Genomic DNA, 54,708 nt, shown 5'->3' with positions numbered 1-54,708 from the left:
ACCACAATTTAAAAATTCTGTTATCTACTTCTCCTCACCACTCTTCATTCAAGAGCAACATTCTGTTAATACTTTGAGGTATGGGAGCAGCAGAGGAATACAGAGGAAAAAAAATAAATAAAAACATCAGGGGAATGGGTGGGGGGATTGAAGAGAGAAATAAATTGGATGATTTGGATCAGCACCTGACCAGGAATGCAAAGGGGGCAGCAGTTGATTATTAACAGGAAGACTACTGTTCACTACCCCCAACACAAACCTGGTAGAAGTTTACTGGATGAAAAGGGTGGAGAGGCAAGGGTCTGTATCATATTTTTCCATTTTCAGAATCCTGCTCTGGTTGCAGGTTTGTGCCAGGAGTGAAGGCTGCTTGGGAGGGGCAGCTGGAGGAGGGAGGTGGAGCTGAGTGACTCATAAGATGAGTCACAGATCCAGTTATAAGCACAGAAAGAGGCCAAGGTCCTTCCCACCCCTACTCCTCCTTGCCGGTTTCCACTGCATTTTCCTACTGTCCCTTACCCGAGTGGCCAAAAAAGGGAGGTGGCACAGAGAACGTCTACATGGGGACATCATAATAAATATTTTGTTAATCAACTTAAGTATAGGGGGCAAAACACACTGTGATTTGCAGACTAAGTATCTGCAAAGAGACAAAGTGCCCGTATGACTCACTGAATCTGCAATTGAAGGGCCTGGGGGGAAAGAAGGAAATTAGAAAAATCTGGGGTACAGGTGGTCACAGGCAGGGAAGGGGCTTTTAATTCTGGTTTCTCACCAGTGGTTGTGAGGGACACAAGAATCCAGAGGGGTCTGAGTAACTCAGGGATAATCATCTCTGAAATGCTCCTTTATTGAGGGGGAAAAAAAGTGACTGGAACTTTGGACATGTGACTAAAAGGAATCAGAATGGCAAAAGCTAGGTTCTCAGAAGTCAACTCCAATTTCTTCCGGCTCCAAAATATACAATATGCAGCCACTGCTTATTTTTGTGCGTTGGTCTGTGGACTTCAGTTTTGCTTTGAGAAGATGAGAGCCTATAGGAGGGAAGAAAAACTTCCAAGTCCCTGCACAGTGCTGAGTTTAACACCATCCCCTACTCCTTGAAGAACTGAATCTTAAAGTAATAATTGTCTATTTTGTTGATAAAAACCAGTATCAGGAAAACTTGTAACTCTCAATAAAACCAGTATAAATTAAGGGAGGGATCTGGAGGTCTACCCTGTAGCATATCTGTTCCACTGTGTACAGGACAGAAAATGTAGGGTAGAGGGGACAGCACTGCCTTAACTCAAAAAGAGAAAAATAAGAAACCTAAAAATCTCCCCTCTCCATTAAAAAATTCAGTAGGTACCCCAGGTGCCCTGGATTAAAGGAACTAAGTACACTTAAATTTAAGCCTGAGAGATGATGTCATACTTCATCTAGGGACAAGGTCTACCTTCCCCTCACATACAAGGAACTTTTGCTCATTTTGAGTGTACCCCATGTAACTCCTCCCTCCCTTCTCAATAGAGATTGCATGGGCTTGCCTATCCCAGTCCTTCCTCTTTCCTACAACCTGTCAGTCTTCATTTCCCATGCATTATTCCTAACTCCCAACCCACCCCACCCTTCTCCCCCAAAATAAAGCAAAACAAACTTCACTATCCCCCATAAAAAATATCCAATGTCTTAGTAACCCTAATCCTTAGAATGAAGAGGGTTTTCAATGTCTTTAATAAATAGTACCTTCGCAATCTAAAAAAAAAAAAAATTAATATAATAAAAGTCTTACATAAGGCCTAAAGCCTTATTTTACCATAATTACTTCCTTCCCCTTCCCCCCAGATTTCCATCTTTCTTTTTTCTATTTGAAAAGATGGCAAAAAGAACTGAGATTGACTTATTTATAAATAAAAACAAACATGATACAAAGTTTCTGATTTTGCTCATTTGTCCTCAGTTTTTAAAAACAAAAGTATTAACTAAAATCTAATAACAGATCAAATCCAAACACAGCAGTCCAGTGCAGGATCAACTTCCCTGGTTTTATTCTCTGGGAAAACCCTGACTTCTATTGGTCCAGGCCAACATCCTATGATATGGAGGCCTAAGGGAGTGCAAGGGAAGCCCAGTAAATTAATGGTATGAGTTTAAGCCACTAAGTGTCTTGTACATAGGAAGTATGGATGGAGGCTCACACAGTGGAGGTTTCACCCGTGTTGTTCAACCCCAGAAATGGACCAGACTAGGGTGAGGTGAACAAGGCACTCGCTCTGGGCACAAAATGGAAAGGGTGATTAAAAACCCAGATAAATACTATTTTGATGAAATTTTTAAAAATCAAAATTGTTTAAAAAAGACTCATGATGAACAACATATCAAACATTTAACTAAAGACACGATCCATCCTTATACTTGATTAATCCAACCTCACTTCCCTCACCCACCAATGGTCCTTGGTCAGATCCTGTCTTCAAGATTTTGATTTTTGTTCAACATGGATTTTTGGCATTCATTTTTTTAAAAAATACTGAACTTTTAAATTATTTGATTACTGAGAACTCCTTTAAATTGTATACCTGAGGGGAGTGCACATCTCATACTAACTTCTAGCCATGCCCAGAAATATACATATCTCTTCTTTGAAATCTCATTGCTTCCTTAAAACCAATCTACTGTCAAATAAATAGCCACAATTAATGATTAAATCAACAGACTAGTCAATTTGGAAAATAAGCAACTTTCACATTTGTTGAGGAGAAAGGAACCTTTCTAAACTGGGCAGTTCTAAGGAGGAGCGAGTCTTGGCTGGCTTTGCTACTGAGGGAGGGGAAATGGCATGAAAACTTTCCTGACTGGGCAGAAGGAACATATGCAAATCAGAGACCCCTCAACACACACACACTCCTAACTTGTGTGCCTTGGATCAAATGTGAGGATTACATTCCACTAGATACTGATGAATACACACCTCAACAAAGAAATCCAAGCACAGAAAAATAGCCCCAATTAAAACTCTGGACACTTAAGTACACTTATTCCCCTTCTCCATATACACCAAGGAGTGTATACAATTGCATAGTTGATTTTTCCCCCAGAAAAAAATATAAAGAACCTGGAAAACTGGCCCAGGATAGGTCTTCTGGCTTAAAGCTCTTAGAAATGGTTCTGGTCAGATCATAAGCTGCCCAGACTTGTGCTTTGTGCAAAATGCAAAGGAACTCCCCCAAGTGTGTCTGCATCCCGACTCCCACCCCCTGGATAATAGGGTTGGGTCAGGGAAAGGGGGATATCCAAAGACAGATCAGCTCATTGGGAGTTATCTGTGATCTGTGGTTATAGTTCACTAAAATATATTTCTCTAACTACCTTTTTATAAATTGCCCTAACCCCCGCCCCATGTTTCAACTTCAGTCCTAATATCAAAAATATCTCTTCTTACAAATTTTTTTTTAAAATTATTTTAATAAACTAACCACAGATTAAGGTCAGCTATGGCTTAACAAAAGAAGCCGGGATGTTAAGTTCATTCTCCAAAAGTAGAGAGGAAGGAGAAAGAATCACTTAAATAGGAAAAAAATAATAATTTTTAAAGTGTTTTGTTTGTTGGGGTCTTTGTTTCTCTTCTTTTAAAAAAAATTAGTCAATAAAATAAGTTGCTTTCTACAGAAAAACAGCAGCAGATGATGTTAGTGCTCTATGTAGGTTTTTGGTTTTGTTTGAAACAGTCTGGTCAAATGTCTGTCCTTACCCTACCCCTCCCAAGATGAGCTCAAACCTTGTAATGGTTATTGCTAAGTAGTTAAATCACTCTGCACCCATTCACCTGGAGAAAATTCAACACACATAGCTGCTCTTCTCACCACTTTCTTTTCCAGAGGGATTTTTTTTTTAAAATAAGTCTATTTAAAAAAAATCACAACCATCTTAACTTAGCTGAGCTCAGCCGCAAAAAGGATGAGGAAAAGATAGGAGGCAATCGGCAATCTCCTTTCAAACTAGAACAGATGACAGATGACTATTTAGAAGGAAATAAAACTTAAGAGGAAAAAGAATCCCCTTTTAAATTCCTCCCCTTCCCCATCTCCATAAACTGGAATTTAAACTACCCTCCCCAACAAGCATTCAAGAGCCCACATTACTGTCTTGTCTTTCCAGAGCCTTCAGGAGGAAGAATTTATCCAACTCTAATTACTACCTTATTCAAATCCATAGTAAATTTTGTCCAATATCTGTTTTCCTCCACACTCCCAACTCTACCACCATGTGCTTTATTCCAACCTAAAAGAACTTTGGTCTGTTTTTTTTTTTTTTTTTTTTTTAATTGAGAACCTCCTTTACCTATTCCTTCCCCAGACATCTGTCCACCTCCCACCCACACACACCAAACCCTCCCCTACTACTTTCCATTAGATCCTGGGATGGGACTCAAAGGGTTTTGAGACAGAATTATAATTCCCACCCCTTTGTACCTCCTCAGTCCCATCATGTCAAGCTCTACAAAGGAATAGTACAGCCTTTGAGGCACCGTCCAGCCCTGACCTGATCTTGCCAATCTGGCAGCAGTCAAGCGCACACACTTTAAAGTTTCCAGCCAGGCTCCCATAAACATTTCTGCATTTGCCCCATCAACCTGGGGGCTGGGTCTTGATGAGCCAGTGTGTTGCGCTTAACTTTCTTCGTTCAGCCCCCTTGCCTTCATAGGTTCCCTCTATTCAGTCAGAACCTGTGCACCAGCAGCTCCCCACCTGGCTCACGTTCCCGCCTCCTCAGTTCTTCCCTATAACAGCAAGAGCAGAAGTTGTTTGTCTCAGGGTGTCCATAAAAGCTGCAGTTCGGTTGTTTGCATTTGGTCTGGGTTGGGGGAAGCCCCCGGGGACCTCCAGCCCATCCATCTGGCTCAGGGGGTTCTCTGTAGCCGTTGCTATAGGAATCAGCCACGCGAAAGTGGGGTGGTAACAATGCACCCCTGTGAACTCCATCCTTGGAGTGACTGCCTGACTCCAGAGAAGGGATGCTGTCCTGGTGGGGGTAGGGTCGCCCAGGAGGGCACTGTCTGGGGAAAGTCGCATATGGTGGCAGGCCCCCCCCACAAGGACCCCCTGCCAACTGTCTTCGGGGTTCCTGGCAGTGAACTCCACCCCCAGAAGGCCGAGGGATAGTAAAGCCCCCAGGATAGCCAGTAGAGTATGCCATTGCCTTGGACTCTGCTCGGGGAACAGTCAGCTGTTCCTCCCCGCCATCTGGCTCTGGCTTTTTGGCTGGAGGAGGCCCACTCCCTACCCCTCCATTCATGATCTTCCTTTCTGCCTCCTTCTGCTTCTGCTCTGCCAGGAATCTCTCCTCAGCATCAGAAAGGTAGCGCTGGATCATCTCCTCCTGATATTGGTGACGGTGACCCATCTTCAGGGTTCCAACAAAAATAAATTTCCCCTCCCCTTGCATGGCAATCCTCATAATGCTCAGGCTTTGCATCACCTCCTGGCTATACTTGCTCCCTCCATTACCAACAGACTCAGATGTGGGCTTCTCAGATATAGGCCCATCCCCCACTACCTCCTCTTTGACACCCTTCCAGCTCTTCAGTGAGTTTTTCTTCTTCTTCTCCAGTGTCTCAGTGCCACTGCTTACCCCTGACACCGTTCCCACCCCTCCAGGCTTAGAGCCCTTGCTGTGCATCAGGCCTCCCATGTTCTTCTTGAGCTTGCTGCCCAAGGTTTTGCCAAAGCTGCCCAGTTTGTTAGCCACAGAATCTGCTCTTTTCTTGTCCTTCTCCCGATCTCGCTTGGACTTCTCCTTCCGCCGGCTGCCTTCATTGCTGGTAGAACTACTGCCAACTGATTCCTTGTCTGATTCCCCAGATTCAGGAGTGGATCGGGGCTCATCTCCAGCTGAGGCTGTGGGGGACTCAGGTTGGGCCAGAGGAGCCTAGAAGAGACAAAAACAGCGTTGATGATTATCCCATTGGTGTGGGCTGGGGGAAGCACCCAGGGACCTTGGGCCTACCCATCAGCTCTCAGGGATCCCTGTTACAGGAATTAGCCACATGGGAAAGGGTGGTAAATGTCCTGTGAACTCCATCCTTAGATTGCCTAGCTCCAGAGGATGACAGTTGTTATGATGGAGAAAGGGTCACCCAGATTCAGAAACTGTCCTCCTCTCATCCAGTCAGCTCTCTCATGGGCTAAGGAAAGATGTATGTAATATCCAATTTTTATCTCACCCACTGCCATCTGACTCCTTTCTATACTAGATACGAAAACGAAGCATTACTGCTCACCATGTATTGTATGGTAAGCAAACATGCAACCACACAATACTCAGCTTCTGGGTATGGAGGGAGAATATTTCAGATATCAGAATATCTTTTATTATAAACATCTCTACATCAAGTTCTGTTCAAAATTTATCTCAAGAAATTCTTCGCTAATCACAACCAACAAAGTCCAACAATCTTGTATCCCCCACCTTTTAAACTTTAGCACTCTGGAGTTCATCAATTTGCCCTTGCTCCTGCTGTTCTAGCTTAGAACCCATGGAACCAAGAACTCTTTAAGAAATTCTGTCTTCTCCTGGTGCCTAAAACAGGTTCTATCTACCTAATGATCAGGACAAAGTAATGACAACCTCAAGTTCACCAAGAAGTCCAGAAAATGTTTTTGGACTTGTTGTTTTGATATACTAAAGATTGAACCCAGGGCCTTGAACATGCTAGGCAAGTGGCTCTACAACTGAGCTACACCTCCAGTCCCTAGAAACTGTTTCTTAAAGATTGCATTTTAATATATAAAAGCAGAGCCTGATTGGAGAAATATGGTCCACAGAGGAAACTAACAGGTAGCAAGGCAGGAAAAGTATTGTTGGGAAATTATCTGACATCTCTTCCAGTTACTCCTAACCTTGATGCATAAGCTACCACTCAGAACAGATTCAGAAGGTAAGCACTACCAGATCTCCTTTTTCTGCCTGTCACTGAAAGTGAGGGCAAATGAGGAGGGTGGGAGAAGCTTTCACCTGTGTATCAGAGGACAGTGGGATCCACTTCACATTCATGTAACTATGCAGCAGATGCAGTTTAACCTCTAGGGACAGAATTACACTGTGAAAAGGAGAAAAAAAAGAATTAAAAACTTAATGTGATCTAGTAAAGGAAAGGGGTATGATATAGTTGGAAAAAAGGTGGATGGAAGGGGGACTACACATGGCTTAGGACTTAGGAGTTGGGTTTGAATTAAAGCTCCACCAATTACTGAGTTTTTGACCTTGAACAAGTCACTTCAACCTCCCTGAAACTCAGCTTGAGTTAATGGGTATCAATAATAATATCTATCCTGTGGCATTGTGAAGGTTAAAATGTGCCCTTTCTAAAATACTAAACAGTATTTTAATAGGAAATACTAAACAGTAGCTATTATTACTAGTGTTGTAAATACTACTTAGGAGATTTTGATAATTAGGTGAGGACTTATTTTTAAAAAGTCATAAATGCTGGACTTTAAAATCAAACTCCTTCAGCCAGTTCCCAAAGTTTCAGAGGCCCAAAGTAGGAAGCACCAGGTAAAAGATAAGGGAAGAACTTTTACATTCATATGCTTTGGGAGGTAGAAGGAAGTTAAACAGGCTACAGAGGGTGAGAGGGAATATATTTTTCTTGCTGTCTAAACTGCAGAAAGACAAAAACCCAGAGCAAACTATTTTGGTCAGTTATTTGAAATTCTTCTCACTTGAGCTAAGATAAAGTGTGATTTGATTTTCTGACCACTGTTTGGGGATTCTGGGATGTATGTGTGTGGGAATACTCTCCCTGCTATTAAGAAAATAATGGCAGAGACCCCAGGATTCCCATCTTTCACAGGAAGACAGAGCACCTGAAAGATGCAGAAATTCTGGTGCCTAACCCATCTTCCCTCTCTCCATCTTCCCAAAGAAATTGGCATAAAGATGTGACTGTTTCACTTCTAAGTTAAGAAAAAGTCCCCAGGACATGGCCCCTGCATGTGGAAGAGAGACCAGCTACAAAATAGGATGGAAAGGCTAGGCCTGCCTCACCTGGCCAATCGGACATTGTCATTGTCATCTTTGCCCCACTCCCAGCCCTTTCCTGGGTCCACAGCAAAGTGCAAGGGCAGCAGCTTATGCTCTGAATCTGTAAGTGGGATCACAGCTGGGAAGGAAAAAAGATGCTGTCAAGGAGTCTCCTTGAGGAGAGAGGAAGGCAAATGAACACAAACTGACTTCACTAAAATCATACACAAGTCTCTAGTTATAGTCACTTCTCAATTCTTACATGTGAATGACCCCAGACATTTAAAATAAATAGGCTAGTTTTCCCCTACCACCCAACATTCGATTAAGATCACTAATCTCCATGACTCCCCACCAATCAGTCAACTAACTCTTATGATATTCTTGCAAGTTTTGTGTATTCAAAGAATTCAAAGTCATTAAGATAAAGACAAATGCAGCAAAACATCACTTAGAAGGTTCTATGACGTTAATACATAAGCCCTTTACTCCAGAACAGGGAATACAGGCTGTTTTCCCCCCAAATCTTTTGTAATTTTAATTTGAATATTCTGGTGTCTGTGTAACTAAGGAAAAGAGTATTGACATGCATTGTGTGGGCTTGCATATCCCTTAATTCTTTTCTCCTACATTAGCTCTCATTTCCACTTTTTAAAAAATTATTTATTTTCCACTTTTCCAAGTGAAAATAATGCAGACCAAAGGACACTAGAGACATAGACATGCATTTAGCACCTTGTTCCTTGGCATTCTCCTTCTGTTCCATGGACACAAGTGCAGAAAAGTGGGCCTGATCATAGGCAAGCACCAGAGGGGATCGGTGACACTGGCTGGCTGGGACCTCCAAGGGCAGATAGATTCCCCCAAAGGGAATAGGGGCAAATGCTGCAGGAAACCATGAAGAGTATTACTAAGGCTATGTTCTTGCCTAGTGGAAAATCCCTTCACCCCACTCTGCCAACTGAGTCCCCACTTTCATTCCAACTTGTTTAATAATTCTTTCCAAAGAAGTCGTGTCATCAACCCCAACTTTACTCTGAATCTCTTTAAAATTTTGTATTTTTCTAATATATACCTTTTCTCCATCTTCTTCCTCCTCCTCATCCTCATCCTCATCCTCCTCCTCCTCCTTTTTTTTTTTTTTTTTAGAACCAGAGATTGAACACATAGGTGCTTAACCACTGAGTCACATCCCTAGCCCTTTTATTTTTTTATTTGAGTCAGAGTCTTGCTAAGTTGCTGAGGCTGGCTTTGAACTTGTGATACTCCTTCCTCAACCTCCCAAGCCACTGGGATTATAGGTGTGCACCACCACCTGGCTTATATATCCACTTTTTTGTCCTCTTCTCAGTGGGGATCCTCAGGATGGAGTGAGAACTGACTGAACTCACCTTCTCCTCCGGAGTCCCTCAGCATGGTGTCTGCCACGACAACTATGGGCCTCCTAAGCACATGAGCAAGGACAAAGACATGGAACTCTTCTAAGCTCTCATATACAGGCTCCTCTGAACTTTCCACCCTATTGGAGAAGAGAATAGGTGGAAGGGACACAGTGAAAGGGAGGAAAAAAAAAAAAAAAAAAATGAAAGGAGCCCTGAAGACCACCAATTCTGAAGAGAAGGAAAAGAATATCCTTTTCTAGTTTTCCAATCTTAAGGCTACCACTGATATAGCTGATTATTATATTAGCTGTTTCTACTTCCATTCACAAATAGGAAAATCTAAGAAGATTTGAAGGTTCTGTGCTTAAAGTGGCATCTGGAAGCTAGAGGTAATCCCTATCTCTTAATATTCATCTTGCTCAACAAGCTCCCTCATTTCTCTTATCCAGTAGCACAGTACACAACAGCATAGCCTCATCCTGCTTACCTTGCCCACCACAACCATTCACACATTGTGCTAATCATGTCTTACAAAAGAAAACTCCAAAATTCCTCTTTTCAGGTTCCCTTAAAGAATAGCCTCACCATCTACTCAGGAGCTTAATCAGAAATATGTGAAATATTTACCATTTTTTATCTCAGCTTCAATTCAATTAATCACCTAGTTTGATCAAGTTCATCTCCTATGTGTCTCTTGTACCTGTCTCCTCTGACCTACCTTTAATCTATCACCCACATACCCATAGTCCTCTTGCCTGGATTATTACTACAACTACCTTTAGTCTCACTCTCCTTCCACCTAATCATCTACTTGGGTATCGGTGTGTTCAAATACAGAGAATATACATGCTGTTACAAATGTGCCCTTGCCATGGCTCCTTTCTTTCCTGCTATCAACCTCTCTAGACAATAGGAATGCCATAAAGATTATTTCCTCCTCCCTACTTAGCCATACTTACCCACCACCATTGGCTCCATTGGTACCTAGATGCATTCGGGGTTCACTCGAGGCAAGTTTGATCAGTTCATTCCATTCCTTCTGCCATTCATCCTCTGTATATACCAGCCCTGACTATGAAAGACAAGCAGGGGAGGCCAAGAAATTAGAAGCAAGATTCTAAGAGGCAGTATCCATTTCAACTAATTCACTGTTACCTTACTCTATTCTCTTAGTACTTGATTTACAGTTGTACTACAAAATCAAATTTCTTCCCTTTCAAAGTCAAAATCCATAAAAGATTATCTTTTATCTATTATCTTTCTCACATCTTAAAAATCTTCTATTCTTTTCTGACCCATTGCAATCTGGTTTCTCTTTCTGTTCTTCGTCCTACTCTCCTAATCCCCCACATACCACTTTACCTAACATACCCACCTACCAGTAGAGGATAAGTTCTTCAAATTGCCAAATTCAGTGGACTCTTAAAATCCCATCATGACTCTCAAATCCCTATTTCTAAGCCCAGACTTCTTCTTAATTTCTATTGTCCACATATCCAGCTACCAATTGAATACTTCTACCTGCCCAGGGCTACCTCAAATTCTATAAATAACAACTCCTGTCTCTGCTCACACTTATTCTTCTTTCTATATTCTTACTTAGTGAACAGTATCAATTATCATCCCAATACCCAAACTAGAAACCACAGAATTATCTAAGATTCCTCTTCTTCCTTTAGCAACCTCATATCTGGATCCCTTCAGTCAACAATTACTGAGCACCCCTAACTGGTCTGTTACCTCCAGTCATGTAGTCTTCTGATCAACTTTCTACAATGCTACTGGAAAACTTTTTCAAAAGTTAAAATCTGATGATGTTGTGCCCCGATGAGAATTTTTTTAGTAATCATCATTGCCTGACAGACATAGTTCAAACTCCTTCCCACTGCACACAACACCCACCTCCCAACCCCTACCCACTTATCTAGTTTAATATCTCCCTGAATTAATAGTAGTACCTGAAGTACACCATGTTGTTTTATACCTCTTAGTTGTTCCTTCTGCCTGGAGTAGCTCACTCATCTATCTGGTAATTTCTCAAATTTCAGGACAAAACTCAAGTACCTCTCCTCTGTAAAGTTCTTCCTAAATCTCCCTAGTAGATTAAACACTCTTTTTTTGTGCCTTTCCTCCCCAGGTGCTATACAGACTTCTATTACAGAAGTTATACTGTTTCATTTTGTTGTAATTATGTATTTGAAAGTCCCATTTCCTACTACTGCTCTTAAAAGTCAGGATCATGTTTTATGCAATGTGTCCAGTGCCTAATTTGTGATCAGTAATTAGTAAATACATGCTTAAGTAAAATTATAATTTTTATTAAAGAAGAGTGTGTCGTGGTATAATTTAAAAATAGCATATTGGCTTTAGCATGTATATGATTTGAGAAACAAATTTACTTTTTAAATTTTATTTGGCTTACATCTGTATAAAATGAATTTACACTGCTTAATCAAACACCAACAATAGAAGGGTCACACTAGAAAGATGAAGAATTAAAGAGCTATTGTTAGCATGTCTTACTTTAATAATAAAAAAGACAAAGCTATGTTCAATTTGTAAAATGCTATCACAAACTTCATTCCAATTAAAGATAAAAAGAACAATGCACAAATTATATGTGGAGGATTCTAGTCACTCTGATGTACATATGTCCAGCAGGATCTGATTCCCTCTTACCTATTTCTGATTCTTATTTTTAATACACATAACCACTAGGTGGCATACACTTCTAACCTTATCATTTAAGAAAATATTAGGCTTTACCATCAATTTCAACAAAAAAACAAGATCTGAAAAATCAAAACTAAGTTTGGTGTTTGGTAAAAGCTAAAAGCTAAAAGAATTTTCTCAATCCCTCACCATCCTCTTCCCATTCCCATGGCCATGGCCAAGGTGGAATACAATGCCACACAATTAGGCCACATTTCTAGTATGGAACTTGCATTGTGCTCAGCAAAATAAGTAAAATGATTGCTCCCTCATTAGCTACTATGCATGTTTTTCTGCTGGAGGGAAAGGAGGTTAACTTAGGATAGAACTCAGGTACTTCTGGGTCTCCTGTCTAAATACCAGTGTAATCTAATGCTATCTTAAAAATAATAACCATAAGAGATTTAATAGTTGGAATTGGGCACACCTATTTTGACTGTTTCCATCATTTCCTCTTCATAATTGATATGCTCTTGTTTGTCCTCTTCTTGTCCCTAGAGCAGTCAAATCTAAGGTTCAGGTATTATATAAATGCAATGTTGAAACAAAGCCAACTACTGATTTGCTAGGCTGACTCTAGCTCAGACCAAGGGCCAAGCCTAAGTTTTGTGGTAATAACGAATGTCACCTATATTGGCTTGTCCCTGTGGATTTATTTCTGATATTTACTGGCTGATTAAAGACAGGGATTCTAATCTTAATATCATCCTAATGTTAACAACTGGATTCTTAGTTTTTTTGTTTGTTTTGGGGGTTTTGTTTTGTTTTTTAGTGGTGCTAGGGATTATAGGGCCTTGTGCATGCTAGACAAGCACTCTTCCAACTGAGTTATATCCCTAGCTCTCTGGATATAGTTTTTGAGAGAAAAAAAAAAACAAAAACGTACATTTTTACATATTTTAAATCTTCAGGACATAAAATTCTTTCTTTTTCTTTGTACAGGGATTGAACCCAGGGGTGCTTAACCACTGAGCCATCCTGGCTCATTTTTTATATTTTATTTAGAGGCAAGGCCTCTATAAATTGCTGAGACTGGCTGTGAACTTGCAATTCTCCTGCCTCAGCTTCCTGAGCCACTGGGATTACAGGTGTGCTCGAATAGGACATAAAATTCTAAACAACTAAAATAAACTCTTAGTTCTATATCACTACCAGTTATAATAGAACAGTCAAAGAAGACTGTTTCAAAAAGAAAGAAAACAGATGGAAGGAAAGGGAAAGTTTCTGAAGAGATATTCTCAATGCCAGAAACACCCAAAAAATGGCAAAAGACCCCCAGATACACATGAAGAGCAGGGGATATAAACATAAAACATAGAACCAGGAGAAAAGGGAATAGGGAGGTCTATTATTTTATGTAAATCATAATATTATTATTAAAGAGAAGGGATCAGTCAACCTTTTCTCTAAAGAGCCAGATAATAAATATTTTAGGCTCTGCTATTCTGCTATTGGAAGAGGAAAGCAATTACCTTAGTAAACATACATGTAATAGATAGGGCTGTTTTAGTTTGCCCAACCTCTATTATGAGGATGGAAGGTGCAGATAATCTATTGCTACTTTTTTTTCAATTTTTAATCCATCCAAAACTGAGTGTATGAAAAACAAATGTTATATACATCCCAAAACGTAAGCACTTACATTTCTATAAGAATTGAGAACACAAGTCCCTAAAAATTAATCCAGTCTTCTGATAAGCCAAAAACCAAAATACAAAAATCCTATAGAATTTTCATATCTCATTTTGCAAAACACTGCCACTGAAGGTATTTTCTCTCAGATGAAATGCACAATGTTACATACCTCTTTTTAGGTTTTAGCTTCCCTACAGCAGTTTTTATGACTGTATCAGAAAGCATTTACTCTAGGGATAGGTTACCTGCATTTACTACAATTTTCAGGATTACAAGGGAAATAATACTGATCTTAGTGATTTTTATCAGCACTGGGTAACTTTGCTACGTTGGGGAAACAAGGTGCCCCTACCCAAGCTCTCCCACCTCTTTATTCTGCTGCGTTTGCTGCCACCTCCAGCGCCTTTTCAATGCTTCCTTCTCGACTCCCTTCTCCATCAGTGCATACAAAGCTTTTCTCAGCATCAAGTCCCGATCATGGAAACCCCACATCCCTATGGCAAGAAAGCATGACATAAGAAAACTTACCTTGACTCAACTCTACTTACTAATTGTGGTTTGTGGTTTTTGGTTTTGTTTTTTACAGCTCTAAGAATTAAACACAGGGTCTTGCACAAGCTAGGCAAGTGCTCTACCACTGAGCTACACCCTGAACTCCTTGTACACAAAATTATTAATTATGATACACAGACCCTGGCATGAAGAAAATCAGGCTAAAGCCCAGGTTCACAGAAACTCTAGATATAATTCAGGGAAGAAGTACTAATCAAGAAAGGATGCTCCTACTCTGGAGGGTTAGAAACTTTGAGAACCTGAAAGTGAGGCATACAGCACATCCCACTAACTCTTAATAGGAAGCCTTATTCCTGAGGCAAGTCTAACAAACTTAAATACATAGTAGTAACAGATAAGACTGGTCTGGTGCACCACAATCAGCATCAAATCTTGAGGAATGGCTAGAAAATGGAGAACTTTTTTAAAGTTAAGGGCAAATAATGTATTGAGTTATAAACAAGCTTAGTAAGTTAAAGTAAGTAAGTGTCAAAAGGACTAATGAAAACGTCTTTTTTATATACCAAGAAATAACTATCAGGTAGAATTTTACACACACACACGCTGTTTGTTTAATGCTTCTCATTATACCTAGAAGTCAGCTCGTAGACTGGGGCCTCAGCTAAACCCTGTGCTCACCTAATTATCCCTGAACAAGATTGAAAAACCAAGACAGGGCTCTCTCCCATCTCCCGTACACACACACACACACACACACACACACACACAAACTGCTGTGAACTTCTGCCAAGGATCAAGTTAGTTGTATCAAGTCCTACACAGAAGATTTGATTCATTTTCCTTTCTTCAGGGGATTGGAAAGCTGTTTCCAAGACTCACCAAGAGAGGCTGCATGCAAGAGGCAGTTCCCATCTCCAGTAGTTGCCAAAGGAAGCAGCCTCTGACAGGTAGGGTCCACACTAACCCACCAATTCAAACGCCCTGCAGAAACATGACAATGGAAGAAAAGAAGAGCAGATTAGCATCCTCTAGGGCTACTATCCAGAATAAAACCATTGCTCTATTACTCTAAATCTTCTTCAGTCATATTTAATTAGTCAGCATCTGGTGAATATAACTGGTTAGATCAATGGTCTTAAGTAAGGACAATTTTTCCCAAGGAAACTTTAATGTCTGGAGATATGTTTGCTTACCAAAACTAGTAGGGGATTTGCTACTAGCATCTAGTGAGGAAGAGACAAGGGATACTTCTAAATATAATGCACAAGACAGCTTGCACAACAATGAATTATCAGGCCTAAAACATCAATAGTGCTAAGGTTGAAACTTTGGCTACTTGGACTGGCCCTGATTTCTTCACTCTGATCAGAAGATCTGTAAATACTGTAGCAACAAAGCTCAGTATAAATCCATTATCAATATAACAAACACAACTCAAGGCATGTATCTTGTATTATCTGCATATATGACAATCAGCATATCAGCAAGTATGTGGTGTGACTTTAAAGACATAAGCAATAAAACAGAGTACATAAAATACCCAAGAAAATGAGCCTCGATTCTGTATAGTCATCTAACAATTACCTTCCCATTATTTACAGGAGGAAAATACTTTGTTTAAAATTTTTATTTAAAAAGTTTTCTTGAACTACAGAAAGAAAAACTAGCCTTAATTTCACCAGCCCAGAAAATTTGCTTTTTAAAAAGTTATAAATGCATATGATTAATATAGATGGGTACAAAATGAAAAATAAACACTTCCTTTGTATGCCCCACCTCCCCTCCAGTCTTTCTCCTATGGGAGTTTTTGGGTTTTTTTTTTTTTTTTTTTTTTTTGGGGGGGGGGGGGTGGGGGGGTTATGGGAGGTATGGGGGATTGAACTCAGGGACACTCAGCCACTGAGCCACAAACTCAGCCCTATTTGTATTTTATTTAGATACAGGGTCTCACTGAGTTGCTTAGTGCCTCGCTTTTGCTGAGGCTGGCTTTGACTCACCTCAGCCCCGCAAACTGCTGGGTTTACAGGCGTTCACCACCACGCCCAGCTCCCATGGAAGTTTTTTAACACCTGAACTTTTCCCAGAATTCCCAGCTGCCTTGCTCTATATTAACTAATTTTAATAATCTAAGACAAACACAATTGTGAAAGTAAATAAATTTGAGAGGAGAGGTTCATATGCATAAATATAACTTTTACTGCATCATCTACAGCATTGGTACTCTCTGTTTACGAGGGTGCTCCAGAGCCAATTATAATTAGATGTGCTCTTTCATACACTGAATTTTTAGGCACTGATTGCTAGGCCCTTTCCATGTATACTGGTTTCCTTTCTATCAAATAGGAAATTTCCAAAATAAAATGTCTAATCTGTATCCTTTCTATAACTTCAGAAAACTAGCTCAGTACATGTTTATCTGACTCCTGCCTTTCTATGGAACATTTCACAAATTTGTGTGTCACCCTTGTGCAAGGACTGTGCTCATCTCTTTATTGTTCCAATTTTAGTATATGTGGTACAGAAGTGGGCACCTGACCCCTGTTTTTGACTGTGATCAGTCACACACTTAGACTGGAAGCTACTGATCAAGGCCAGCCCTTCCAGGTGGTTACCTATAGGTGCAGAATAGAGGGAAGAGCACTGGAGATGAAATACTCACTGACCTGCCTGTTCCAAGGCAACCAGCATGGACTGCTCAATGAGGTCTCTCTCTATGAAGCTGCGGAAGTCTTCATTGTACACAGTGAGATCTGGAAGCTGGAAGGCACAGATGGGCATTTCCAGGGGGTGCTCACTGCTCCCCCCCACCCCCACCATTGGAGGAGACATGGGATCGGGCCAGGGAAACAATGCTGGAGCTGGCGTGGGAGATGCCCCTAGACAGGCGTTTTTTCTGCAATGAGAAATGGAATCACCTTAGAACATACACAACCCACTCAGAGAACTTTCCATTGATGTGATGGGTTACCTCTTGACAGGGTTTCCAATCAGGAAAAAACTGAGTCTAACCAGCTTCTAAACTTCATGGCCCTTTTTCTCAAGCCAAGTAAAACTGAAGAAATACAGAAAGCAACATTTTTGCAGGCACTTAAATTAGCACGAAATATATATTCCTCTTTCTACCCTTGTTTGAAATTTGCCTCACCTTCCTCTTCCTATGTATTCTTCCACTTCCATTTTCCAATATGAGAGGAACCCATTCCTTCAGTAACTTGGCCATGGTTTGGTAGGAACAAGAGGGAAATGGGGTTTCATTAGGCTAGATTTAGTCCAATGGTCTCTCTGATACTTCTCAGGGTCTTAGAGAATGTGGAAAGAATTTCCATTATAGAAAAGAAAATTAACAGCAAATCTTATTCACACAGGAACTTCCTTCCTGCCATCAATAACATCTATTTATACTACTTACTATATCTTTTCTTGATATGCTCATTTATCAGAAATTTAGAGACAGTAATTCTTTTTTTTTAATTCATTTTTATCATAAACAAATGGGATACATCTTGTTTCTCTGTTTGTACATGAAGTAGAGGCATACCATTTTTGTAATCATACATTTACCTAGAGTAATAGTTTTTGATTCCTTCTGTTATTTTTTTCTTCCCCCCACCTCTCCCACTCCTCTTATCTCTCTATACAGTCCCTCCTTCCTCCATTCTTGCCCCCCTCCCACCTCCCATTATGTGTCATCATCCGCTTATCAGCAAGAAGAGACAGTAATTCTTAACATGCTACAGAGGAAAACAGTAATATAGATAGTGCCCCAAATCATTTAATCTGTTTTAAATACATAGTACTTGTAATTCCCCAGTCAATATTTCATTGTGAATATAATCCGCTTAGTGTAGTGTTATAATTCATTTGCATAGCTTGAGTTATAATTATCACAGGGGGATAAGAGTTCAAGTGTAGGGTAGCCATTTCAATTCAGTATTTCCCAGAGATAAGATGCACAAAAGAATCAAGAGTTGTCTGAAGTTGTCCCCACTCCCCATTTACCAGGGACTGAACCCAGGGGCACTTTACCACTGAGTTATATCCTCAGCCCCTTTTTATTTTTTGAGACAGGTTCTCACTAAGCTGCCTAGGCTAGCTTGAAAGCCTCATGCCTCAGCTTCCCGAGTTGCTGGGATTACAGGCATGTGCCACCTCACCAATGAAGTAATAGTGATATTATTTTAAATACTTTTAAGGAACTTAAAAAGTAGCATGTGCACTTTTAAAGTGGTGATGTATACCACCTGTAATCCCAGCAACTTGAAAGGCTGAGGCAGGAGAAATGCTAGTTCAAGATCAGCCTCAGCAACTTAGCAAGGCCCTAAGCAACTTAGCAAGACCAAGTCTCAAAATTTAAAAAAGGACTGGGGTTGTAACTCAGTGAGTGGTTAAGTATCTCTGGGGTCAATCCTCAGTACCATAAATAAAGAAATAAAAAATAAATAAATGAATAGTACCACATACCTATCCATGATAAAAAATTTTAAAATTTAAAAATCAAAATAGTATCAAAAGGATAAATGATTTTACAAAGACATTTCCCTTTCAATCAAAATTCCTGATCCCTTCCCAGAGACAAACTTTTATATTCTTCTGGAAATTTTTATGTACACAGAGGTACATATAGCTTTTTAAAATCATATTTTTTGAAGTACAAGGAGCATGCTACATACATTATATGCATCTTACCTTTCAGAATATATTTTAGGTTTTTTTTTCAAAATATCACATCAGTTCTACCTAATTCTTTCTAGTGACTGAGAGTATTCCACACTATGGATGATTATAATTTATTTAACTAATCTTTATTAATGGGCACTGTAAATTGTTATCAAGTTTAATTATTATGAAATGGTCACATCTCATATGTATATGTATTTATATATTTATTTATTTAAGAAGACATATGCCTGTAATCCTAGCATCTTAGGAGTCTAAGGCAGGAGGATCACAAGTGCAAAGCCAGCCTTAGCAACTAGAAAGGCCCTGAGCAACTTAGTGAGATCCTATCTTAAAATGAAAAATAAAAAAGAGCTGGGGATGTGGCTCAGTGGGTAAGAGCCCCTGGGTTTAATCCCTGACACAAAAATAAAGAAAGAAAGAAAGAAGTAAAATACATACAAATACACATATATGTGATGAATTTCTAGAAATGAAATTGTTGAACCAAGATCACACATTCTTTTTCAAATTTTGATAGATACTAGCAAATATTAACAAATATTCTCCAAAGAGGCACATGGTAGTGACTGATTATTAATTCTACCTTTATATATGCTTTATCTCAATAATTTGATTATTTATCCTCCTTCCTCTATTTTTTTACAATATCTGAAGAAGGCCTTGATTCACAATAACACCTCAAGATGCAGAGAGACAGGAGGGGCTCCGGCCCCTGGACAGATTGATGCCATCTCAATCTGGGTTTGACTGAGGATAAGAGGAGGAATGAAAAATCTCCAAAGGATCACTAAACTTTCTGAATCTATTTAGCAGTCCCCACCATTCCTATTCCCTATACAGAAACATCCCTCAGTTAGCCCAGTACCTTGAATGATGTCATCCTGCCGCTGTAGGACAGGTCGCAGAGGGCGAGTAGACCTCTCTATCAGACACCCTTTTTCAGGAGTCTTGGAAACACTATTCCCTTCACTGAAGGGTGGGGACAGGTTCCCAGCATGAACTTGACGGAGCTGTTCCAAATCACTGAGGGCAGCACTCACATCCCAATTCTTTCCTGTCAGTAAACAAAGCAAATTATGTACTCACAGGTAAGAGAAATTGGAGAAAGGCACAGAAAGACCACTCTCACCACCATATAAAATTAGTAAAAATATATGAATGCACATTTCAATCATTCATTCTTTATTCTGCTTTAATTTCCTTCAAAATATTTTTTATCTAAAATGTCAATTTTCTTTATATTTATTGTCTGTTTACTTAGAAAGCTGCATGAGGATAGAAACTTTGTCTCTCTAAACTCAAAGGGACCCTAGAGATCTAGGAACCTAAAACTAAAAACCTTCTTTCAGAAATAAAGGAAAAAACTCTTAGAGAAGTAAAGTGACTTGTTTAAAGTCACAGGTAGTTTGCATCAGGGCCCAGCAGGATTCAAGCCCAGGTCTCCTAATTTTGCAATCCAAGAGATTCTTAGCCTAGGTATAACTCTAGGGTATTCCAAGCCACTTGAAATTGTTTATAAAATTATGGGTATGTGTATTTTTTTAGAGAAAGCATTGACAGACATCAGCTTATTAAAGACAACTATACTACCCTCAAACAAAAGAATCACTCCTCTACTAAAAAAATGATCCTAAATGATGGATTTGTTCTAATGGATTTTCCTGTTTGCTTTCTCCAATTAAATTATTTAATAATTATATATTGCATAATTATTTATACTTGAGTTAGTTCATCTACCATTACCTTAATTCAATTCCTATCACCTAATGTCCCTCTTCCAATCCACTCTAAAGAATCCTAGGAGATTCATCTTGGTCATTTCAGTTTCATGATCAAAATCTTTATGAAATGGTTCACCACTACCTACAGAGTTAAAGACAAGGCTTCTTTGCATGCATGATATTTGAGGCTTTCTATGGCCTAGCCTACTTTTCCACCCTTTTCTCTGAGTTTCAATTTCTTTATCTATGAAAATGCAGATGATAATAACAGTATCTACCTCAGGGTTGTTATAAAGATGAAACAAGTTAAAAGAATGTAGAATAGTGCTTGGCATGCAGAAAGCATGATATATGCATTTACTACTGTTTCTGTTGTTCCTGTTATTATAATTCTCTGGTTAAGCTACACTAATCATTCATGCTTGATGATTTTACTTTTAAACCATTGAACTCACCAATGTTCAACTCCTTCTATTCACTCTGCTCCAGTCACCAGTGACCTCCTTGCTGTTGCCAGACAGGCTAAGACTGCTCCAACCCGAGGGTCTCTCCACTGACTATCTGCACTGCCTCAAAAGCTCTTTCCCCCAGTATATCTACATAGACAACTCCTAATCAGCTTCAGGTATTTGCTCAAATGTCATGTTCTTAATTACATCTCCCTGACTGCCCAATTAAATTCACAGTGCACCTCATCAAACCCTTATAGTTTTCTGTAGCACTCAAGACTTTACAATATACTTTAGGTACTCAATAAGTATTTGTTGAATAAATGGAGTTTTTCTTGAATTAATGAATGAGACATATCTTTTTTTTTTTTTTTTAGTTATTGATGGACCTTGATTTATTTATATACGATGCTGAGAATTGAACCCAGTGCCTCACATACGCTAGGCAAGTGCTCTACCACAGAGCTACAACCCCAGCTCTGGATCTGTATTTTCAACTGTCTACAAAGTTCCTTAAAATCAGGCCCTCCCTACATTAAATATTCATTATCCTTCCTCTCAAAACTTGCTCCCTCTTCTCCTATGCTCCCTAAATCAGTAATGGATTTCCCTCCAGGTCCAGAAAGTCCAGTCATTTTTACCTCCTTACTATTCTTCAGATCACACTTTCTCTTTTTTCACCATTTAGTTAATCCTCAGGGTTGTTTGTATGTACCAAATTCATCACTTCCTGACCTTTTTCATTGCCACTGCTGCAATGTAGTTCCTCATAATTTGGTCTCTTTTTTTGGCTGTAGATGTACACAGTATATTTATTTTATTTATTTATTGTTATGTGGTGCTGAGGTTTGAACCCAGTGCCTCACATATGTCAGCTGAGCACTCTACCACTGAGCCACAACCCCAGCCCATGGTCTTTTTTTTTTTTTTTTTGGAGGGAAATTAACTGGTTTCTCTGCTTCTTTTCTCTCTCCCCTCCCTAATTTAGTTTCTTGTGTTTTGTTTTGTTTTGTTTTGTTTTGTTTTGTTGTGGTATGGGGGATTGAACCAGGTAAACTGTGCTCTACCACTGAACTATATCCCCAGTCCTTTTTATTATATTTTGAGACAAGAGTCTTGGTAAGTTACCCAGGCAGGTCTCAAACTGGCTATCTCCTACTTCAGCCTCTCCTGCTTTAGCTTCCCAAGTAACTAGGATTATAGGTGTGCACCACAGTACCTAGCTCTAATTTTTTTTACACTACAACCAGAGTTAACATTTAAAAGAAAAAATAAAAGACTGAAAGAGACAAAATGAAAAGGAGAGAAGGTCCTATGATTCACCCTCTAAGTTATATCTTAAATCTATTCACTTTTATCTCTACTGCTGCCACTATAGTCTAAATCACCATCATCTCTCACCTGAACTATGGCAATATTCATAACTGGTTTTACCACTGGCAATCTTCCAATCCATTCCATAACCTGCAACCAGTACACTATTATAAAAACTCAAATCTGACTATGTCACTCCCTGATTAAAATCCTTCACCAGCTTCCCAATGAACTTAGAATATAATTTAGATTTACCATGGCTAACAACCACTCCTGCCCCATCCCCCACATTCTACTTCCTTTCAATCTAATCAGCTTCCCAGCTTCTCATTACTCTTTTACCATATTGATCACTATTAGCTACTCTAATGTGGTAAATGCTCTCTCACCTTAGGACTCTTGTGTAAGCTATTTCTCTAGCAAAAATAATCTCTTCTGCATCTTTTTGTCTTGCTATTACTATTCAAACTTCAAGGTTCAACACAAATATCACTTCCTCCTTGAAGAGGCCTTCCTGCACTCTAGATGTAGATCTAAATCAGACTTCTCCCTTCACTCTCATAGCAACCTCAACTTTTCTTTCATTACATGAGTGTACATGCATGTATACACCACCAATAATTTGTTATATAATTGTTAAGAGCCACACTCTGAAACCAAATTGTCTAGGTTTAAATCCTACCTAACTTCACGGAACCTCAGTTTTCAAATTTATAACAGGATAGTTGAAAGAATAAACTAATGTATCTCAAGTATCTTGTACATATTGAACACTTACTGGTATTTGACACATTATAAGAGGAATGGGGAATGGTTGAGGAATATTTTGTTAAAGAGGAGGCTTTTGAGATGACTCTCGAAGGAGGAGAATAATGGAGGAAAGGACACTACACACTGAGGAAACAACCTAACATGATAAGGGAAAGGTGATGAGACTGGCTGAAGCAGGAAGTAAAGGAAAAAGTATTAGGAATTGAACATGAAGTAAAGGGAAAAATCATATTGGAATCAGTAACCTGGAATTTAAACCCTGATCTTCTGTTTCTAAATTCATGCTTTTCTCACAGATAGCTAAGCAAAAGTCACATTGTGATACCTTGCTAATGGCTGACAATCTATAAAATTACCTATGTATGCTAAGTACTTGCCCCTCCTCTATAGCTTGACTGTTGAGGTCATTATATAATTTCATCATTCAAAAGCATTGCTAATTATAATTCTAAACAAAGAATCCTATGGACATGATTTCAACCCTTCAGGGCCTTAATAACCCAGAATATTCAAACTTATAGCACATATCATATATAAATATAAATAAAAGCAGCAAAATAAAAACATTAATTCACTTAATGTAGAATTACTCATATAAATTAATGAAGGAAAGAAATAAAATGGATGATCCCAAATATGAAAATCCAAGTCATTTATATAGAGAAGTCTTATAGATCTAGAATTGCTTTTTGTTTTATTTTGTTTCTAATATTTTTTTTTAGTTGCTAATCGACCTTTACTTTATTCATTTATTTATATGTGGTGCTGAGAATTGAACCCAGTCCCTCACACATGCTAGGCAAGCACTCAACCACTGAGCCGCAACCCCAACCCTTGCTTTGGTTTTCACTTGCATTACCTGAATAACTGAAAGTAGAGAAAGCTACCCCAATGCAAAAATGGGATTTTGAATTTTAAAAATTATGATGGATCATACACAAAGTAATAATTTAAACGGAGCACTAACTATACACAAAGTATTTTCCTGATCACCTTACATGTTCCAAATCATCCTAACAATAAGCATTACATTTTACTTTCTTCTTTCTCACCCTTAACAGCTTACCTTCCAGGAGATCACGGGCCAGCCCTGGCTCTGCTCCTGTGGAACGGACAAAATCCGACAGGACAGCATCCATGTCCAGGGTCATGTGATCATCAAGTACGTTCAGGCAGCTGGATGTGGGCAGTGCATAGATCAAATTTCAGGCCTCCACCTGAGATGGAAATAAATAAATAAGGCTCAAATTATACTGGAAAAGGATGATCACAGCCCAGTGTTGGCAGTTTCTTAACCAAATGGAGAAAATAACTATCCTAGCTCATAGATTTCAGTTAAATTTTAAAACAAAGTTATTTCAAATTTATTCTGAAGAATAACATTTATTTCCTAATTCTTCACTAACAGTAATGTCTTAACTCCTACATTAACCACAAACCACTTTTAACAGTGATTTTCCTCTACTTTTCTAGAGTACTACATTTCTTCCATGAGTCTGCTTATTCAAATTAAAGAAGGAAGCAACAGACACCACCTCAAGAACTCTCCACTTGGGGTTGCAGCTGTAGCTCAGTGGTAGAGCACTTGGCTTAGTACGTGTGAGGCACTGGGTTTGATAATAGCATCACATAAAAATAAATAAATAAAAGTACTGTGTCAATCTACAACTAAAAAAAATTGTTAAAAAAAAAAAAAAGAACTCTCTACTTACAATGGTCTGTTACATGGCACTCTGGGCACCCTGTTCATTTCCTTCCTGGTACTTGATATACCTTGAAATTATTTTAATCATTTGCTGTCTAACCATCTCTTTTAATAGAAGTTTCCTGAAAGTAGGGAATTTGAGTGTCTTCTTCACTACTGTGAACAGCACTTATCACTTGGTACTTAGCATACTGCTTGGCACACAGGCCCTCAGTAAATATTTACTGAATGAATGAATGAATGAATACTATACACTGGATAATTTTAGGTTGACTACATACTGATAGAAATGAGAGTTATTTAATGAAGTGATTGTTAAAACTACCAAAAAAATAAGATATTCTGAAAATCCAAGTGGGGATACCAAAAGTCCATAACAAAAGTAAAATTTCTGTCCACTAACTTCATGAATCCAGAAAACATGTCTTTCTCTACCCACGACAAATGACTGTCAAGTGTGTTCACCTGAAAAAGATCTCTTCTTTTGGTTTTGACTTTAGCAGAAATTGTCTCTGACCTGAGAGGCAATTCAACGTTTCTCTGAGTTTATCGGTCCCAACTAAGAAAGCAGTAAGAGTAAAGAACAACTTCTGACCAAATTCTGCTAGGTTTATGGTGCTCTGTAGAAGAGGACTCATTCATAAAGTCTCCAGGTACCACATGACAGTGCCCTACTATATTCACGAATCCCATCTTTGAGGGAAGGCCAAAAGCAGAATCTTGAAAGCAAAAGGTGTCTCAAATGACTGTTCAAAAACTTTTCCTCTGAAAAGTCTAAAATGGGGCTGGGGAGACAGCTCAGTTGGTAGAGTGCTTGCCTTTCAAGCACAAGGCCGTGGGTTCAATCCCCAGGTACCACAAAAATAAAATAAAATAAAAGTATAAAATTTATGGATAACTCCAAGGTACTTTTTCTTCATTGCCTCCCTCCATCCCAGAACACAGATTGTTTAGTGGTGTGATCAGATCCTGATTTTCTATTTTCCTTAGAAATACTAAGGCAAATAAACAGCAAAGATTTGTGCATTATAAAAACAGTAGGTTGCTGGCATGGTGGCGTACCCCTGTAATCCCAGTGGCTCAGGAGGCTGAGACAGGAAGATCACAAGTTCAAAGCCAGCCCAGCAAAAGCAAGGTGCTAAGCAACTCAATGAGACCCTGTCTCTAAATAAAATACGAAATAAGGGCTGGGGATGTGGCTCAGCGGTTAAGTGTGTCTGGGTTCAATCCCAGGCACCACAAAAAAAAAAAAAAAACACTAGGACACTAACATGATTAACACTGGATTTTTTTTTTGAGAGAGAGAGAGAGAAAGAGGGAAATGGCAAAACAGAAAATATTCTCTAGTGTATTGTTCTAGTAGTATTAAGAGATCCATAAGTGCAGAGATATGTTATTCATATTTGTACCAACATTTAGTATTATATCTACAATGTAGTAGGTAATCACAAATGTCTTATACATAAATGATTAAATGACTAAATGAAATTATTAATCATTATCGATCATCAACCACCAAAGCAACCAGTCTGAGGCTTAGCAGACAGCAGAAATTCTAGAGTATTCAATATCACCTCTCTATTACTAAGGGTCTGTCCTGATCTCCTTTCTGTAGACATCAGTCATGCTGTTACTACTCCCACCACCTCATACTATTTTTACCTACACCTGTATATATTAACTGGAATGACTTTAGTTAGATTACCTACAGGGTGGGTTTCAACTGTGTCTTATACAACACAGATTTGAATTAACTAAATTCTAAGATCCTTTTTATAAGCTTAAAAGATGAACTTCTTCATTCATTACAACCACATAAGCTATGTTCTTTATATTCTCTTTCAATCTAGGTATTGTTAATGTCTAATTTATTTCAGTTTCATATCATAATTATCAGAAAGGGCTAGTTAATACGTGAAGATATGTTGGTCTAAGGCGCTTCAAATTCAAAATGTCAAGTTATAAAGTAAATCAGTTCCTTACATTCTACACTTAAGAATTAAATTCCTTCAGGATTCATAGTGAGCCAGATGTGGTGGCACATGGGAGGCTGAGGCAGGAGGATCACAAGTTCAAAGCCAGCCTCAGCAACTTAGTGAGGACCTAGGCAACTCAGCAACACCCAGTCTCGAAATTATAAAATAGGGCTGGGGATGTGGCTCAGTGGTTAAGCATCCTTGGTTCAATCCCTGGTACAAAAAAAAAAAAAAAAAAAGAAGAAGAATTCATAGGTGAATGAATGGCTTTCCCTTCCAGGCAAGAATATAGGCAATAATTCCTTCTCCAAAGCTCACAGGAAATGGTATAGCAACCCAAGTAACTTAAACACATGAATATTCCAAAAAGAAAAACATAGCCACAAAATGAATTTAAAAAAATAGAGTTAACAGTAAAGTCACTTTAATAACTTTCTGAAAAGAAGTGGGAAATATATAATAAGCACACAAATAGCAATCAGCAAAAAAGTGCTCAGCAGAAAGGAGAAGACTTGCTGAGCACAGTGGCACAATTGTAATCCCAGCTACTTGGGAGGCTGAAACAGTAGGATCACAAGTTCAAGGCCACCTGGGTAACTTAAAAAGACTTTCTCAAAATAAAATATAAAAAGGGTTGGGATGCAGCTCAGTGGTATAGCACCCCATGACTCAATTCCCAGTTAAAAAGAAGAAAAAAAAAAAAGAAAGAAAAGAGAGAAAGAGAAAAGAAAGAAGACTTGACTAAGCCACAGGCATGTAGACAATTTCCCAGCCAGACATAGGCTGGAGAGAATCAAAAGAAAACCATTAGTGAGTGCTTTGGCATCGTAGATCTCACATGTCAACACAATAGGTAGGTCATTCTTCCAGAAAACATTTTTTTAAATAATAACTTGGAAGTCTGACATTATCTAGAAAGACTTGTTCTTCAGCAAAAAATTGAAGACCAAAGCAAAATTCTTGGCAACATGTCCTTACATTGGATGTCTCTAGGTATACGACAGGGGCTCCACCTAACCCCACCCAACAGGTGAGGAGAGGACCTTTTGTTACATCATCACCAACACCTGGCTTAAGCTTCTCAAATTCTAAATGGGGATATTGAAGCCAATGACAACACTCACAGCCTTTGGCTCTGTCTCAGGACACAAGAAGGAAAAAACCTAAACAACAATATAAAACACTTTCAACCTTTCAAACAAAACAGAGAAAGCACTCAAATATTTGTTGATTGGTGTAAAAACAGACCTCAAATGGAGACAAAATCCATCAATCTCCCAAAGGCAAGGGTCTTTAGCAATTATTTAACCAATCTTGATTCCATGCAAGAATCTTTTTATTACATTTCTAACAGATAAACATCTAGTCTTCACTTGAAAAAAGTTCTGACATTATATCCATTTTATTGTTGGACCACTCCAATTGTTAGAAAATCCTTTTCTAAACAAAATCCTTTTCTAATCACCAGACTCTCCCCACTGTAACTTACATATAATGGTCCTTATTTTATTCCCTGTAACAATAAAAACTGCCCCCTATGCGTGGAATTTCCATGGAAAATTATTAGATAAAGCATTCCTTTACATAAACACTTGTACATCAACTCTGCAATGTTATCATGAATCAGGCTTTATTTTACAAAATTCTTATATCAGTACTTGTTTGTATCTGTATTCATTCATAAATGTTTGTGGTGACCCTATAGTATAAATTCAACATGCTGAATAAATGAAGTACTTTGTTCAAAATTCACTGTTGCCATCTTTGCTTCTCACTCCTACCTCCACTTCCATGCCCTCTTGAAGTGAAATCAATCAAGATTAAAAACTAACAAGTTATATTCGTTAAAAACTTTCAAAAAATTCAACAACAAAAATGCAACTGGTCTCATTTCCAATTTACAAATACGGAAACAAACAAACAAACAAAAAAAAAACCTTGAAAAATCAGGTGGGTGGCCCGAAGTCTGAACCCAGAGACCAAGAACCTCTAATATTTCTATGGGAACACCCTGGGGAATTGACTCCAGGAACTGCACCGATTCTTACCCATTTCTTCCTTTGACTACAGGAAAGCTATGCCCATCATACTGACTAAAGACTTAAACACCTGCCTTGTATTTTCCTCACTTCAAACCTATCATATTCCTTAGCAATTTCAACATCCATCTACACAATCTATCCATAACCTCTACAAAAACCTCCATCTCCACTGCAAAAACATATTTCCTGAAACCATTTCACCTTTAAATCTTAAACTCTAATATCTTACTCTACCACAACCTCACCTCTATCCAGCTTTTCCTCACTACTTCTAAACTTGCTTTCTCACTAAGACATTCAATCTCTTAAGCATCATATTATTAATTCAACAAAAATTCATGGGGTGCCTACCGTATATGAGGTACCATGCTCAAGATTAATCGACACAATCCCCATCCTTACAAAGCTTCCAATATGGAAGGCGGAAATTTTTTAAATTTCAAACAATTATAATTAAGAAATGTTGGGGAGAGGAATGTTATCTCCTACAAGGAGTCAAGAAAAGTTTCCCCAAGAAGGGATGTTTCATCTAAGAAATGAAGAATAAATAGCAATGGGCCAGGTGTGGTGGCAGACACCTGTAATCCCAGCAGCTCGGAAGGCTCAGGCAGGAGGATCCCAAGTTCAAAGCCAGCCTCAGCAACTCAGCGAAGTCCCAAGCAATTCAACGAGACCCTGTCTCTAAATAAAACATAAAAAAAGGCTGGGGATGTGGCTCAGAGGCTAAGCGCCCCTGGGTTCAATCCTTGGTACCAATAAAAGAATAAATAGCAATCAACAGACAAACTGGGATAGGAAAAATGCTCCAAGCAGTTTAAATATATACCAAAATTCTTCAGCAGGAAGGAACACAGAGGTGAGAATGGTGGAAAATCAGAAAAAGATCATACTGATTATAGTGAGAATAGTTTGGAGGGAATGCAGTGGATTGAGGGAGAACTGGTTAGGAAATTATTGTAAAAGTGTTAAGATGCACTAGACTAGAATGATAGCAAAGGCAGAAAGGTGGAAGATTCCCTTCTTGTCTAAATTGAAAGTGAAACCAATGATTTAGGGCTGCGGGTGTAACTCAGTGGTAGAGCCTAGCATGTATGAGGCCCTGGGTTCAATCACCATCACCACAAAAATTTTTAAAAAGTGGATTAAGAAACCAATAATTGATCATTTATTTCTCTGTAAAAACCTAGTTCCTTATCCAACTTGGGTAGATCCCCTATTCAAATTCTCTGCTACTAAATGGAACTACTGAGCAAACAAGATCACATAATCTCACAGAGCAGTATCACTACAGAAACGATATTGTCACCTTTTCATTTAAAGACTGCTGTCTTTTCCTTAACTTTGTTAGCTCAACCAGTCTTCTCAGCTACTATCACACTCTTTCATTTTTCTTGAGCCTCCCAGTCAATTCATATCACCTTACTTACTCCTGGCAAATGACCTTGCCTTTCACTTCACAGAAAAAAAAGTAAAAAAAAAAAAAAAAAAAAAAAAAAAAAGCAAAAGGAGGTCCTTCAGGTTTCTCCCCTGCCTTACTTGTGACTTACCATTCCCCTTTCCTATAAAACTCCTTAGACTACATTCATTCACACTACTGTCTCAATCCATGTTCAGTCCTCAACCTACTAAAATGGGCATCTACAGAAAGAATAGCATGGGCTTACTGTTAAGATCATGTAATCCTCCTTATTGTTGATCTCCTTGTAGCCTCCCAGGTCACCTTCGTGAACTTCTCTTCCTGTGCCTACACTGTTGGCACAATCACAGTTCTAGTCTTAGGTCTTCTGTCTTCTCATTTTATGTCATCCCCATAAGAAACTTCATTCATGCCCCTGAGCACCCAAATCCAATGATTCCAAAGGTATCCAAAGCCTCAAATTCTTTCTAACTCACCTGGGAAGCCCACAGGCATTTCAAATTCAACACATAAAAACATGAGTTCATTTTCTCATCTGTCACCACCCTTTCAAACTATTCCTCTTCCAGGATTGCCTATTCTGGTAAATGGTACCACATCATCCCAAGCACTCAAGTCGCAAGCCTGGGAGCCAAACTGTACTTTCTCTCTTGCCTTATGCTCACATCTTTTTCAAAGCTCTACTAATTTTATCTTTAAAGGTCTCTTAAATCCATCCAAGCCCTTTCACAGGCTCGATCTCTTTTTTATTCTATCTTGATTTTCATAACCTGGACCCAGAAAATGGCTTAGGTTCTTCCTCTTGCTCTCTCTAAACATTGATCAGTATTCCAAAAGTATCCACCATGAAAAATTTAAAACATAAATATTATAGTATCATATCACACTGCTCTAAATTCTTTAATGCCTCTTTAATGACATCCAAATTTCTATACACCATAAACAAGGCCCTTCATCGCTTGGTTCTTCCTCTCATTATTTCCCCTCCAAGTATTGACAGTTCCCCAAGTATATACTATATACTTTGCATATATTGTTTCGAATTTCAGTTCCTTTGTGTTTCCTCTGCCTGAGATGACTCCTGGTCTAGTAGGCAAGTTCTTAACCTCTTCTTAAGATTAATTTGAGTGCTACATCACTTGAAACACCTTCTCTGACTTCCTTAGTTAAACTGCTCACTTCATTCTTGGTGTCCCCACTGCATCTTGTACCCTGCCTCTGTAATTTTATAACAGTTCATGGCACTTGTATTTATTTACATGTTTGTCTCCTCACTAAACCCACAATTTTTGCCCACAATTTGAGGGCAAAAATCTTGTCTTGTGCATCCTATATCCCTAGTATTCAAGCACCTAGCAGGAACTCGATTTTTATTCAGAAACAAGTGTATTTGTACAATACCCAACTGCACATACACACACCAGTGTTGCACACAGCCAGGTCTAAGACAGTGGCTCTTCTCAAAGACATATGCTTAATATTGTTATATGATTTGCAACAGCTTTCTCTTCCCAACATTATTTATCTCAAACTAATAATCGGATATTAAAATCAGTCTGTAGGCACTGAGTGCCCAACTACTTATTAGTACCGAAGAAAAATGACCCCAAATCAAATACTGATGGTAGATAATAAGTCTCTATTAAGATGCCTGAGAAACTACTAACCCTACATTCTCTCATTTACAACATCCCCCAAAGTTTTCACATTCTCTCTGCATACACACCAGAAATGCATCAGAGCTGCTTCTGAGTTCTCTCTAACTCCACTCAAAACTCACTGGAAAACCACAACATTCACGACTGTCAAGAATTTTCAAAGGTCAGAGACTCCTCCATGTATATGATGTCAGCCCCAAGGAATCCAGGCAGGGAGAGAGGAGAGACAGAGGCACTTGGAAATTTCACACAATTCTTGATTAGGTGGGAGGGAGGGATGAATGATTGTCTTGGCTTTTGGTTAAAATTGGTCTTTACTACAAAATAAAATATAATCTTCTTAGAAAGAAGATATGACCATTTCACTCTAAAGGGGCCTAGATAACACTAAATATTACAAACCAGAGGTCCTAGGTAAGGGAAGAAGGGAAAGAGTAGATGTGAAAGTTTTAGACACTTTTTTCATTTAGACTTCCAAACAACTCTTAAGAGATTTGTATCATTATCCCCACATCATACATGAAAATGCCAAATAAAGCTCAAGAAGGTTAGGGAATTTACGCAAGATAAAATGTTGTAGAATCAAGATTTACAGGCCAGCCTGACTCCAGGGGCCATACCACACTTAGTCTGGGGAGGAGGACTGAAAAAACATGGGCAGTTCATCCACACACAAATCCATTCTCACTTCAATTTCTCTCAACTCCGTTTTGAGAATTGACCCTGGATTTAGACAAATCCATTTCAAATCCCTGACCTAGGGTTGGGGATGTGGCGAAGTGGTAGAGTGCTTGCCTAGCATGTGCAAAGCCTTGATCTCCTACTTAAGGACTATATAACAAAGGTCAATATAACCATTTTGTGCCTCAGTTCTTTTCATTTATGAAGTGGGAGAAATATCTGAATATCAGATCTCGTTAGGATTATATAATGTAAGATATAAAAAGCCTGTGCATGTATGAATATGGCATAATCTTGCTATTATTTATAATTAGAATGTACTAACAAAATAAAAGTAAAAATTAAAAAGATATATAAAACCTTTGAGGATAAAAAGTCCTCAAATATGTCAGCTGCCTTTTTTTTTTTTTTTTTTTAAACTCATCCCTCTCACATACTCTGCTTCATTCTACTGGTGCCCAATACAACTTCCTATATCTATCCTTTTTGTGTGTGTGTGTGTGTGGTGCTGGGGATCAAACTCAGGGTCCCAAAGTTTCTCTACCAAGCCATTTCTTTCTTTCTTCCTTTCTGTCTTTTTTTTTTTTTTTTTTTTTTTTTTGGTACCAGGGATTGAAACCAGGGGCGTTTAACCACTGAGCCGCATCCCCAGCCCTTTTTTTTTTTTTCCATTTTTTTATTTGAGACAGAGTCTCACTAAATTGCCCAGGGCCTCACTTAATTGCTGAGGCTGGTCTTGAATTTGAAATCCTCCTGCCTCAGCCTCCCAAAGTCACTGGGATTACAAGAATATGACACCACACCTCGTCTACAACAATTTTCATAGTACAGTCTTAACGTAAAAATAATGCCCAATCTAGCATTCTCATTCATGTCTTTCAATGCAAATCTTCCATAAAACATCTTTCTTAAAGGGGCTCCTGGAATAGTTCAGAGTACTTGTCGACTGGCATTTGTCAATTCAGTGATACTAATAAAATCTTGCTTGTATTACAGTTATTTGGGAAATTTAATAATTTGGAAGGGTTACTATAATGGCAGTGACCTTTGGAAAAATGAGGGCAGAAAGAGTTATCATAAAGTTTGTTATTATAATAGTGGAACAATAGTAGCTTGAAAAGAAACAGAAATCATGTAAATGTTTATTTTTCTAGATCCAGACCAGCTTGACTATTTTCCACAAACACTGAATGTCTTCTTTTTCCTTTCAGTTTGGGCTAATTATAGTCCATATCTGGGTTCTCAATAAATTCAACTTTTGAAATAATAGTCTGCAAAAACAAAAATTTTACTTGAGATCTTAAAGATTCTAATTACTGAATTTTTGACACACAAAGAAAAAAATGAAACTACAAATCAACAGAGACTAGACAGAGCAAAACACAATATTTCTCTGGAATTAATCCTCAAAGATTCAGTAACTGGCAACCTTTTCTGCCTTGCTTGATTCCTAACCATTGGTTATTTCACTGTCACTTATAGAATTTCCATGCAAGGAGAGAAATAAGAAAAAAATAAATAAAAAAAAACTTCAAATTACTAATACGATTTGTTCTTAATTATCCATAGAAAATTAATTCACTTTGTAAATTTCTTTCGGTAAATTCATTTCCCTTACCGTTTGCTTTTAAAAAATTTGACTACTGACAAATTTTTTAAAAGCCTCAATTAGAAAAAAGAAATTTGCCTTTTATAAAACTATGATTCAATTCAAAGAAAGATATTATTATTATCATTATTTATTATTAAAATTTTCCATCATTTAGTTCCACAGTTCCATCATTACTGGCCTACCTAAACCTTATTTGAACTTCTGTACATCCAATATGTAAAACATCCCTCTGGTACTTGCTGTTATATGCTGCCTTATAAATTAATTGGCCTTTTGGACTCTCATATTTTAACTCTCAAACTTAACTATCAAAATTTGCCAAATACGTCTACAATCTATCAGGCACTGCCCTAGGGCCTGAGGAAGCAAATGAAAAAGAGAAGCCATAGTCCTTCTTACCATTAAGGTTATCTGGTCTGGTGGGAGAAATGTATTTAAGAATGGGTGGGAGCTCAAGACAGAATTAAGTTACTCGATGTTGGCTCCTTTCTTGTATACTTAAAAAAAATTGTAAATGGGCCTAACACATTGCTTAGTACATAGCAGAACAAATATTTGGGGTCCTAAATTATTCATGCTAGTCCATGTGTGTGGATAACTGAGAACTATCTATACCTAAAACAGGCTTGTGAATTATTTACTTGCTCTAAATATTTAGTGGTTTCAGATCTGCCCCACCCATCTATAATCAAGGTCTATATGAACAAATGTAAAATATTTGCACAGTAGTCTGATCACTACCTTCTCTTTTGTTGTTAGTTTTGTTTTTAAAATACTCTGACGATAGCCTCATAAAAAATTTTAAAAATTAAATTATCTTTGAGGTCTTTAATCCTGTCTTTTCTGATAGAAAACATATACACAGAGGAATTCATAAAGCCTAAAAGATACTCAGACAGCAAGGAAGTTGAACCCGGTATTCTGATAGGGTTCATTTTCAGTTCTAAATTTGGTATAAATGAGAAGTCTACAGGCTAAAGAACTAATATTTTACTTTTTTTATTTTTTTAACTTTTTCCCATTATTTTGCTTTTAAAAACACTATCCATGCTGATCCACACTGTTCCCTAGTCATTACCATCCTCCCTACCCATCCCCACCAACTACACAGATTCACACATTTTTTTCAGCTTGGAATTCAAAAGAACAAACTCTACCTCAGGGTATCCAAAGCACTAGTAATATTTTTTTTCTTTTAGAAACAACCAAGTCTCTTATATTTCTACAAATAAAATTAGTTATGAGCATTCATACCATCTGACAATTCCAGTCTACCCAGGTATGTACAATATACACTTCTATGATTTACATAATTAATATTTCACATTCAAAATTGGTAGAAATGTATAGAAACTCAGTCTGTTTTCCTTGTGTGGCACTTTAGAATCACATTTCAGAACTAGAACATCAAAGAGTATTTCATTCCATGCCCTCATGTTACACATGCACGAACTACAGTCAGGCAAGTGACACCAAGTTGTCCAAAGTCACAGAGCTAACTAGGGATAAAACTAGGTATAGGAAATAAAGTTGGTGACTCCTATTCCATTATTTGACTGCACTTCTATCACTAGCTCTCAATTTTCCACACATAATCCATTTTGTAGATTTATCCATGAAAACTGCCTTTCCTCCCTGCCACCCAGCTCTATCTCTTACCTCTGCAAATATGTACCAAAGAAAATGATGTGTACTTAGGAAATTTAATCATTTGAGCAAAACATATTCAGGAAAAGAAACCATCTATAAAGAAAATCATTAAGGGATGCCAAAATCAAATCATCATCTTTTTTTTGCTCATCACCACTATAGATATAAACTGGATTTAGAAGCATTCTATAACATTATATCCCTAAAGTCTGAAGTTTCACAGCGAGGGGGTAAGACAATTATGTCTCACATATGGATAATTTTCCTTTTTTTTTGTATTGATAGTGGCAAAGATATAATATACTTCTCATACATTATTCAAAAATCATAGCTATAGCTAAAATTTGAACATAAAATAAAACCAAGAGAAATAAAGCACCAAATTTTAATATATAAATTTTCTTTTTTTTTTAACATATAACTTCTTACCCAAAAGTATAAAAGCAATAATTTTTCCTATGTTCACATTTATTCAAGTTTATTTGTGGAAAAGCAACATTCCTCTTCCTTTCAGGAGGGCCCACCATTAGCATAGTGGGACCAAGGTCACTGCCATCCCAGGTGAAAATTTAGCCACCTAACATAATTGTTCAATAAGCACTTATTAAGGGCCCACTCTTAATATGAGGCAGGTTGCTCCGTAAGAGGGAGTAGTAAGTCATCACCCCTGCTTTCTATAAATTCATCTAGTGGGCTGGTTACAGAGAAAACTCCAAGATAGGTATCAGCTAACTTCCTTTCTTCAACAAAGATATACTGAGTACCAGGAAACAGAGACTGAAAAAAATGAAGAAATTGTACAAGGTAAGAAATCTTTCCAAATTTATTAACATCTTTACTTTTTTGATTATTAAAATCACATATTCCTCACCAAAAATGCCAATCATCAGAAGATGACAGTGAAGGCCAGGCATGGTAGTGCATGCCTGAAATCCCAGAAGTTGGGGAGGCTGAGGCAGGAGGATGGTGAGTTGAAAATCAGCATTAGCCACTTAGTGAGGTTCTAAGCAACTTAGAGACCCTGTTTCTAAATAAATGGGCTGTGGATACGGCTCAGTGATTAGGCACCTCTGATATTAAAAAAAAAAAAAAAAAAAAAAAAAAAAAAGACAGTGAAGGTTTTTTTTTTTTTAATTTTTGTCTCTGTTGAAAAAACCTTTATTTTCTTCATTTATTTATATGCAGTACTGAGAATTGAACCCAGTGCCTCTCACATGCAAGGCAAGCAAGCACTCTATCACTGAGACACAACCTCAGTCCATGAAATTTTTTTTTTTTTTTTTTTTTTCCGGGTGCTGGGGATCGAACCCAGGGCCTTGTGCTTACAAGGCAAGCACTCTACCGACTGAGCTATCTCCTCAGCCCCCCATGAAATTTTTGTATGTTTGTTTGGCAATGCTAGGGATTGAACCCAGGAATGCTGTACCACTGAGCTATATCCCCCAGCCCTTTTTAGTTTTAATTTGAGACAGAATCTTGCTAAATTGCCAAAGCTAGCTTTGAATTTGTGATCCTCCGGACACAGTCTCCCAAGTAACTAGGAATATTAGGCATGTACCACCTACCCAGCTTGACTATAACTCCCCCCCACCCTTTGGAACTGGGGATTTAAACCAAGGGTGCTCTACCCCTGAACTACACCCCCAGCTGCCCCCATTAAGAAATATATATTTTTAGTTGTCATGGATTTTTTATTTATTTATTTACATGCCGTGCTGAGGATCAAACCCAGGGTTTCATACATACCAGGTTGTGGCTCTAACACTGAGCCACAACTCCAGTCTCTGCCCCCCACTTTTTCTTCTTTATTTTGAAACAGGATTTCCCTAAATTGCTGTGACTGGCCTGGAACTTGTAATCCTCCTGCTTCAACTTCCCATATTGCTGAGATTACAGGCAAGCATCACCACACCTGGCTTGTAAAAATCTTCTGATGACAACACCCAGGCCAATATTTTAGTCAAAGGCACTGTTTCCTTATCTTACCAAAGGGAGACCATGCAGACACTGGTTTGGACTAACACATTTTTTACTATCTATTATAAAACATCCCTATTGGAATGTGGTTGATCTTACCCCACAATTGGAGGAGTTATTTCCTATGTTGACAGATGCTTCCAGTAGAATGTACTATAGCCTCAAAAGTCAAACATGACAAATCCTGTTGAAACTTTTTCGTACCACACAGACTGGGTCAAAGTAGGATAGGTAACCCTTCACAATGACATAGCAAACTTGACAGGACAAAGTTTTTAGAATGACAGGTCTTTGCTTTTTCCTTTTCCCTTCCACAAAAAATACAGTAGTATCATTTTGTACATTAGTCATCTGGCAAATGTTTCATTGCCCTCCAAGTCTTTCTCCTTGAAACTAATCCAAGAAACCAACCCTTCTAAGAATGACTTTTATCTCAATATTATTTTCAGTGGTGGTAGTAGTGACAGCAACAACTGTTTGCTTTGCAATTCATAAAAACTTTCAAATAAATTAGCTTATTCACTGAAAAATTGGAGAAGGGATAAAAGGAAATATCATAAGCAAGTATCTCAAACATCAAAAGTCAAACCCAGCTTAACTGAACTGAAAAAGCAAAATTTTTCAATTCTACCAAAGGGTCAAGAAGTTACTTCTGTCAAAAGATCATATCAAAGCCACAAATGTCCCCTTAAATCACATTTAAATGATAGGTCTAATTGATTCAATTCATAAACATTAATATCATAATCTCTGTAAGAATCTAATATTAAAAATCTTTGTTACCCAATCCCTTTGCCAAATGCTTTAGACACAGCTAAATGCTTAATAAATGGCCTTCCAAAGAAGAAATACTTAGCTGGGTGGGGTAGACCATGCCTTCAGTCCCAGCTACCTGGGAGGCCGAGAAAGGAGGGTAGTTTTAGCCCAAGACTTGGACACACCAGTATGGGCATCATAGTGAGACCCCTTTCTCAGAAAAAAAAAAAAAAAAAAAAAGGAAGATTTAATTATGAGGAACGTGCCCTAGGAAGACAAACTGACAACACTGAACACTCAAGTACCTTTTAAAGATTTAACCAACATTTACTATGCACCTATCATGTATCACAAATTACTTATAGGTTAGAAACATGTACATAAATTATCTCATTAATCTCATGAGCTATACCCAGATATTCCTAGATTCCCAGTACCAAATAGTTCTAATACTTGCAACTTTGATCCCACCTAATTAATCTCCAGAACTCAATTGGAATTCAATTCCTAACGGAACTCACCTCCTCCCTCTGACTGCCTTAAACATTTGTTAAGGCTTTCTTCCAGGTAATGCTCAAAAGAAATCCTTCTGCCTGGTTCTGTTTTTTTTTTTTTTTTTTTTTTTTTTTTTTTGTACCAGGGTTGACCTCAGGAGCACTTGACCTACTGAGCCACATCCCCAGCCCTATTTTGCACTTTATTTAGAAACAGGGTCTCACTGAGTTGCTTAGCGCCTAGCTTTTGCTGAGGCTGGCTTTGAAGTCGTGATCCTCCTGCCTCAGCCTTCCAAGTCGCTGGGATTATAGGTGTACACCACCGCGCCTGGATTCTTCCGCCTGTTTTTAACTACTAACTCCAGAATAAAATGCCACCCATCCCAGGTATGGCATGTGGTGGTAATCATCACAATCTAAGTGATCTATAAGTGAGCATTCTCTTTGATAACACAAGCTAAAGAATAAAGTTAGAATGCTAACAAAACTGATTTCAGCTAGGCAGAAGACACTGAATTTTTACATTCCTCCGAACCTCAAAACTCTTTTTCTAGCCAGGCGTAGTGGTGCGTGCCTATAATCCCAGTGGCTGGTGGTGGGGGACGAGCTGAGGAAGAGGATCTCAAGTTCAATGTCAGCCTCAGCAAAAGCAGGCTGTCTCTAAATAAAATACAAAACAGGGCTGGGGATGTTGGTTCAGTGGCCAGTGCCCCTGAGTTCAATCCCTAGCACCAAAAAAAAAAAAAAAAAAAAAAAAAGGGTGGGGGGCTCTTTTCTAGTCAGGAGTGGTAGCGCATGCCTGGAATGCCAGCAACTGGATAAGCTGAGGCAAGATGATCACAAATTCAAGGCCAGACTCAGCAACTTAATAAGGCCCCATCTCAAAATAAAACATAAAAAGGGCTGGAAATGTAGCTCAGTAGTAGAGAACTCTAGATTTAATCCCCAGAAACACACACACACAAACACAAAACTTTCTTTTCTAGAATTCTGAAAACAAAGTTTTGCTGTTTGAATGAACTGTAGAAGCCAAGTTTTACCCAAGTGTCCCCATTTATATACTCACAAAAAGAACTTAGGAAAAGAAAAAGAAAAAAAAAAAAATTCCACCTAGCATAACCACATTACAATGTTAACAACATGTTACTCACCATTGTGCTACAAGAAAGAACTTGTAAGTGGGCAAGGAACTTACAGGAAGTCAAGGAAACAAACAGTCCTCAATACACAAACTCATCCAAATGCCAAGCAGGTCACACTGCCCAGTTTATACCCAGGTATGAGGGGGTAGAGAGGGAATGGGGAAAAAAGAAATGGGAGGGAAAGATGATGTGAGAAAGAACAAACTGGGTAATTGTATGCTTGTCCATACCAATTCAGTTTTCTTGCATTCCATCAAGAACTTTTTTTTAATTTTATTTTTGTTGTTGTTGTAGATGGGAAGAATAACTTTATTTTACTTATTTATTTCATGTGGTGCTAAGGATCAAACCCAGTGCCTCACACATGCTAGGCAAGCACTCTACCACTGAGCTACAGCCCCAGTTCTCATCAAGAACTTTTTAAATTAAGAATTAACTGTGGGTTCCACATATTTTATGACTTATTTATGTTTACAGAGAACATGCAATATATATAAATGGTAGCATAATGGAACAATGGTTGCAGACCTTCCCTTTGGAATCCATCAGAGCTGAATGTAAATCCTAGCTCTATCACTTTTGCTTGTAACCTTGGCTGTTATTTAACTTCTCTATGCCTTGGCAGAAACCTCATCTGACATTTACTATGATATCTTTGGCACCTTAAACATAAGTAATAAATAGTAGTGAACCACAGTAATAAATATTTTAGATGAACTGATCTGCAGTGGGTACAACAATAGCTTATGGAATTGTGATAAGTATTTAAATGAAGTTCTACATAAAGCACATAGTATAACTCAGGTTGGCTCCTGCAATTAAATAGTAAAGTTTTCTTCCCTTTACTACAGGTCAGAAGTAACAGAAACAGTCACAGCAAAGAATAAGATGGGATAAGGGTTATAGAAGCCAAGCATTGAAATGTGTTTACTACTAGGGACCTAATATGAAAATCCAGCAATATTTAGTCTGGCAGATGAAATTTAAAACAGCAGCAGGGCCTTCGATTAGGAGCATAATGAATGTTAGTTGATTCAGAAAATGCTATTTTGAATCTTCAGGTATCTGTTACCACATAAAGGCCTGGCCAAAAAGAAGGGATAAGAAGGAGTAGTAACTACATATTTAAACTAACTACATGTTACAAAGAATTTTTAGAAGGGTATTCAACCTTCTAAAAATATCGTATTAACAAAAATAGGTTCACAATTGGTTCAAAGTACTTACTCTCCTTTTCATGTAATAAGATCTATTTTAAGTAGACTGCTTTTAACTATTGACAGATAAATAAGCCTGAAAGATCTGAGTCCAACACTGTCTTTCCTCCCTTTACTCCAAAAAAGCTAATGATCCAAAAAGACTTCACCCACAGATTGTTAACCCAATGGTCTACTCACTTGCAAGGGAGAAAACTATTTCAAAATTGGGAGTCAAAGCAATTATGTATTGAAATCCAAAACTGGAAGGAATCTTTTCCCTTGAATACAAAGAACTAATCTCAGAAGACAGCTCTAAGGAACTCAGACAAGAGCATTATAAACATAAGTATACACATTCAGTGTCTAAATATGAGGAAAACCTATAAAGAACTGAAACAGCTTGTGGTTAAACCTCATCATAATGTGGTCTTCAACTTCCCATTTCATTTCCCAGGCACCTGCACTGTTTTGAACCACTTGACCCATGTCCTCTTAAGCAATAAGAAATAGTAAAAAGAACACTGGATGACAGTAAAAAGAATGGGTTCTACACTAAGTTCTACCACTTACTAAGCATCCAACATAAACTAGTCACTTAAACTCTCTGCATTCAGTACTAACTAAAAAAGCTGGACTAGATTTCATGCTGTACAAAGAAAGATTCCCACCAAAGTACCCCTTTAGAGAGATGAATCAGAAACCAAGTAATCTCAGTTCCCCTACATCTGTAATTCATTTAAAAATGTGCATATTGTTCCTATCTATCCCTTTCCCACAATAATCAATTATCAAAATCTATTTCTTTTCAAATCTCTCTCCCTATCTTAATTAGGGAAAATTTTTACCTATACTCTCTAAACTTGTATATAATTCTACATAAATGTATTGGTATTTAGTACCCATGACTTTTTGTATTATTATTTACCTACTATGCAAATATTCAGTACTCCTAACTAATTCTTAAGTTCTTGATGACTTATAACTTTATACCTGAGGCCTAACTTTTTAGAGAGCAAATATCTCATAAAATGTTTATTGTTGATAGTTAACTATTATCTTGGACAAGTCATTTAAATTTTCTGGCCCTCATTTTCCTCACCCAGAAAATGATGACAATATGCAAATTACCCTTTGGTTCTAAAATGGTACATGATGATGATGATACATATGTACACACACACACACATACATACACCCCACACTATATAACCTGTATTTGTTTCTATTTTTTTTCTATATATGCATTTATGTATATGTCTCTATTTTAACCCAGAATGTTGATTCCCAAAGGACCAATTCTCCTACTACTTGTTTAATTTATTTACTGGGTTAACACCTTATTGGCATCTCCTTAGTACATCTTGCCCAGATTCTAGTACATAACAGATGTACAGTAGAAAGGAATTTATAGTCTCAACCAGGCAGCAAACATCAAGGGACATTTGTATAACCTTAATTTTCATGATGAACTAGTATATTACAAAAAAATATACAAAGATGATGTGAGGAAGAACAAATTTAATATTGCTAAAATGACAGTTTACCTTGTGTCAAAAAACCCGGAATTTATTTTAGGCAACCAAAAAAGCTAGGATGTAGCAACTCTAAGTCTCACCCTCAAATTCTATTTTCAGAGTTCTGACAAGTATAGGAAGTCTCTAACCCTGGTCAGTAACAGAGATCAAGTATTCTTCATGTCAAAAAATCTTGTCCCTTACGAGTAGTGGAAATTTTTAGGAAATGACTGTTTTAACACAGGCGAGCCCTCAGTTCAAAGACAAAAGCAAATGCTCACAAAGGAACACATAAGAGCAAGCAAGTTTTAAAAACAGATGAGAACTTGTTATCTAAAACATATTTTTGTTAGCAGCATGTTATTTTGCAATTATCTTGTCTCAAGTACTTACAGTGGCCTATCTTCATGTAAAATATCAGGTTTTTGTTGGTGTTCTTTTTCTTTTCCCCCTGTGGTGCTGGGGATCAAACCAAGGACCTCATACATGCTAGGCAAGTGCTCTACCACCAAGCTACAGTCCCAGCCCTCCAGATATATTAATCCTAAATCCTCAGAGAAATCTCCTTTTCCTTTGACAACAGCTATTAATATGCAAATGACACTAGTAAACCAAATTGTTTAAATAACCCTGACTTTTCAAATAACTATTTTAGAATCCAAAACCAGTATTTCCAAAACTATAGATAAGTGTCTGTAATAGGTAGTCTAGATACAAGTTTGATATAGTTAAGGTATAAGGCTTATAAAGAATCCTAAGCCAGGTTTTGAAGGATGAGGAGAAACAGAACCTCTTTAAATGTTTTATGCTGATCTCTTTTCATCTGCTCCTGTTCCTCAATTCTATTCTATAATATCAACTAATTCCTACTATCTACTGTTTCTGTTCTTTTCCCAGACTTCAACAACTTGCTTCCCCTCCCTAAGAACAGTTTTGGGAAACACATTATAATGGTCTGGCAGGACTCTTAACTTCTGCCTTCCCTGTTAGGTCCTCAATGAAAACAAAGGGTCACAGTCAATTTTATCTTCCATGATTTCCCCTGTCACCAGATCTTCCTTATGAAGGCTAGGAAGGAGACATGGGGATGGCAGGAAAGAAGGAGAAAAAGTTATTTGCCTATAGGAAATGTAAGCTTATTAAAGTCAACTCAATTAATTACATGTAGGTATTCACAAAAAAAGTTTCCATCTCAGGCTTATTTTCAGAGTCTCCTCTGGCTTACAATTCTCATAACCTTCTCAAATACACCAAATGTGTACTCAGAAATAAAAACATTCTATCAAAAATTTAAGCTAAAGGTTAACTGCAAAAGAAAGCTAGTTGCAAATCAAAATTCAGAAATGTATTTTAGAAGTATAAATGGGTTTAGGATTATCTACTTCAAAAAAGTCCATAACATCATCCTTCAAGAACCCCAAAAAGAAATGAAGATGACATATCATTTTAAACATACAAAATTATCAATATTTGACTGATTTTACCTACAAAATGGAATTTCCTACATGAGGATGGAGAAAGTTACTATAAGGCCAAAACAATGTTATACTGGGACTATATCACTGAAGAATTAGAAGAATTTTAAAAAGAATTTTAAAACCTGCATTTGAACCTTTCGAAACAACTTAGCCTCATCAATAAAAAAGGAAAGTGTGGTTAAAAGTGTATGTACATATATAGGTATGAATGTTGTGTATCAGGCTTTTCTTCTTTAGAGGCCAAAGACTTCCTGGTCCTCAGCACTGTTTTGTAAGTAAACAGATAGGCTGCTTTTTTTAAATGCCCATCTTCAGTGAAGATGTCAAGACCTTGATGACAAAAGCAGAATCTGATAGCTAGTGAAATGAGTCTGGCCAGAGGAACACACTGCCTCAAAAACCACCAGGATCAATTCCCAGGAGTTCCCCCATTGGGATGATATCACCTATCAATTCCCATTTCATTTTCCAAGGAATGTTTGCTCTCACCTTCTAGTCAAGGAAGTTAGTATTGACTGTTCTCCCCATTTTATGTGCATTTTTATATAATTTTCAGTGCTGAATGTTTCTTTACAAGTTTCTTTTTCATAGGGTCACCCCAATATTAAAAATTAACCATTCACCAACACAAAGGATGGCCTTTAATTTCTTATTCATTAATCTACCCATTTAGTCACTATGACTAAGTTAACTTATATGTAAGTTACTGTGGCAAGCCCTACAAGGTATACAAAGATAAAAAAGTATACTTATCTGTTTTCGAGGAGATTACAGAGTGGTAGAAGAGGAATGCCAACAGCACAAACAAGCCAAAATACAAGAATATACAAATACCACATGACAAGTACCAACAAAATGATAGGATTCAGCAGTGGGAAAGATCACATCCAGTTAGAGAAAAAAAAAATCAGAAAAGTTTTCATGGAAGAAAGAGTTACACTGAGACTATAAGGAAGGTAGGAATTTTTTTTAACAAGGCAATAGAGGTTTAAAAATGAGGTGAATAAACTAGATCTAAAGTATAGACATCTGAGAAACAATGTTTGGAGAAAAAGTCACAAAAGGATAGTATTCTATTTATGTAAGATTTAAAAACAAATCTACATGTAGTTTATGAATATATGTGAAAAAATATATAAAACATAAAATGATACACATAAATTCAGGTCAGTAATCACTTGCTAAGAAAGGGGAAAGGAGGGTGGAACTTTAGCTAATCTATAACATTTTATATTTTATAGATCTAAAACAAATATTATAAAATGTTAATGCCCATCAATTTGAAATGTAAGCTCAAATTTATCTGTGGATTTTTTCCCTAAAATTTTCTAAATGTCTGAAATATCACATTATATAAAATTTTTAAATCAAGAAAGGCTCAGATAACTGGAAGAACAAAGGAGTCATTAACACAAAAACAAAAGTAAGGAGCAGATATTCTCTTTAAACTTTAGGGAAAGTTTAAAAGTTTAAACTTGACTAGTTTAGTTTTAGGCTGGAGAAGCTCTCATATCCCTCAGAGAGTGTGCATAAGAGGAAGGCACTTAAAACAGTGTGGAGAGGATGCTGATATTGGACAAGAAGGAAGTTTTTATTGCCTTCCCAAATCAGATAGCTGAGGGGAGTGAGAACCACCTTCCACATAACTTAAATGCCAGCGTAACCAAGTCATCTCCCCCAAAACAAAATCAAGGAAACTTCCAGCTACATAGGAATTCAGACAAAAACTTACTGTGAGGAGCTTTTCTGTGCCTCCTCTCTCCCCTCCCTTGCCCCAAACACTCACAAACAAAAACAAAATGTACCCTTGCCCACTTGAGAAAGAATTAAGAATTGGCAGCTCTACTAAAGTGGACAGCTTCCAAACCAAGGCCCTTCTCTAGGGAAGATGTTGACAAAACTTAGAAAAAAGAATAAGGAAAGCACAGCTCAGTCAAATTTTGAGGAAGGCCATCAATGGAAGGTATCCGTTCTTCTATAGTCCCTTGAGTCCCAATTTCCTCTGGGAGAATCTAAGACATTCTAAAATATATTCTATTCTGTTCTTCTCCCCCGCAAAATGACCATAACCCAAATCGAAATTCTCACTTTAAAACCAATTTCCCTCCATGAAAATCCATTAAAATTAAAAATGCAGAGAAGAAAGAATCTGAGTGTAATGACAAATCTTGTTTGGGGGGATAAAATGTACTCTATCATTATCTAATTTATCATAACCTATTTATCTTTTTTAAAAGTTCCATTGACACAACTCAAAACTAAGATTAAAAGAAAACTTGAGTTGGGCACAGTGGTGCAGGTTTATAATGCCAGTTAATGGGGAAACTGAGGCAGTACGATCGCAAGTTTAAGGCCAGCCTGGGCAACTTGAAGAGACCCTGTTTCAAAATAAAATGAAAAGGGCTGGGGATGTAACTCAGTGGTGAAGCACCCCTGGGGTTGAATCCTCAGTACAAAAGAAAGAACGGTGGGGGGTGGGGGAGAAAGAGAGAGAGGGGGATGGAGGGAGGGAGGGATGGAGGGAGGGAGGGAGGAAGGAAGGAAGGAAGGAAGGAAGGAAACAAACAACTTAGGGGGAACTCAGAGGAGAACTAGATACTCCACAAAACAGATACCCTGACATTCTTCTACATCTGAATTATTGTAGCTGAAGAATCCCTATTCATCCCACTCTAGAAACCCAACTACCAAAGGCCAAAGGCTGTCTTCCCAGAGGTACTCTCAGGATAGGTCTTCCTCAATCAAGAACCCAGGAAGAGACCAGGGTTCACTTTGGACTAGTTAAAAAGGGCAGTAGAATGGACAGTCCCTCTGTCTTCTAACACAATGTAAAGTGGCAGAATGAAACAAGCACTGGAATGGGAAATGGAAGAGAACATTTATTAATTACCTTCCACATACCAGTCACTAAAGACTAAATTCTAGACCAAGCCATCACTAAACTATTCTGTGATCATGAGTAAACCTCAGGTATTCCACTTCAAAATGAATGTGGAAGACTAAGAAAGCCTAATAGTCCCTACAGTCTTTGATTCCAGGATTCTATAAACATGATCACCTTCAACAAAATGTAAAGGTCTTCTGCTTTGTCCTGCTCCACTCCACTCTATACACCAGTAACATAAATAATCTTTCTTGGATATTGGTCACTCAAAAATAAAAAAATTCTTAAATGGTTCATCAATTATTGGGCATGCCTAACATGCCCCGAGTTCAATCCCCAGCACCACACGGACATACATTCAGCTGCAAATGTCATCTCCTCCAGGAGGCTATTTCCAATCTCTGCGTGCCTAAGACAGAATTGACCTTTGGGGTCCTACATTCCACCACTTTATATTTCTACAGCAACATCTATCACACTTCATTCCCTCCATATATTTACATATCTCATCCCACTGGACCTTTATATTCCTTGCAGGTAGAGACTCTGACCCATTTCCATCTCTTCAGTGCCTAGGACAGTATTTTAAGATAGGAGATATCCAGTAGCTATTGGATGGAGTAGAGGAATAGGAAACAGGAAAGGAAAAGGAAGAACCAATTCTGACAGCCTGGAGAGTGGGGAATATTAGTGTTGAGGTTTGTCAGTACCACTATCTTTGCCTCTTCTCTTTCCCTAAACTCCAGTTCTCAGAGAACTTAATAATTCTCTCGGCTACAACTACCACCACATCTATGCTGATGAACTGCAAAACTACATTTCCAGGTTTGTTAACCCCACCAGTATCCCAGCTGTAGGCTCACAACTCTCACAAACAAAACAACTTTCACTTGGACATTTCATGACACCTTAAATCCAGTATGTCCCAAACTGACCTAATCATATTCTCTAAAAACTAAGGAAATCTTCCTAACTTCTTTATCAATGTCTCAGACACCCAGGCTTATTTTGTCACAGTCATACCTGACTTGTCATTTTCTTATGTCTTCAATATCCAAGTCTTCACTAATTTCAATTTTCTTTCAGTCTTTTTTCCACTCTTCTTATTCCAGCCTCCACAGATCTTAACTCAGGCCTTGGCACTTCACACATCCTGGTATCAATCCCTTCCTTCTAAGCCAAAGTGTCTTAATGTCATCATGTTGCTAACCTAATAAAAAATTCTCAGATTCCTTATTTCCTATCACTTAAAATATCACTTAAAATATAAACTTAAAAGCCTGATTTTTAAGACCCCACATAATATAGCTCCAAACCAACCAATCCACTACATTTCACTGCTGTCAGTCAGTCTTATCACTTCCCCAACAACATCTTAGATATGGTCCTATTTCCAGAATTTTGCTTGGTTCCTTTCAGCTTCAAAACAAAATGATCTTTGTTATTTTCTTCATCCCTTTGATTTTTTTTTTTTAAGATCTGAAATAAGTTCCTCTGTGACATCATTGATAACTACCTGAGTACTCTTCTACCAAAATACCTAGGTCTGCCCCATGCAATTGATAATATATTTTCACATTTAAAATGTTGTCGAGGGCTAGGGCTCAATGGTAGAGTGCTTGCCTCATACATGCAAGGCACTGGGTTCGATCCTCAGCACCACATAAAAATAAATATGTGTCCACCTACAACTAAAAAGTTTTTTTGTTTGTTTGTTTGTTTTGTTTTTTTTTTTTGTGGTGCTGGGGATCGAACCCAGGGCCTTGTGCTTACAAGACAAGCACTTTACCAACTGAGCTATCTCCCCAGCCCTTAAAAAGTATTTTTTAAAAATAAAATATAATAAAATGTTGTCAAGCATATTAATAAAAGATCAATAGTATTCATTCCTTTCTATTCCCCTTACTTCCAACTAGACTGTAAGCTCTTCAAGGGTACAAAGTTGTCATTTTTTTCTAATCCTCCACATACTTAGTATAGAACTGAACTCATAATAGGTCACTAGAAATAATCATTTAGTAATTCCCCCACCCAAAATTATTTCTGAGAGGAAATAAAGGGATAAGACATAATCTTTAAAATATGCAGGTGAAAAATAATACCAATCGAGGTATACAAAACAACATTTCTGTATTATTCCAACTCAGAATTGCTATAATATCCTGACTCAGGAGGTACTAACCTGTACTTGTGACATCACAAACACATAGTTTTGTAATGAACTACAAGGGGGGTGGGGTGGCAGGGATAAAGGAAAACAAGTCAACTGAAAGAACAGCAGTGATTTTTTTTTTTTTTTTACTTCTTAAAAGTATATACTTCCTGATCTTTTTTTTTAATTGTCCATATTTTCAAAAATGTTTTCCTCAGAAGGAAAAATCTGACAGATTTTTCAGTGAAGCTACTATCTAGAAGAGCCTCTACAGATCCCAAGATCTTTGAGAAAGCCATCTTAAGCTTCAACAATGCAGCATAATGTAGTGAGATTCCTCCAGATACTGTGAGTGAAGGCTCATTCAGGTTGGAACATCATCTACCAATCATTCTTAGACATAATGCAGATAGCCTGAGAGGCCACACAGGACCCACTCGGATTTTGAAAAGAAATTGTTTACACTAACATACTCTGGATAGTCTAGTCTTAATTATCCACAAATTGATTATTCATCATGTAGATTTCTAAGGTCAAATCTTTAATTCAAGATTGGCCACTTCTGCCATCAGTGTAAAACTGTTTTAGAAAAAGTAAATCTCATTTCAACTTCATTATGAGCCCTAAAATTCTAAAATAAATCTGGGTTAAAATAAAATGCATTTTCAAAAGCAAGAAATTTCTTCATTAAGTTCTGAATTCCTATACCAGTGTTCCCTCTGTTAGCAATAATTAAGAGTTAATGTACTTTGAAACACAATGTCTTCCTTACCCTAAGCTCTTGAGAACCTAGCCATAGTCTTTAAGATTTCCCCACAAGTCTGTACACTGTGAGATAGGCACAAGCAGAACTCAGCAGAGTAAGGTGTGTAAATACAAAAACTTCTACAAGGAATCTTATATCTCCAGGCTACATCCCTTCAGGCCAGAATGGTACAGAAGAGAGGCAGAAGAGTCACAATGTACTAGTGCCTGCCTGACTCCTTGTCCCTGAGTTCCTGGACCAAAGGGCTCAATACTTCTCATTAAATTCATCCTTTGTTCAAGGACCTACAATGACTCTATTGACCCTACTATCAGCATCCAACAGTCTGGCCTCTGAGTCCTTCCACCCTCTTGCCTGTTCTACCCATGACTTGACCAACCCATATTCTCATTTTCATGTCCCCCCACACACAATTTAGTCATTCATACCATCACCGCACACCGCACATTCTATACTTTCCGTTTGGAAGATCCTTTCTTTTATTCCTAACATCCAAAAACTGTTTCATTTACTTGAATGTTCATAGTTATTTTAGAGATAAGGATAGAGCAGTAACATGTCCAAAGTCATATTGTAAAAAATCTAACAAGATTTGAACCAAGGTTCATTTGATTCCATAGTCCTTACCTCTTCATGACTAATCCATAGCCTCCCAAGTCCATTTCAAAATTTACTGATTCAGTAATCTCCCTGGTTTATTTAATTGTTACTTCATTTTTGTCAGCCCTTACATACTCCACTTGTAGCATGTTAAACTTGGTTTTGTTGATATGTTGTTTCCTAAATGTTAAAGCTTATAATAGCTTAATTTAAAAGAAGAAAAATCCACAGAATTCAAGAATTTGTGATTAAAGGGCCCTGCATCTTCCTTTCAATTATATAATTTTTGGCAGGGGGGTGGGGGCATGTGGGAGTGGAACCCAGAAATGCTTTACCACTGAGCTACATCCCCAGTCCTTTGTATTATTTTAATTTTAAGACAAGGTCTCACTAAGTTGCTGGGGCTGGCCTTGAAATTGTAATCCTCCTGCCTCAGTCTTCCATATTGCTGGGATTACGGGTAGGTGTCTGGCCTCAATTATACAAATTTTTAATTATCTGAATTTATCAGGAGCTACTGAGAAAATTTCAGTGTGATATTCCACAGCTCCTAAGTTCCATAAAAAGAATGCTACTGAAGTCACATTTCTAAGCATTATTAGAGGATCTTTCCCTTCAATGGGTTAAGTGTGTAAGGGGAAGGGTACTCCCCTGTACATATACACTGTAATTGGCCTCTGCCAGCTTCCTTAGCATGCTTGAGATATTCAGGAGCTCCAAAATTTTAACAAGTGGTACATGGTATCCCCATAATAATGTGGAAACTTATTTTTAATACTGAAGTATTCCATCATAACACACTTGGTTACATACAATGAATCTCAAATTTTCAAACAAAGCCTTCAGAGAATTGGCAATAGCACCGGACTGTTCTACACTTATTCCTAAATTTATTCAACCCCTTCAATCTCCACCCCATGAAATAAATGTATGCAGTTCAACTAAAGGAAGTTGCCAGATACAGATATCAACAGAATCTACACATATTATAACTACTATTGGCACCAACCAACTCAACAGAGAATAAAGCAAGACTCTGAGAGAGTATAATGATTTTTAAAAATGAGATTTTAGTCTCCAAATGAAATCTTTTTTTCACTAAGCAGACAAGGTGGCAAGGGTAGATACTAAGCAATTAATGTTTCAGAAAAATTTAAAGGTGTTGGTGACAAAACACCAAAGTCTAATAATTAACACTCTTTACTGGTCATCCTGCCTTATACAAGTCATCATATAGCCCCTTCTTTGGCAAAGTTTATTTATTTATTGAGGAAGCTTTGGTATTAAATGAAAAGGATAAGTCAAATCTGGCAACAACAAGAATCAGTAATAGTTTGGAAACTTGTTTTTCCTTTTTGCTTGAATGTGCAAATGTCCAAAAAGATATCTGTTCAATTTTAAATTATTCATGCTAATGGATAATTATTGGCAGAAAGGTGCTGATAATCCAAAATGGGGGGAAAGATTTTTAAATCTACTTTGGTTTTGAAATATATATTTTCAGCATATTTAACTTCTCAATTATTCTTAGCATGAGCTAATATTTGTATTCACTTGCAATGTCTAAGTACATAGTAACTGGCCACTTATTCTAGGAGGTGCTCAGAGGCGTGCCAGTTTGCTACTGGAAATTAGAACAGACTGCTATTCAGCCGGTACATGAGTAACAGCAATTTAATTTATTTTACATTTCTGTTCAGTCTTCAAAATATCAATAAACCAACATAGCAGGTTGGTTACTAAACTTTAAAAGAACCTGCTTAAAAAACAAGGACAAAGAATATAATTAATTCTTCACTGTTTGCCTTTAAATGTATTCATTTGTAAATTATGCACAGCAAATGTTTAACTACAAGTCTGTCTGATTCTCTCTGGCCACCCAGCCTAATTTCCTGCAAACTTCTCCACCGCATCAGGAATGTAATCTTAACTTATTAGGAAGGAAATTTTTCTAAATGTTTTTAAAGTTATATACCATAACAATGTCTTCAGAATATTTCGGAATTAGCTACTCTTTTGGACTAGTTTTACCACTACCTCTTCTCTCTACACCAATCTTTCCCACCTTTGAAATAGGTTCAGAAGGACAAAAGGGATCCAGTCTCCTAGAAGACATCTGAAACATACAGTAGAAGCCAAAGACTGAAAAATTATCAGCCTCTGATTTTCTAGTACTTATAAAAAGATAGGAAAAATAAGTCAAAGTCCTGCTAATTCTTGGCTTTGCATTCATAAAAAGAAAACTCCCAGCAAAGTTTTGGAAGAACTTCTTAAAATTTCACCAGTCAGCTTCTTGAACTTTCAATACGTCTGTATTTCGCCCAGAGAAGCCACCTAGGTTAGACAGACACGCTACCTCCAGGTGGGAGAAACTCTGAGAGCTGGTTCTTGTGAGCCGACAGGCTAAAAATACGCCGGCCCAGTAAACAAATCCCATTCCATCCTGACCGGAGCCACACCGTTAACCTAGTAATTATGAGAAGAGTGAGATCACGCAGCCCCCGGCTTACTCATCATCAGCTTCTAAAGTTTCCATCGGCTCATGGCAACTTTTCTTTTTTCTAAAGTTCATAAGCCTGCCCTAGAATCTCACACACGTATCTTTTTTCGCTCCCTTCCTCCATTACTGGTCGCACCTCAGTTTGGCTATCGATAAAGAGAACAAGTTTGTTTTCATTTTACTTTTATCTGGAGGTTTTAAAATGAACTTTATCCTGTTATGAGGGTAGTAGTCTGCATTTTAACCATCCTAAAACTCCACCATCCCTCCCCGAAAGTCTAATGGACAAGAGGGGATCGTCCAAACTGCCCAGGCACAGCTTAGGAAGGGAGGCCAGGAACGGGGGAGGGGGACTAGGAGCGCGGGACGCAGGTAAAGAGAGGTGTAAAGGGGGAAAGGTGGGGACGAAGCGAGGGGCAGTCAGGACGAGGAGAGGGTGCTGAGGGGAGATGGCTTCAGGTGAAATATCAGAAAGGAGAAGCGGGACAGTGGAGATCAGAGGGCAGAGTTTGGGACTCTGAAGGGGCGAGAGGGGCGGGAGCAGACGGGAGAGGGTGTCAAGGCTGGGGGCTCCGTTACCCTCGCGACTCCCGGGGCAAGGCCCTAGGCCGGGGCGGAGCGCGGGGCCCGGTCGCCTCTCCTCATTCCTCGGCAGTGACCCCGGGGTCCGACCGGCCCCTCCCCCGACGACGATGGAGGCGGAGGCGGTGACGGACACTGCGACCGCGGCTGTTGCTCCGCACAGGATCTGGAGCCGAAGCCAGACGGGACTGATCGGGACTGGCCTTTCCCAGGGGCTTTTGCCTGCTCCACACCCGGCCGCCACTCCGACTCCGGCGGCTGGTTCAGGATCGGTGGCTTTCGGCCGTCCGGCCGGAAACAAGCGCCAGTTTCCGGCCGGAGCGGGTTGGTGGTGACACCCAAGCCGCCCCCGGGCCTCCTCCCGCCCCGCCCCGCCCCGCCCAGTAGCAGCCCCGCCTTCAGCACCGCTCCCTGGGCTGCGGCTAGTTTGGCGTTTACCCTGCGAGTGACCCTGTGCTTTCCTAGCCTGCGTTCCTAAAGCCCCTGGACTGAAGAGCTCTTGAATAGGAGCTGGAGGGGTACATGGTAGACTTTTGAGAATTTGGGGTAGAATGAACTGGCACCAGCCCTTTGGAAAGGAACCGAAAGGGGCGGGGTAGTTCTAGAAAGGTGAGAGAGATGGAAATACTTTAGAAAAAAAAAAAAAAAAGTGAAATTTTAGTTACTCTACGCAATCATTCTGAACTGACAGGGAAAATTAACAGCGCTTTCAAAACAGCCTCCACCCAGCTATGCATTT

General features: G+C 38.2%; 1 protein-coding gene and 1 non-coding gene across 2 annotated transcripts; both read right to left on the bottom strand.

Annotated features, from left to right (window-relative positions):
* Positions 1-4,252: 4,252 nt before the first annotated feature.
* Positions 4,253-54,233, bottom strand: Otud7b (OTU deubiquitinase 7B). The gene is given in 13 exon segments (XM_047556053.1): positions 4,253-5,910; positions 6,997-7,081; positions 8,032-8,146; positions 8,743-8,892; positions 9,399-9,526; positions 10,349-10,461; positions 14,103-14,230; positions 15,129-15,230; positions 16,913-17,054; positions 17,056-17,141; positions 19,795-19,983; positions 24,251-24,401; positions 53,967-54,233. Coding segments are annotated over 12 exon segments (2,532 nt in total). The 5' UTR covers positions 24,336-24,401; positions 53,967-54,233; the 3' UTR covers positions 4,253-4,701.
* Positions 16,677-16,780, bottom strand: LOC124968477 (U6 spliceosomal RNA). The gene has a single exon (XR_007105737.1). It is a non-coding gene; the product is annotated as a U6 spliceosomal RNA (small nuclear RNA).
* Positions 54,234-54,708: the final 475 nt, after the last annotated feature.

Source organism: Sciurus carolinensis, chromosome 1 (assembly GCF_902686445.1).
Source record: "Sciurus carolinensis chromosome 1, mSciCar1.2, whole genome shotgun sequence".
Taxonomy (NCBI): Eukaryota; Metazoa; Chordata; class Mammalia; order Rodentia; family Sciuridae; genus Sciurus; species Sciurus carolinensis.
The sequence above is the reverse complement of the archived record's forward strand: the minus strand, read 5'-3'. Positions and strand labels throughout refer to the sequence as shown.